Source organism: Melospiza melodia, unplaced genomic scaffold (assembly GCF_035770615.1).
Source record: "Melospiza melodia melodia isolate bMelMel2 unplaced genomic scaffold, bMelMel2.pri scaffold_28, whole genome shotgun sequence".
NCBI classification, from domain to species: Eukaryota; Metazoa; Chordata; class Aves; order Passeriformes; family Passerellidae; genus Melospiza; species Melospiza melodia.
Genome location: NW_026948600.1, coordinates 6,367,814 through 6,439,223, shown reverse-complemented (window position 1 = coordinate 6,439,223; position 71,410 = coordinate 6,367,814). Strand labels below are relative to the sequence as shown.

General features: G+C 50.7%; 2 protein-coding genes across 2 annotated transcripts; one reads left to right on the top strand and one right to left on the bottom strand.

Annotated features, from left to right (window-relative positions):
* Positions 1-12,866: 12,866 nt before the first annotated feature.
* Positions 12,867-46,167, top strand: LOC134433874 (olfactory receptor 14J1-like; the record flags this gene model as incomplete). The annotated part of the gene is made up of 2 exons (XM_063182575.1): positions 12,867-13,643; positions 46,132-46,167. Coding segments are annotated over 2 exons (813 nt in total), but the record flags the coding sequence as incomplete, so codon positions are not given.
* A 17,033-nt stretch (positions 46,168-63,200) lies between these two features.
* Positions 63,201-64,340, bottom strand: LOC134433873 (olfactory receptor 14J1-like). Its single transcript, XM_063182574.1, has 2 exons — positions 63,435-64,340; positions 63,201-63,299 (listed from the first exon to the last, which is right to left on the bottom strand). Exons 1-2 carry the CDS (start codon positions 64,338-64,340, stop codon positions 63,201-63,203), a joined length of 1,005 nt encoding a protein of 334 aa, XP_063038644.1.
* Between the last annotated feature and the right edge of the window lie 7,070 nt (positions 64,341-71,410).

Genomic DNA, 71,410 nt, shown 5'->3' with positions numbered 1-71,410 from the left:
TTTTGGGACATTTGGGGACAATTCAGGGTCAATTTGAGGCAATTTGGGGACAAATTTGGGTCATTTTGGGACATTTGGGGACAGTTTTGGGGATTTGGGGGCATTTGGGGACAATTGAGGACATTTGAGGGGCAATTTTGGGATATTTTGGGGGCCATTGGGGACATTTTGGGTTTAATTTTGGGGAAACTTCGGGGCCTTTTGGGGTCATTGCAGTAATTCGGGTGAGTTTGGGTCATTTTGGGACATTTGGGATTTTTGGGGGAATTTTGGGATTTTTTGGGTTCACTCACAGCAGGGTCAGTGCCAGGAGTTCAATTTGGGGTTTTGGGGAATTTCTGGGACTTTTTGGGGTAAATCTTGGGGGTTTGGGGTCATTTGAGGACATTTTTGTGTCACTCCCTGCAGGTTCAGCATCCGGGGGGAATTTGGGGTGAATTTTGGGGTGAATTTGGGATATTTAGGGGTGAATTTTGGAATCTTTTATGACATTTTTGGGGTGAATTTTTGGGTAAATTTGGGGGGTTTATGGGGGTGAATTTGGGACATTTTGGGGTGAATTTTGGGGTTTTTGGGTCACTCACAGCAGGGTCAGTGCTGGGAGGTGAATTTGGGATTTTTGGGGTGAATTTTGGGATAAATTTGGGATTTTTGGAGATAATTTTGGGGTAAATTTTGGGGTGAAATTTGGATTTTTTGGGGGTAATTTTGGGGTGTGTTGGGAATTTAGCTGCTAGAGACTGGAAAAGTACAAAGCCGTGGCTAATTCCAAGTCCTGCACCTGTGAGATAGCGTGTCCTTGGGCCTAGCTGTAGTAGGATAACAAATAGTGAAAGAGACATGAGAAAAGAGAGATGTAACCTCTAAGGAATGAGGAAGAGTTCATGGTATAGTTTAACCAATAGATTGCTTGGCTTACAGAATATTCATGAGCTTATTATTTGCTGTGTAAGTGTTTGATGCTTTCTTCAATAAACTGGACCAGTGATGAACCACCTGGTGTCCTGGTCTCCTTCCTACGACAAATGGTGACCCCTAACGCTGACCCCTCGTCTCGACTAAAAGAAAAAGGGGGAAAGAATGTCCCACGGTCGAGGAAGTTGGAGCTGGGTCCTTTTCACAGCCGGGACGGTGCTGGAATTTTGACGCACCCTTGGGGTTCACATCGGTGACTCAAGCCATTTACGTGCTGCCGGAGCCTGGAAAGCTGCAAGAGCGCTCAAGAAAGAGGTATGTAAAGGCAAGCAGCATATAAGTTATTCACCGGGTATCTAGAATGGCGAGGGGTAAAGGGGATAGATTTGTTATTAGCCTACGGATACGCTGAAGAAATTTTCCTTATCCCACATACGGTCTATGAACTCTCGGAACTGAGAAAATTTGGGGATATACTATGGGAAGCAGTGTTAGAAGATGATAAGTCAGCAATGAAACCGAGCAAGCCATGGCGGGTGATATACAATACACTTCAGCATGTTTCTGAGTGCAAAGCAGCAGCTGCGGCTCAGGGCGGCCGCAGGGCTGTGCCGCTCCGAACTCGGCATGGGCGCAGCGGCAGTAGTGGTGGCAGCCGCGGGGGGAACGACCCGACCAGCGGTGGCTGCAGCGGAGTCAGCCTGCCGGCGAGTAAACAAAGAGCCCAGCGCGGGGGGGTTCGCCCGCTCCGACACACCCGCCGCGGGACTGGAGCGCTTTTTCAAGCAGGAGCGCTTCTCCCTCCGCCCTGCAGCGGGCAAAAGCTACAGTTTGAGATCTAACAGCTGTAATGAATCTGACTCTTGTCAACAAAAGAAAGATTCCTAGTACAATTAAGAGACAAGTGATAACAAACAAACGACACCAAGGACCATTGCGCCAGCATTTCTCACCTAAGTTAGAAAAACCCTTTTGTTTTTCCTAGCAGGGATTGTGAAAGACAAATCAGCATAGTGAATGCGGGAGTCAAATTTGGGCCGAATTGCCTCAGCATTCGTTATGCTGTCTTAAAATCACCTGTATTAACAGAGACTTTAAACATCAGAATCACAGACTTTAATCGGTGGAACATTAAACTATGAAATTATATTTTGAAAAATTTAAAATTTTAAAAATGTGTTAAAGTGGTTGTGTAAGTAAGATTTAATGAGTGTGTTTTTTGTATTTTTTAAGCTTTGTTTAGATGTGATAACTGTAAAAGCAAGCACTGAATTCAAAAGAATTTCTCCACAAGTATACTTTGAAAAAAACCTTTTTATGTTTAAGTGCATTTAAGTATAAAAATGCTGCAGCAAATACGTGAAGAAACTTGTTTTAGTTTAGTATTTTAGAATCAGGCCTGTAAGTTATAGTAAATGCTATATTTTATTTCTATAGTAAGTTTTATTTGTTACTAAGTAGTTTAAGTTAAATTATCTATTAAGTGCCGTTAAATGTTAAATATTGTTAAGGTTTAGCTTTGTTAAGTTTAAATGTTTTAAGTATTTTAATTCGAGGTACTATTAAGTTTAAATGATGTTAGATAAATTTATGCTTTTATGATAGATGTTTATTTTATGAATTGTGTGCAAGGTGTTCTTGTGTGAACATCAGAGAAACTTTAGTTAGAAGAGACAATCAGAAGCATTTGTGAGTAAAGCTGTTCCTGTTTGAAGCATATCTGCTGTTTGAGAATAGAAAGCAAACTTACTAGACAATCGACGCAGATGAAACCTGCGCACATGTTACTCCTTTAGCTTATTTTTGTATGTTGTATTAGCACACCTGAGTTTTGTTTGAGCCTTGTAGCACATAGAATCCTTTTTGTATCTGTTATATAGCATATCTTATAAATAGTGATAGCCTTTTCTGTTTGTTTCCCTGGCTTAGATCCCTTGTAAGGGAGAAACCTTGCTAGCTGAGAATATTGTTTAGTTGTTAGAATTGCCTATTTTTGTGTTGCAAAGAGTGTGACACAGTTAGCCCAAAGAATTTTGCTTTTCTAAAAAAATAATAACAGGGGAGATGTTGGGAATTTAGCTGCTAGAGATTGGAAAATTACAAAGCTGTGGCTAATTCCAAGTCCTGCACCTGTGAGATAGCGTGTCCTTGGGCCTAGCTGTAGTAGGATAACAAATAGTGAAAGAGACATGAGAAAAGAGAGATGTAACGCCTAAGGAATGAGGAAGAGTTCATGGTATAGTTTAACCAATAGATTGCTTGGCTTGCAGAATATTCATAAGCTTATTTTCTGTATAAGTGTTTGATGCTTTCTTCAATAAACTGGACCAGTGATGAACCACCTGGTGTCCTGGTCCCCTTCCTGCGACACCCCCAGACAGAAGAAGATCCCTCCCCCAGAGGTTGGGAGGAGCTGAAGTAACATGAGGCCTAACCCAGGCTGTCTGTCCCTCTGGGTTCGCAACCAGCATGGGCCGCAGGCTCACATAGCATTGCGCTGTCCCTTTCAGACCCGCGACAGATGTCCCCACTGGATCCAGGGGCCACTCTGAGGGCCAGGCTGAAAGGGAGAGAACCATGATGTCAGCACCGCTGTTGAGAAGCCAGCGGAGGTGGATTTCCGATGGCGTCGCACCAGGAACAGACAGGGTGCACAGCATCTCGAGACGGTCCTTTGTCAGGACAGCAGTCCAGCGAACTTGAGGCGGCCCAGTGGATCCAAAGCCACCAGCTACATGCAACTGGTCAGCTCTCCTGCCAACAGAGGACTTAAAAGGAACAAGTTGAGCAAGTCGCGTCCCTTTCGGGATCGTGACGGGAGGGGGTGGGTGTGGAGACCATGGCACAAATCTGCCCTGTGAAATCTGCATCAATGAGCCCAGGGGCACAATGATGCCCTGAAGGGTGGCACTAGATCTCCCCATCAGGAGAGCACTCATGCCCCCACCCAAGGGATCAAAGGCATCCAGGGGAACCTTGTGTATTTTACAGGATTCTAAGACAACTGTTGCAGACATCCACACCTGCTGATCTGCGCGTGCTGGCAGCAAGTCGGCAAAGGAGACCTCCATCGGTTCCTGGGTATGGAGAGAAGCTTGTGTCTGGGCACATCCCTGCTGCACGCTCCACTTCACATTTGCCGAGCACGGTAAAGCCTGGCCATTAACATCAACAGTCCCCTTGCAGATATTGGACATGTGATTCGACCTTCCACACCGACCACATAAGAACATGGGAAATCTGAACTTCTGTGCTTTCTTCCCCTGCTTCTTGCCAGCCTGCGCAGTCCCCTGCTGTGGCTGCCTGCCCTGTGGTGCTGCCCAGAGTGGCTGCACAGCGGCAGCCACGGCAGCCAGCTTCCAACTGAGGGGATGATGTCCGCACAGGCCTCCGCCATCTGAGAGACAGTAGGAAAACCAGGCAGAGCCACTATAACCCTACTACAAACATCATTCCAATTACACCTCACATGGTTTGCAATCACAATCCTCTTTGCCACAGGATCAGGAACCTGCCTCTCCACAGACGCAGTCAGCCTTGCTGCAAATGCCATGAAAGGCTCATCAAATCAACCCCCTGGCCAATGGTCGCAAACGGCTGCCTCGGAGCAGCCATTTCCAGGGTCTGAACAATCGCTGCCATGCCCAGTGCGTGGCACTGGTCAAGCACAAGGGGATCGAAGCCAACGTGCCCCTGAGCATTTTCATAAAGCCCTGTGCCCAGCAGCATGTAAGTGACATCCACATGCCTGGGGTCCTGCGGCGCCAGTGCAGCATTCTGCACCACCGCTTGGGCCACCAAACGAGCCCACTTCGTCTCAAAAACATCAAACTGCACGAAGTCAAAAAGAGAATGTGCTACACGACAGAGGTCATGAGGTGTCAGCACATCCATAGCAACCCTCCCGAGAGTCTGCATAACCTCAGCAGACTCCAAACCATGCTGAGGAACCACATCATGGACTTCCCTCTCCAGCTTATGCAAAAGTGGTTCATGGGTGTTATGAGTAACACCCCTGAGCATAGGGAAAGCCTGGGGACCTTCCGACAAAGCCACATCACCTGCTGTGTCCCAGTCCTTGAGCCCCACAGGGACAGGAGGAGATGATTGACTGGAAGCCAACTCAACACCACTCGGCCCTGCACCCCTTGCAGCCAGAGGAGCCCCCTCCATGACCCTGCAGATGCCTTGAGGAGGCAGGCTCAGACATCTCATTGGACTTAGTTTTGGCTTCTTGCCAGAAACGTTCGGGGTTCCTCGGACGCATGGTCACCTGGCACCACGGAAAGTGTCCACAAATTCGGTGAGGAAGCGCCACGGCCCCAGGCACCCACCGGCCTCCCACCAGACGTGTTGGCATTCACACTAAAGGTAAATACCTCAGCGCCCTGTTGTGCCACAGCCCTGGCAGGGGGCGCCTTGGTGGGCACAGGTGCCAGCACGGCCTGAAAACCCAGTATGGACTGGGATGATGTGACGGTGGTCACAAGGGTTTGCAAGATGAGAGAGAGACAAGAATGTTGACTCCATGATCAGAAGGCTTGATTTATTATTTTATTATATATATACTACATTATAACTGTACTAAAAAGTAATATAAAGGAAAAGGTTTCTCAGAAGGCTAAGCTAAAAATAGAATCGAAAATAATGAATAACAAAGATCTGTGTCTCGTCAGAGAGCAAGAGTAGCTCTGCTATGAGTGGTCAGTAAATCCAAACATCCACAGGAGACCAATCAGGGATCAACCTGTTGCATTGCACAGCGGCAGAAAACTATTGTTTACACTTTGTAACTGAAAGCTCTCAGCTTCAGGAGGAAAAATCCTAATGAAAGGATTTTAATGAAAAGATGTATTCAACAGGACGAGACCGGCGCAGGGCCCCTGTCGCTGACATGGAGGAGGGGAGAGGTGCCGAGAGAGGTGCAGCCCATGGAGCTGCATCACTGCAGAGCAGCACAAGGGAGCCTGGCACAGCCAAATCCACCCCGGGGGAACCATCGCCATCCTCTGTGTTGGACCCGTCCCTCAGCACACCGTCCCAGGCTGGGGAGAGAGCTCCACATTGCACAGAAACTCAAACTTCCCCTCGTCCATGTCCGAGACAGAAGGGCTCCACTGGGAACTCCGAGGGGTACAAGAACCAGACCCCCGCCAAAGATCCTCACACTTTTTCCACTGCACCAGCAGCGACCCCACGTCTACGGTGCAATCATCAAAGAGGGCCTCCATGAGGCGGACCCCCACGAGAGACCACTCCTCCTTGGAGAACGGCTTTGCAGAGTCCGAAAAAAGCCCTCGCTCTCGGGTCCACAGAAGCAATTGCTCAAATTCATTCCAGGAAATAGAAACCTGTTTCCACTCCAGGACCCCCCCTTCAGAGATCTAAAATGAGAGAATCCTCCTTGAAACCCACAGTGGTTGCCATTACCCCAAGAACAGCAGGCAAAGCACCAAAGAGGGGTGACAATAAAACCTCACCGGCAATCTGGACTCTTTCTCAGCCTAGGCTGCAGTACACTTTGGCACTCCCCTGATGTCACTTGAGGACAGGAAAGAACAGAAGTGCACACCGCTGTTCTCAAGGTGAAGAAAAAATGTGAAGTTTATATTCTGACTCCAACATTTATAGTTTTCCAAAAGTGACAGCGGATTGGAGGGTGACAGTGACACCTCTCCAATGATACTGGTCAAACCAACAGCCCTTCAACTCTCTCCTCCTCCATAAAAGGAATGCGAAACAATGAATTATTTACAGAAAGTGTGTGAGAAAGTTCACTAGAAGAATGTCAACATCAGAAGGCTTAAAAAATGTTAAAAAACCAGGATGACACAAGTTGGGCTAAACTTGACCTCTGCTGACTGCTTCTCTGGTGACTGCCCCTGCACCACTGGGGCTCACTTGTTTCCTTCCTACGGAGACCATTGTGACGCTGCGGAACATTGTGGAACCAATGGGCCATGGTGACACTTAGGGACTGTGGAACCAAGAGGAACATTGTGACTCCGCAGGGTACCATGGATTCCAGGGGCCACTGTGACACTCTGGGGCCTCGTGGAACCAAGGACATCTTTCTGTTCTCTTCGAACCAAGAACATGTGGCCCAGTTGGGCCTCACGGTCCCAAGGGACCAGTGTGAAGCAGCAGGGCTTTGTAGAACCAAGAGGCCATTGCTGCATTTCAGGGCCTTGTGGAGCCAAAGGGCCATTGTGATCCTGCAGGACACTGTGGATCCATGGAGAACATTGTGGCATTGCAAGGCTCCATGGAATCAGGGAGACCATTGTGACCCTGCAGGGTCTCATGGAAGGAAGGGGCCCTTATGACACTATGGGAAGTTGTGGAACCAAGGGAATCCTTGTTGCACTACTGGGCCCCAATGGAACCAAGGGGCCATTGGACACAGCGGGACTTCATGGAACCAATAGACCATTATGGCACTGTGGGGCCTTGTGGAACCATGGAGACCATTAAGATCCTTAAGGACTTGTGTAATCAAGTGACCATTATGACACCTGAGGGCACCATGGAAGCAAGGAGCCATTGTGACACTGCAGGGCCCTGTGGAACCAAGGGAACATGAAATAGGTGTGGCTGCCTTGGCTTCCCAGGGGTCACCTGACAGGTCTGCCTGACCTTGGAATGCTGAAGGCCATTCCTATCTGCCCCTGAAACATTGGGGCTCTGGGCTTTTCTTTTTATGGAAAAGAACTCTTCATTTTTTCCAGGAATCCATGGCCAAAGTTCCGATTCCACCTCCAAATATCTGTGTATTCAAGGATTGCTGCCAGACAAAAGTTGCCAGGACAGACAAGTCTGGCTGGTCATTGACTCCTGAGTGGCAGCACTCATCTATTTTCCAAACACTGGAAAGGGCTCTCTGCTTTTCTTTGTATGGGAAAAAAAAATCCCTCTTTTCCAGGCACAAATGTTCTAAATTAGAACTCCGCATTTGTAATTTCAAATATCCAAGGGTTGCTCCAAGCAAACCTGCCAGGACAGACAGATCAGGCTTGCCTTGGCTGCTGATGGCTGCTCTTCATCAGCTCCTGAAACATTGGGGCTCTGTGGTTTCCTTCCTACGGAGACCAATGTGACATTTGAGAGCCTTGTGAAATGAAGGGGCCATTGTGACACTGCAGAGCCTTGTGGAACCAAGGACAGCATTGCGGCTCCGTTTGGCTGCATGGTCCCAAGGGGCCAGTGCAAAGCCGCGGTGTGGGAGTTAGCCCAGCTGTAACTCAGAGTCAGACAGATTTTACCCTGGAAGAACTGGGTGTGAGTTTCAAGTTCTAGGAATCATTCCATTTACTTAGGGTGAGCTTGAGATTTTTCCCATAAGCCTTTAGTTTTGTTATGCTAAGTTGTCCAAGTTCTACTCCTGTATTGGTTTATTGGTTACTTGTTTCTTCTATTGTTCTACTTTTCTAGCCCCAAGTGTCTATGTTGTGACTCCGTCTTTGTCTCAGGTTTTAGGATACTGCGCCTCGTACCGTGCTCGACTTCTCCATATTTATTATTTTTCACCCTGTAATTAAAGTTCTTTTTGGGAAACTCCATCGAACCCACTCCTTTTCATTTTTGCCACCCTTGCCCTGCTGAAGTCAGGGACTCAGAGAGGTTTGTCACAGCCACCCTCATTGTGACATTTGGCACCTGAACAGGCACCATGACATTCAGGCCTCCCTGGGTCAGTCACGTCAGCTGGGGTTAGCTGATGGATAGGCCAGTGCTCCCCAGGATTTTGAATTGTGCGAGCCTGGCGGATTCATTGTTGCTTCAAGGGACCTCGGCCCAGGATCAGCAGGGGCAAAAACAGTTTCACCTGCATAGGATTTGAAGGGGGTTTGGGGAAATGCAAGACATTTATTGCCCATTTTGCCACTGTGTTTTTACAATATGCACCCAAGTCCCATTATTGATTTGGTGTGCTCTGGTGGCTGTTGCCCCTAAGGCGGAGAAGGAGAAAAATGGGCAGCCAGATGTCCAAAGTAGAAAGGAGCATATATAGATGCTTTAAGTTAGTTCTAACAGATCATGACAAAATATTTTCAAAGAACAAATTAAAATCAATCATGAGGTGGATCATTAAAAATTTCCCAGATGCCTCTGCTGATGAAATCCATACCACTGAATTTTAGGACTCAGTGGGGACTTAAACTGTACAACCTTTCGATCAAAAGAGAGCCCATTGCAGCCCACATGCTCCCCATCTTCCACACCATCCTTGAGACCCTTCAGCAGCAAGCAATGTCTCAAAAACTCAATCCATTGGTAACTCCTAACTCAGAACCTCCCATCAAACATGCTTTTCTCAGACCTTCCACAATGGTCCAAGATGGCAATGGCCGCGTGGTCTTGGAATATCATGCCCTGGAGACTCAAGATGGAAGGAGCCTGAATGTGGCTTGGGAGCCGGATCATCCTCCCTCCATCTTGGCTCCTCCACTTCCTGCTACCACAACCTTCTCTTCTGCCCTGAACGAACCTCAAGACTCCATCCCCACAACTGTGGGTCATGTCCCTACTGTCAATCATTCCACTTTCACCCTGGGCAATGCCTCCAGAACTCTACCCCAGAAGTCTGCCATCGTAAATCAAGGCCCTTCCTCCCCAACACCTGACAAAATGACAGTGCCTTTTGCCTCACCCTCCAGCAATAATATAACCCTATGGTCACAGATACTAAGCCCAACTGTCACACTATTTCTAATCCAAATGTTTCTCCTCCAAGTTATTCTTCCTCCCCGGAAGACAGTTTGGATTCCCCAGAGCCACCTTTCCCCTCAACCCCAGAAGGTGCCTAGGAAAGGATTCGGAAGGAAGCAGTTAAGAAAGGACACTGGCAAAGAGTCTCAAAACTCCTCATTGCCCCCATATGTTATGAAAGAAGGCGGCAGAATCCCAGCTATCAGCCATTGGTTTACGGGGAAATCAAGGATCTGTTTAGGGCAGCTAAAGACCATAGGAAGGACTTACTTTGTTTTAATGACCTAATGAGGGCCATGTTTACAGCACATCATAACTGCCTATGATTTAAAATGTATTAGGACCATGTTGTTGTCTCCTACAGGATACAACCTGTGGGAAGGGGGATGGAAGTGTTTACTAAATCAATTAATAGTAGACTATGCTAATAATGAGGAAAGGGCAGAATTGACAATCAACCATTTAGCTGGAGAAGGACAGCAAAGCCGACCAGATGATCAAGCAGCAGGTGTCCCCAGAGAAGTATTGGATGATATCAAAGAGATGGCTTTGAAAGCTTTAAATCCAGGTATTGCATCATAGTACCCCCAATTTTGATTACCTTGGGTGGCTGCAGCTAAAGCTTTAGGACAATCAGACCATCTTGGGTGCCTGTTAAGTGAGTAAACCAATGCTACTCCCTCACACTGAGTGGCCTGCTCTCAGACATAGAGACCATCAGACATGCCACCTTGCAGAACAGCGATAGAGTTTTTACTCTGGGCACAGGGGCATGGCTGTGTAGACTCTGAGGGCATGTGTTGCATGAACCTCTCCAGCCGCAGTGAGTCAATCCACAAGAGCATTCAAGTACTGAATGAAGAGTTCAAGAAGCTTCAAGTGGAAAACAAAGACTGGTTCAATAAACTCTTCCAGTCCAAGGGACTAAAGGGTTGAATGATGTCTATCTAAAACAGGACATTTAATTTTCTTAGCTGTTGTTGTATTGTTATCTGTCTCATGTTTGTTTGGATGCTTTTAGAAAGTCTTACAAAATTCTTTCAGTTCCATCTTGATAGTAAAACAGAAAGAGGGAAGATACTCAACACAGGCTCCTCATGGACTCCTTGGAGGAGAGAACTGGAGGTCTGGACGGCACAAAAACCTTTCAGATACTCAGTGTGGGCAAGAAAATCCTTAAAATTACCTAAAAGTATTCTTAAATCCATAAAGTACGTTAAAAACCTTAACCATTAATGAGCCCCCCTGAGTATCAGTACAAAGCTCTCCTGAGACTCGTTAAAACAGAGAATTGGGGCCATGATTGCACAAACCTCCGACAGAGTCAGTATCAAAAGGGAAACACCAAGTACCTTAAAATAACTTATATAAGCTGAAGTACTAATGAGCCCCAATGAGTGTTGTTACTGAGAAAGCCTCTCCAGGGACTACTTAACGCAGATAATTGGAGGCCATGATTGCACAATCTCAGAAAATCCAAGGCAAAAGCCAAACCCAAACCCAATCTGCAGTCCCTACAGGGAGCATTAAGGATTCCCCAGGGCCATCGCTGAGCAAGGCTCCCCAGGGACTCCTTCCAGCAGATCCTTGAGGCCACTGGGATGTGGGTTAGGAGGGGATACTGAGGGCAGGACAAGGCATTGACAGTGCCCAGCCTGGCTGGGGCTATGCCAGGAGGCCCCAGGGCCTCAGGACAAGGTGTCTCCTCACAGCCCTTGGTGGCAGAGACACTGCTGTTCCCCAGGGCACCAAGACTTGCCTTCTCTTTGTCCCCACCTGTCATCACTGCCTCCAGTTCTCTGCTCTGCCAGGGGCCTGGGGACACTTTCTCAGTTGTGTTCCTCAGTGGGACCCATTAAAAGTCCAAGAAACTTTGGAGTTGGATTCTGCCTTGGAGTTCTGGAGAGGTTTCTTCAGCTCCCTCTCAGGGACTGATGTTCAGGGCCTGAGCACAAAGCCCCAGAGGCTCATTAATGTCCTTGTGCTGTGTCTGTGCTGCTGAGCTGGGCTGGGCTTCTGGCACAGAGGCAGCTCCTGGTAACCAAGAAAAGATTCAAAAGCACATTTCTCTTGATGAGCAGCTTTTCACCAGCCCAGCAGGGCTGGGGCACTGCCTGCAGCCACCCCAGGCACAGCACAGAGGCACAGAGAGCTTCAATCAGTCAGGGCTGGGAAGGGGCTGAGAAGTGCCTGGGGCAGAATCACTGCCAGCCCTTGGCACAGGAACCTCTGGCTGCAGAACAATGCAGCTGCAGCTCCTGGAGCCATCTCCTAAAGCTGGAACATCCCAATGCCTACAGACCCTGTGAGTACATTCTCTGATTGTCTCTTGTGCAGAGCAGCCAGGGGTGCCCAGGGCTGTCCTGCAAAGCAGGGTCCTGCAGCCCAGGGTGCTGTGCTGGGGCAGGGAGTCTGCTGGCTGCCAGGGACAGCTCTCAGCAGCCCTGGCAGCTGCTCGCAGCATGGGGGGACAAGGTCTGGGTGGGAGGAGACAGCTGGTCAGGCTTGGAAGTGTTTTCTTTGTGTGATGAGGATGCTGCATTGTTCAGGACTGCTCCCAGCATGACATTTAACTATAGAATATTTCCAAGTAGGTTATACAGGAAGCACAGCAAGTCTGGGTCTGCATAATTTGGAAAATCTTGCTTTTTTATTCTACTGCTTTCTCTTGCCAGGATGAAAAATTGCACATTGATATTAATCTCTCAGTTAAGGTTCAGAAAAAGAAAATAGCTTTTTCTCAGATCTTACTAAGCCAGGCAGTGACAGAAACCTGTACAGGGCCCCCTAGAAGCTGCATCAGTTTTGCTTTTTCAGCCTCCTCAGGGTTGCTCTGAAAGAGCCATCAGAGCCTGGAGAGCCAGAGCTGCCCCTGGGCAGTGTCTGAGCTTGGAGGGGTCTGCAGGGCAGAGCTGAGTCCCCAGAACTGGGCTGGGCTCTGGCAGCACTGGCAGAGCCCAGCCCTGGGCACAGGGAAGCAGCGGCTGGCAGAGACAGCTCCAGGCAGCAGCACCCTGAGCAGGCAGGGGGGGAAAGTGCCCACAGGCTGTGCTGAGATATTTAAAGTCCTCTCCAAACCCAAGTATTCCATGATTACTTTTCTTTCAGATCCCCATGCCAAGACACAGAAAATGTCCAACAGCAGCTCCATCAGGCACTTCCTCCTACTGGCATTGGCAGACACACGGCAGCTGCAGCTCCTGCACTTCTGCCTCTTGCTGGGCATCTCCCTGGCTGCCATCCTGGGCAACGGCCTCATCATCAGCGCCGTAGCCTGCGGCCACCACCTGCACACACCCATGTTCTTCTTCCTGCTCAACCTGGCCCTCACTGACCTGGGCTTCATCTGCACCACTGTCCCCAAAGCCATGCACAATTCCCTCTGGGACACCAGGAACATCTCCTACTCAGGATGTGCTGCACAGGTCTTTTTCTTTGTGTCCTTCATCTCAGCAGAGCTTTCCCTTCTGACCATCATGTGCTATGACCGCTACGTGTCCATCTGTAAACCCCTGCACTACGGGACCATCCTGGGCAGCAGAGCTTGTGCCCACATGGCAGCAGCTGCCTGGGCCAGTGGCTTACTCAATGCCCTCATGCACACGGCCAATACATTTTCCCTGCCCCTGTGCCAGGGCAATGCCCTGGGCCAGTTCTTCTGTGAAATCCCACAGATCCTGAAGCTCTCCTGCTCCAAATCCTACCTCAGGGAACTTGGGCTCATTGCATTTAGTGTCTGTTTGGTATTTGGTTGTTTTGTGTTCATTGTTTTCTCCTATGTGCAGATCTTCAGGGCTGTGCTGAGGATGCCCTCGAAGCAGGGACGGTACAAAGCTTTTTCCACCTGCCTCCCTCACTTGGCTGTTGTTTCCCTCTTTGTCAGCACTTCAGCATTTGCTTACCTGAAGCCCCCCTCCATGTCCTCCCCATCCCTTAATCTGGCCCTGTCAGTTCTGTACTCAGTGATGCCTCCAGCACTGAACCCCCTCATCTACAGCCTGAGGAACCAGGAGCTCAAGGCTGCCGTGTGGAGACTGATGACTGGATGGTTTCAGAAACATTTAACTGTTGGTCAATTTCTGCAAATCACTTGTAATAAAACTCATTTTTGATACTTCTTGTTGGTTTCATTTTGGAGATCTGTTTCCTTTGTTTTAATATTTTCATATTGTCAACAAAATAAAGCCATTCCTTGTGCCATTTCTCATTTTGTTTCTCTCCACTTTCCCTGTGGCCACAGACTGTGTCAATGAGGAGCTGCACTGTTGGTGGCTTTAAATGAACTAAAGGATCTCCCAGCAAAGTTTTCTGCAGAGATGCCCTTGTGTTGCCTTCTCTGGAGCTACAGCCTGTGTGCAGGGCTTGGGGCAGATCAGGGCTGGCCCAGCAGCTGTGCCCAGCAGCAGCAGCACTTGGTGTTGCCAGGGCTGCTTCCGTGGCCCTGCCCTGCTGCCCTCCTGGCCCTTGTGTTGCTGTAGGGCCTGAGTGCTCTCGGGGCTGGGCAGAGCCCTGGGGGTGGAAGTGCCGGGGCTGCAGCAGGGACAGGCCAAGTAATATAATTATTTCATAATATAAATAATTTGTAATATAAATAATCTTTGATAGTTCTTTTGGCTTTGTTCTTTTTTCCCCTGTTTTAGTTTTTCAATATTGTCCATAAAATAAAACCATTGTTTTGCCATTTCTCATTTTTTTTTTCTCCACCTTCCCTTGAGCCACCGATTGTGTCAATGAGGAGCTGCACTGTTGGTGGCTTTAATAGAACTAAAGGATCTCCCAGCAGAGTTTTCTGCAGAGATGCCCTTTTGTTGCCTTCTCTGGAGCTGCAGCAGCAATGTCTGTGTGCAGAGCTGGGCACAGATTAATGCTGAGTACAGCAGCCCTGCTCCTGCTGGCCACACCATTCCTGATCCAGGCCAGGAGCCATTTGCCTTCTTGCCCACCTGGGCACTCTGCTGCCTCATGTCCAGCCTGCTGTCCATCACTCCCTGCAGGTCCCTTTCTGCCTGGCTGCTCTCCAGCCACTCTGTCCCCAGCCTGTAGTGCTGCAGGGGTTGTTGTGGCCAAAGTGCACAACCCAGCACTTGGACTTGTTAAACCTGACCTTGTTTGATTTGGGCCCTGGATCCAGCCTGTCCAGAGCCGTGTGCAGAGCCCTCCTACCCTCCAGCAGATCAACACTCACATCCAGTTTGGTGTAATCTGCAAAGATGTCCTTGGTTCCATGGGGCCCCTCATTGTCACAATGGCCTCTTGATTATCCCAGGCCCTGCACTGTAACACTGGTCTCCTTGGATCCATGAGACCATGTAGAGAGACAATGGTCTCCTTGGTTCCATGGTGGTCCAAAATGTGACAATGGACTCCTTGGTTCCATGGGGCTTCACAGTGTCACAATGTTCTCATTGGTGTTGCAATTTCACAGTGGCCCCTTGGTTCCATGGGGCCCAAGAGTATCACAATGGTCCCATGGTAACATGAGGTCCCACACTGTCACCATGGTCTCTGTGGTTCTACAACTCTCCTCAGTGTCACAATGGACTCCTTGTTTCCACGAGGCCACACAGTGTCACAACATTCTTGCAGATTCCTTGAGGCTCCATCGTGTCACAGTGGTCCCTTGATTACACAGGATCCTGCAGTGTCACGATGTCCCCTTGGTTCCATGAGGCCCTGAAGTGTCACAATGTCCCCTTGGTTCTGCTGGGCTTTGGAGTCCCCCAATGCTCTCTTTGGTTTTACAGTGTCAAAATGGTGAAACTCCTTGGTTACACAAGGCCCTGCAGTGTCACAATGGTCTCTGTGGTTCCATGAGGACCCAGAGTGTCACGGTGCACTCCCTGGTTCCATTTGGCCCTACAGCACCACAGTGGATCCCTGGTTCTGTGGGGCTGCATGGTGTCACCATGGTCCTCTTAGTTCCACGAGGCCCTGCAGTGTCACGATGGCCCCAGTGTCCCCCAGTCATCACAGAATGACAGAATCAAATAGCCTGGAAAAGACCTTTGGGATCATTCAATCCCACCAATGCCATAATACTGCCTCGTCACCCAGACCATGCCACTAAGTGCCACTGGAGAGGGACAGTGACTCTGCCACGCCCTCCCTGGCCAGCCCATTCCAATGCCCACTCACCCTTTCTGTGAAGAACTTCTTATTATCCAGCCTGAACCTCTCCAGGTGCAGCTTAAGGCTGTGTCTTCTTTACCTGCCCTCCAGCCGATCCACACTCACACCCAGCTTGGTGTCATCTGCAATTTGTGAATGGTGGACTCGATCCCCTCAGCCAGATCATCAGTGAAGATATTAAACAGGACTGGGCCCAACACAGATCCCTGGGGGACATCACCAGTGCCTGGACACCAGCTGAGTGCAGCACCATCCCCACCACTCTCTGAGCCCAGCCTCCAGCCAGCTCTTAAATCTCCCAAGCTGTGGGCTGCAGCTTTTCCAAGGAATGCTGTCAGAGAGTGTCAAAGGCTTTGCTGAAATCCAAGTACACAACATCCACAGCATTTCCTGCATCCATAGGTGGGTCACCTGGTCATAAAAGGAGACCAGGTTGGTCAGGCAGGACCTGCCACCCCTAAATCCACACTGGCTGGCTCTGATCCCTCGGCCATCCTGTGGGTGCCCTGGGATGGCACTCAGGGTGATCTGTTCCATAACCTTGCCGGGCACCCAGGTCAGGCTGACAGGCCTGGAGTTCCCCAGATTCTCCTTCCAGCCCTTCTTGGGGATGGGCTCACACTGGCACCTCCAGTCCTCTGGGACCTCCCCACTGAGCCAGGACTGATGATAAATGATGGAGAGCAGCTTGGGGAGCTCATCCACCAGCTCGTTCATCCCCCTAGGATGGATCCCATCTGATCCCACACACCTGTGAGCATCTGAGGGGCTCAGCAGGTCAGCAGCTTGTTCCTCCTGGATCACAGGGGCTGTTCTGCTCCCTGTGCCCACCTACCAGCTCAGGAGAGCACTTGTCCTGAGGACAGCCTGTCCTAATATTGAACATTGAGACATACAAGGTATGAAGCAGCTCAGCCTTTCCTTATCTTTCATTACTATATTCTCCACTGTGTCAAAAAAAGAGTAGAGGTTCTCCTTATCTCATATTTTGCTAAAAATTTATTTGTAGAAACATTTACTACTATTTTGCACAGAAGTGGCCAGGTTAAGCTCTAATTGATCTTTCACCTCTCAGCTTTTCTTTCTGCATGACCTAGCAAGATCCTTAAACATTTCCTAAGTTGCCTGACCTTTTGTCCAAAGTTGATGCTCTCTCTTTTTTCCCCTGAGTTTGCACAAAAGCTCCATGGGCAGCCAGGCCAGTCATTTTCCTCACTAGCTCATCTTTTGTCACACTGGGACAGGCTGCTCCTTCCCCCTTAAGATTACTTTCTTGAAATGTGTCCATCCTTCCTGGATCCCTAGGTTTCTAAGGCCTGTGTCCCCTAAAAAACTCAGTACCAGATTTAGTACTCCACCCTTCAGCATCCTAAATAGATCAAAGTCTGCCCTTCCTAATTCCAGTGCAGAAGTTTTGTTGCTGCCCCTCCTTCTTTCACAGAACATTGAACACTTGATTATTTCATGGTCACTGTGCCCCAGGCTGCCTCCGAGCCCCACATCTGCCACCAGCCCTTCTCTGTTTGTGAACAGCAGCAGACAGAGCTTTCCTTGGCAGTGGGAGTGTTACCAAAAATTCAGTAAAATAGAAAACTACTTAACACCAATGTAGCATTAAGAAGCAGAATTCTTTATTCAGCTGGATGCACGGGGGAGAGCTCCTCCCGAAGCTGTGCATGCTGAGTACAGGAAAGTTTCTGATTATTTTCTGTATTTTGCACACATATTCATTGATTGTCCTAGACTAGACATACATATGATAATAATTTCCCCAAAATCTATAACATATTTCCCCTCCCCTTTATCCATGTGTTCTTCCAGACCCTGGGGGTCTCTCTGGTGGTCCCTGGTGGTCGTGGACCCCAATGTTCCTTTGGGCCTGGCTGAGCTGGCAGGACACTGAGGCTGGTGAGCTTCCAGTTCCCCTTCTCACACAATGGGCATTGTGTGGTTTCTGTAGGCCTGGGGTTTTGGAGAACAAGGTCTGGGTGTCAGCTCACCTGGTGGAGACAATTTATCATCTGCTAACATGAGGTCACAGAGTGGGCTTTGACATCACAGAGCGGGTTATGTGAGGTGTTTGGGCAATATGACATCATATACTGCCTCTGTGACATCACAGAGCTGGCTGTGACATCAGAGGGCAGAGGTCTGACATCACAGAGCAGACTGTGACACCACAGAGTTGGCTGTGACCAGCTGTGACCAACCATCAGAGATCAGCTGTGTGACATTGGAGAATGGGCTGTGACATCACAGAGCAGGCTGTGACATCAGAGATCAGCTGTGTGACATCCCAGCAGGGCTCTGTCAGGTCACTGGGTTGGTCACTCTGCCCCGGCTCCCCCTCACAGTTTCTCCCAACAAGTCCAATGCTGTTCATGCCCAGCAGGGTCCCTGTGCCCCAGGATCCCCCCGGCCCACCTGGAGCCACAGCCTCCACCAAAGAATGTTCCCCAGGATCCACCCCAGAGCCTGACATGGGGACAAGGGGCCAAGGCTGTGTGACCAGGACATCAAGGACGTGGGTTATCCAGGTCACTGTGGCCTGGATTGGGTTGCCCATGGCAGGAAAGATGTCTGGCAGGTGGAGCAGGGTCTGGGAAGGGCCTCCAAGGTGGGGCTGGAGCCCTTGGGCTGTGAGCAGAGGCTGAGGGAGCTGGGCTTGTCCAGCCTGGAGCAGGAAGGCTGAGGGGCTCCTCATGCCAGCCTGGCAGCGCCAGCGAGGAGGGGATGGAGAACACAGAGCCAGGCTCTTCACAGGGAGGCCTGGTGGGAGACAAAAGCCAATGGATGGAAGGGGAAAGAGGAGAGATCAGCCGGGGCATGAGGAGATGAAATGAGTCAGGCTGGTTTCAGCATTTCCTCAACACCAAGAGCAGCCTGACCTCCCATCTCCATCCACCACTGACAGCTTGGCAAATCAGGAATTGTTGGAGCTGTTTTGCACCCACTCCAGGATGAGCATTCTGATAGAAGAACTTAATTGTTCTTTTGTCAGAAATTAATTTTAGTATGGAAATCACCTGTGAATGGTGGACTCATCAGATGCTGCTGGGACGTTGCACATATCTCAGGGAGGATTGTGATTGGTTTGAAATGGTGTCCTGTTCAAGTGGGGCCTCTTTGCCATGAAGAGAAATTTTCTGTGCCTCTGAGTGTCACCAGTTCCACATCCCCCAAAAGACACAAACGTGATGAGTTGTGGTTCCCACTCCAGTGGTAGCACTTGGACCTCCCTCCATAGCCAGAGCAGAGCTCCCTTATCCCACAAAGTCCCTGGCAATGCAGGGATGAAGGAAACAGGACAGACTGTGGGGATCAGGAGCAGGGTAGGGTCCGGGATTTGGGGTGGTTGTAAACCCAGGGTAGGACCCGGCCCTTGGCTGTGGTGAACCTCATCCCATTGTCCTGGGCCCATGACTCCATCCTGTCCAGATTTATCTGCAGACCTTCCTGCCCTCCAGCACAGCCACACTCCCACCCAGCTTGGGCTCACCTGGGAACTGACTGAGAGTACTCTCTATGGCCTCATCCAGATCAGCAATAAAGAGATTGAACTGACCTAGCCCCAGTTCTGAGCCCTGGGGACACCCCTGGATGTGACTCCAATCCTCAGCTGCTCTGAGTGCCAGGGGTTGGATGAGGGAAATGGTGAGGAGGAGATGGAGACAAAGTGTGATTGATTGTCAGCCATGAAGGGTCTGGATATTCATATCTGTTCAAACTGCATGAAGAGGTGCTGGGGATCAATATCAATTGGACATTGCTGATATCAATCTATGAGCAAAATAAGAAAACAGGAAAAAACAATTCTCTCTGCATTGTTTTAAATACAGGATATTCACATTAAATAGACTTCTGTAATCTGTCTAATTAACCAAAAACCACTTTTATTATTTCCAAGGGCTTTTCTTGTTCAGGTGTGTTTGGAACAAATATTTATTAGCCTTTTACATTGAATTTCTGAATGGAACACCTCAAGAAAAAAGAGGCCTCTGGAGAAATAAAATTCATCATCAACCTCCAAGTGGCTGAGAATCGCCATCAGAACAGCAATGAACAGAAATGGGCACAGCTTTTTGGCTGCCCCAGCTTTGGCATGGGCCCTGGGCCTGGAGCAGGAGCAGCTCTTGAGGGCCCCAAGGACGGGGCTCTTGTGCTGCCCTGGGCAGATGGGATGGCAGCAGGGGCTGCAGAGCTCTCAGCACCTCAGCCCAGGGGCAGCAGGGCAGCCAGGGAGCCTCCTTTGGCCTTGGCCAAGCACCTTCCCCCATGGCGGGGACTGAGTCCTGTGGCAGCTGCAGCTGCTGCTGTGCCCTTGGCAGGGGCTGAGGCCGTGGGGCAGTGCCCAGAGCAGCCTGGCCTGAGCAGAGCTGTGGAGCCAGAGCTGGGCTGGGCTGTGCTGGGCTGGGGAGAGGCCCTTGGTGCTGCCCAGAGCTCAGGGCAGCTGGCAGAGCTTAAAGGGAGCTGGGCTGGGCTCAGAGAGCCTGGCCCAGAAACCATCAGTGTCCATCTCAGCCTGGCTGAGCGTGCAGGGGCAGGACTGAGGCCCGGCCTTGTGGGGCAGGGCCAGCACCTGTGCAAGGCATTGCAAACAGGCAAGTGGCCCAGAGAGGAAGCTGCTCTGTGCCCTTGGTGGCATGGACAGAGCAGGGAGGGGCCCAGGCCATTTGCCAGCACCAGCCTCTGCGCCCATGCATTGGCAGCCTTGGCTGCTGAGCCCAGCTTTGGCCTGGGCTGAGTTTGGCTGTGGCCCAGCTCCATCCTCCTGTGGGGCTCTGGGCCTGTTCCCAGCCATGGCCGGCCCTGGCTGCCTCCCTGCTGGCCCAGAGGCCAGCAGAACCCAGAGCAGGGCTGTCTGTGCAGCCCCACAGGTGCCACGGGCTCTGCAGGAGCTGGCAGAGGCTGCCCAGCAGGGAGGCCATGGGGCACAGAGCCCCAAGGCTGCTGTGGGCACCACAGCACAGGGGCCGTTCCCAGCCGCAATGCTCCTGGCCTGGGCTGGGCCTGCACAGGGGCTGGGCCACCATGGCTGGTCCAGCACAGGGCCACAAAGGGGCCACGCAGCCGCTGCCGGGGCTGACAGCAAGGCCAGGCACACACAAGCAATTGCTGAGCATGGCCCATGCTGGCCAGGCCTGACTGTGCCAAAGGCAGAGCTCAGCTTCCCTGGGGGCAGCAGGAACAGTCCAGAGCCCAAAGAGTCTCCATGGCTGTGCTGGAGACCAAGGCTGCAGGAGGGAAATGCAGGGCTGCTGCGGGATGGGGAGGGCATTGATTTACAGCACACATCTCAGCTCTCTGATGATCCCAGCACCATGCTGGGCCCTGTTTCAGACTGGAGCAGAGCAGATGTTAATGGGACAGGAGCCCTGTGGGGCTGTCAGGGACCTGTAGCTTGCATGGTGCTCTGCTCTCCCTCAGGTGCTCTTGGAGAGATGCAATCCCAGCTGGGCACCTCAGGGCACAAGTTGCACTGCCTTTTCATGGACACACAACTGATATCTGCCTGGAAAGGGGCTCAGGTTTTAATACCTGTTAGTTCCATAATATACAAGCAAATATTGATTATCTGTGCAATTTGAGTACTCTTAAGGAATGGCAACCTTTTCCCACCAGAAACGGGGATTTCCTGGAAGCGTACTGATGGCAGGAGAAGAAATATTGATCTTCCCATCTACTTGTGTCACCAAGAATCAGTCTATTATTTTATCCGTCTCTTTTCCATCAAGTGCTTCCATCTCTCTTGGTTAAATGGCCATGTCTAAGGACATCTCTTCACCAGCTGGATATTTCTTCTTCCCACTGGTCCCAGATTTCCTCCACCCGATGCTCTGTGATCATTCAAGTGCCTCAAAACTGACTGGTTTCATGCTTTGAGCTTCAGGGAGTTGCCCAAACTTTCTGAAATTTAAATAAATATCACATAAGGCGACATCTTAATTGTCTTTATATCTATCACAGAATTACCTTTTCTTATATCTATGTCTAAAACTGTTCCTGCATAAAAATCTGTTAGGGATGGTGGACATGTCAGATGCTGCTGGGACATTCCAGAGAGCTGAGAGAAGAGCTGTGATGGTTATTAAACTGTTCAAATATTCAATTTGTGTTTGTTGGCACGAAACCTTACTGTGCCTCTGAGAGTCACCAGTCCCTGAGCCCAAAGGACACAAACCTGATGAGCTGTGGCTCCCACTGCAGGGGCTGCCCTTGGACCTTGGCTCTGTGCAGGAGAGCTCTTCATCCCATTTCTCTCTTTTCCACCCTCTGGGTGTGGAGGGAGCTCCTCACTTCAGTGTGTGACTCGTGTGTGCAAAAAGGAAATCTGGGCAGAATTGGGGCAGGGAGGGTTTGCACGGGAGGATCTGTTGGGATCTATGCTGGGCACAGAAGGTGTTTTCCATCGCTCTGAGATGTCTGCTGTGCAAAGTGGATTTAATACCTTGCAGAGGAATGATTTTGGCATATGATGGAGCTGTGCCTTCCCTTGGCTTTGTTGGCTGACAAGAAATGAACATCCCTCTGTGTCTCGGGCAGCTCCTTCTCCAAGGAAAGCAGGTGGGAGCTGGAGCCAAGGAGCTGAAAGCTGCAGGTGCAGCCTGGGCTGGAGGGAGCTCAGATTTGCACAAGGCTGCTCTGAGTGCCAGGGCTTGGATGGGGGAAATGGTGGGGTGGGGGCAGGGACAGAGTCTGATTGATTGTCAGCCATGAAGGGTCTTATGTCGTAGAGAACTTTTATGAAAAATCCTTTCTTTAGGATTTTTCCTCCTGAGAAGCTGAGAGACCTCAGGAACCAAATGTAAACAATGATTATCTGCTGCTGTTGAAGGCAACATGTAGATCTCTGATTAGTCTCATGTAGTTGTTTGTAATTAATGGCCAATCACAGCCCTGCTGGCTTGGACATGGAGCTCGAGCCAGAAACCTTTGTTATAATTTCTTTCTTTTCTTTTCTTACCTAAGCCTTCTGATGAAACATTTTCTGCTATTCTTTTAGTATAGTTTTAATGAATTATATATCGTAATATAATAAATCAAGCCTTCTGAAACATGGAGTCAGATCCTCATCTCTTCCCTCATCCAAGAACCCTTGTGAAAAATGTCACAGTTTTGATTTTCATATCTGTTCCAACTACATGAGGAGGTACTTGGATTCAAAGTCAATTGGAGATTGGTATTAACAGGGAAAAAAAAAACTAAATAGGACCTAAGAAATGTTTTTTCACTGTCTTTTTAAATAGAACATATTCAGTTGAATGCACTTCTGAAATCTCTCTTTGTTAACCACACAAGATTTGGAAACTGAAAAAAAATTGTCCCCAGAGGCTTGGCTTGTTAAGGTGTTCTGAATGTTAATGAGCCCTGGGACACTGAATTCCTGCACTGAAGAGCTGAAGGCTGAACAAGCCTCTGGAGCAGTACTTGGAGTCAGTGTCAATTGGAGACTGCACATTTTAATGAATTAACAGGAAAAAATATTACAAGACCTAAAAAATATGTTTTGTCACTCATTTTAAAATATATTGCATTCAGTTTGGGTATACTACTGAGATCTGTTGAATTAACCACAAATGATTTGAAAACTGAAATCAGAATATTCCCAGAGGCTTGGCTTGTTCAGCTGTTCTGAATGTCAGTGAGCCCTGGGACACTGAATTCCTGCACTCAAGAGCTGAAGGCTGAACAAGCCTCTGCAGCACGAAAATTCAGCAGCAGCCTCCAAGTTGCTGCGGATGTCAGCAGCCCCCACTGAGGCCATCCCTGCCCAGAGACCGTGGGGGAATGGGCAGACAAGGAGAGCGTCCCTGGGGCTGGGGCAGCACAACTCAGAGGCAGCAGCGGCTCCAGCTGGGAAATGGAGTGTGGAATGTGGGTGGGAAAGCCCTGCCTGGGCTGTGCCAAGCAGGACAGACAAGCCCGGACTCCCATTCCCCAAAAAAACTCTTTTAAGGAGACATTCTAAAGGAATTACAGTTATGTGCTCTGAGTTGAACTCACTGGAGAAGTACCATCAAGAGATTCTTAGCAGTCAAAACTATAAAACAGCCTTTACTGGGAACTTGACAAAATCAGAGAAACTTTGGCAAAACGTTTATTAAGACATTGTTGTTGGTTTGATTATTCAAGATTTTTCTAATCTTGAGATTTCTTAATTAGCGTATTGATGAGTGTGTTGGGTTTTATTGTCAATTAATTATTTATGGGTTTTTTATTGTGAGATAGGATTACAAGAAAGGTAAAATAGGCTTAAGATATTTAAATGGTAGAAAGAAAATGTTATTAAAAGTAACTAAAAGAAAAAATGTTGTAATAATTAAAATAAGCTCTTTAGAACACTTTTTTTTACAACTTTATTTTTACTGACAATGTAAAGAAACGAAACTTAAAATTTCTAGTTATTTATGTTTTCTAGAATAGTCTTTATTAGTTTACTTTGGGAGAGAAGTTTTTCTTGTTAAGGTTATGGAGATTCTTTTACAAGAGGAAAAAATAGCTTTTTTTCTGGGTCTTAATTTTGTCATGGATAACAGTGCTCTGGGGGATTTTGTTATTGTGAAGTTATTTTTATTGCCAGAAGGTTTTTTACAGCTTGTTGATGGGCCATGTTGACTTATGGGGTATTGTTTTAAAAATAGTTCTTTAAAGGTAAAAGTGTTCATAATTTACTTTTTAAATTATTTTTATCTCTTGGAATACAGATCTTCTCTTGGGAATACTGGATTACTTTTTTCCCGCCTGTTTAAGCTTTTTATGTAATTACAGTTATTTTAATAGTTCCTTTTTTTTTAGCATGGAGGCTTTTCTTTGATATTAATTTGAATTTTTTATTAGTTTTATGTATTTTAATGAAAAATAGATTTTTTGGGATTTAATTTCTTCTTTACTGACTTTGATGGTTTTATGTTTGTTTTTTTATATGCTTGTATTTTTTTTTTCTTTTACTCGAGGGAGGACTGAAGTATTGAAAGGATTAACACCTGACCTGCCAGTAGCTTGTGGTTGAAGTTGTGGTTGGGTTAGGATTGGTTTTATGGTTCATTTTTGTTGGGTTTTTTGTTTAACTTTAGTTCTAGGGTTGAATTTGTGCGTTGTAGGTTGTATGAGTTTTTTGTTTTAATTGTCTTGGGGGAAGCGGACTTGATGGTAAGATTTTAATAGCTGTGGCTTGCTTTGTTCTGGTTAGGCGTTTGTAGCCTCTCTTGTTTTCCTGTTTGGTAATTGTTGGCATTTGGTTTGGTTAGAATGGGGCTGATGGAGGGGGTAGGGGGCAGCCTGGAGAGGTGGGAAGGGGCTCAACCTGTGGCAGTGTTGCTTGATTTGGTTTGGTTTGGTTTGGTTTGGTTTGGTTTGGTTTGGTTGGGTTGGGTTGGTTTGGTTTGGTTTGGTTTGGTTTGGTTTGGTTTGGTTTGGTTGGGTTGGGTTGGGTTGGGTTGGGTTGGGTTGGGTTGGGTTGGGTTGGTTTGGGTTGGTTTGGTTTGATTTGAGTTGGTTTGGTTTGGTTTAGTTTGGTTTGGTTTGGTTGGTTTGGGTTGGTTTGGGTTACTTTGGTTTGGTTTGGTTTGGTTTGGTTTGGTTTGGTTTGGTTTGGTTTGGTTTGGTTTGGTTTGGTTTGGTTTGGTTTGGTTTGGTTTGGTTTGGTTTGGTTTGGTTTGGTTTGGTTTGGGTTGGGTTGGTTTGGTTGGGTTGGGTTGGTTTGGGCTGGGTTGGTTTGGTTTGGTTGAGATGGGGGCTGGGGCCAGGGCCTCCTGCTTCTTTGTTGACTGGGAAAAAAAGAGGAGGTTCCTGGCTTTTTCATCTTTAACATTTGTGTTTCACAGAGACGTGTTCAGTATCTTGGTGGTTTAACAGATTTTCAGTTACACAAAAATTTTGTATTACTTTTTAAAATTCTTCTCATGTCAAACTACAACAGACATTCAACCAACAAAAAACTCTTCTCAAATCATTGCCTTGGCCCATTCAACTTCACAAACTCTATGCCTGTTCAATTTAATGTTAATCAAAATTTGCAAGAGAAACAGAAAAAGAAGACACAGAAAGACAGAAAGACAAAAAAGATACAGAGAGGCCCACACAGAGCTACCAACTCCTGGATTCCAGTGGTGTTCAGATGGAAAATCCAAGAAGAGGTAGGGTCAAGATGGGTGCTTGCCTTGTGGTCATCCACCAATACCCCTTGATCTTCCTGGGCCCTTCCCCCAGGTGGGACTTGGGCTCATTTGGTCCCTCAGGAGCTGGGCTGGGGGCTCCAGAGGTGGCTGTGGAGCATTGCCTGTGCTGTGCCAGGGACTGGCAGCCACTGCTGGGCTGGGATAGAGGCTCTGGGGGGATTGGGGTTCCAGGGCAGGGCAGCTCTGGGGTCACAGGGCAGGGCAAGGCTGGACCTACCCCTTCTTCCTCCCCCACACATCAAATATTTCCAGCCAACAATCTCCTCTGGTCTGTCACAACAGGCAGTGTTGGAGGTGAAATCCCAATTCTGGGCATGGGCACCTGGCCAAGAAGTACAGTTCTTTCCCATAGGAAGGAAAGCACAGAGCCCCAGTGTTTGGAAGGCAGGTGAGAGCCTCAGTAGGCCAAGGCAATCCAGACTTTTCAGAAATGACTTATTTTGTCTGGGAGCTATCTTTGGATGAAGGGAATTTTGGAGGTCGAAGTCCAATCTCAGCCATGGGCACCTGGAGAAGCAGGACAATTCTTTCCTATGGGAAGGAAAGTGCAGAGCCTTCCCCAATGTTTTGGAGACAGATGGGAGTTGACCCTTGTAAAACCAATGCAAGACAGACTTGTCCTGGCAATATTGCTATGGGAACAATCCCTGGATATAAGGAAATTTGGAGGTGAAATCCCAATTCTGGCCATGGGTGCCTGGAGGAGAAGGAGAGTTCTTTTCCATTGGGAAGGAAAACATGGAGCCCCAGTGTTTCATTAGCAGATGAGAAGCGACCCTCAACATGCCAAGGTCAGTTGGACCAGTCAGGCAGTCCATGGGAGGCCAAACCAGTCAGACATGCTCTGTGTCTCCTTGTTTTTAAGAGGCCCCAAATGTCACAATGGTGCCTTGATTCCATGGGGTCCAGCAGTGTCATAATGGACCCTTGGTTCAGTGGAGTTGCACAATGTCAAAGTGGCCCCCAGGTTCCAGAAGGCCCCAAGTGTCAGAATGGTCCAAATGATTCCATGAGGCCTCGCAGTGTCACAATGGTCTCTGTGGTTCCCCAGGCCCCACAATAACATGTGACTCTTCTGTTCCATGAGCCCTGAATGTCACAATGGACCTTTGGAACTTGGGGGTTTGCAGAGTCACAATGGTCTCCTTTGAACTCTAGTTTCAATGGGGTTTAACAATGTCACCATGGCCCCAAGGTTCCATGCATCCCTGCAGTGTCACAATGGTCTCCTTTGGTTGCCCAGTGTCAGAATGGACCACTGATGACACGAGGCCCTGCAGTGTCACAATGGACCTTTGGTTCCATGCAGCCCTGCAGTGTCACAAAGGCTTCTTGGTTTCAGGAGGCCCCACAGTATCATAATGGTGCTCTTGGTTCTGTGGGGACCCGCGGGGTCACAATGCTCTCACTGCTTCCATGAGGCCCCACAGTGTCACAATGCTTTGCTTATTCCATGAGGCCTCATAGTGTCACAATGGTCTTCATGATTCCATGAGTACCCTCAGTGTCACAATGGCCCTTGGTTCCATGAGGCCTTGCAATGTCACAACGGACCTTTGGATCCATGGGGTCTCACAGTGTCACAATGGTCTCTTGGTTCCATGACACCCCAAAGTGTCACAATGGTCTCCACAGTTGCATGAGGCCCCACAGTGTCACAATGGACCCTTGGTTTGATGGGGCCTCTCAGTGTCACAATGGTCCCTACATTCCATGGACTCACAGTGTCAGTACAGCCCTCTTGGTTCCATGAGGCCCAGCAATGTCACAGTGCTTTCCATGATTCCATGAGGCCCCACAGTGTATCAATGGTCCCTTGGTCTCACAGGGCCCCAGAGTGTCACAATGGTCCCTTGGTTCCATGGCCCTGTGCTGCTGCATTCCCCCCTCCCCTTCTCAGGCCACCCTGCCAGCTGAGAAATGCTCCTTGGGCCTCGGCCTTGGCCAACAGTCCCTGGGCTCAGCCCCTCTGCAGCTCCTCACAAACATTGTCTGCTCCAGGCACTGCTGCTGCCCAGCCAGCTCCTGCTTTCTGTAGGAGCAGCCCTGGGAGCTGTTTTTGTTCTCTCAGTTGCATAACATCCCTGTTCTCACATTGCCAAAGAAAGCTGTTGGTGCCAAGTGCGGCCAGGATGAGCCATTGCTGGGACTGAAGCCCCTCCTTGGGGCCCTGCAAACAGCACTCCAAAAGGAGCCCTTGGAGCTCTCCTGGGCCAGCAACTCCCTCTGAGTGGGGCCTCTCCCAGCCGGGAACTCTCCCGTTTGCTGCACTTGGGGATCCCGAACAATGATGGAGCCTGGGCCGATCTGCCCCCCCCCCCCCCCCCCCCCCCCTCCAGGCTCAACCCTTTGCCCTTTGCTGGGGAGATGCCAAAAGATCCACAGGGAGCATTCCCTGCCATCAGGGAAATTTCTCACATGTGCCTGGCACTGACTCTTTGTGTCTGTGTGCACACAGGAGTGCCTGTGCTGGGAAAATGTGGCAGAAATGCTGCTCTCTGAGGGGTTGGAGTGCCTTGGATAGCTGAGCCAGTCAGGCCTGTAAGTGAGGTTAAGTCACGAAGTATAAGCTAAGCTAAATGCTGCTAAGAGTTTTTCTTTTGCTAACTTTTTATGTTGAATATAAGTTAAGTTGAATATTGTTAAGTGTTATTCCTCTGTTAGATTGCTAAGTCATAGGTTGTAAGTAAGGTTAAATACTGTTAAGCTCTGTTCTTTTGCTAAATTCTGAAGTTGAAGGTATCAGTTAAGGCTAAGTCCTGTTAAGTTTGAGCTCTGTTAACCTTTTGGGCCGTATTCCTTTTATCCTTGCCCTCACTGTCATTTTCTCACACACACACAGAGGAACAGTTCTCGGTTCATTTCTGGTTTGGTTGCCTGGATTTCGTTTTTTGTTGCTTTGTTTCCTTGGAGTGTCTGAAGTGTCCAGGCAGGAGCAGAGTGACTCTTGCCAAAGAACTTTGTGCTGCTGTCCCTTAATATTAAATCTGGTTTTTGCTGATCCCTTTCTGGGGCTTTTTTCAGTGCTCTCAAGCCCTTGTTCATAACAGGGTGAAGGCTCTGGCCCTGGGGGACACAGGGATTCTGCCGGGGGGTCCCTGTCCCCCGGTACCACCCCGAGAGCGCCGGCCCCCCTTCCCCGTGTCAGGCTCTGGGGTCGATCTCGTGGAACATCCTCTGGGGGAGGCTGCAGGGCTGGAGGCGGGGGGACCCAGGGGGACAGGGGCCCCGCTGTGCACGAGCAGGGTTGGACTGCTCTGGGGGGAACTGTGAGGGGGCTGGGGCAGAGTGACCTCCCCAGTGACCTCGCACAGCTCCTGTGATGTCACACCTCCTCCTGTGATGTCACACAGCCCCTGTGATCTCACACAGCTCCTGTGATTTCACAGAGCCCCCAGTGATGTCACACAGCTTTTTTGCAATGTCACATTGCCACTTGTGATGTCAGAGCCCACTCTAGCATGTCACAGAGCACCTTTGTGATGTCACAGAGCCAACTCTGAGATGTCAGCCTGGAATGTCAGGCAGTTGCACTGTGATGTCACAAAAGACTCTGATGTCACAAAGCCACAATATGATGTCAGAATCAGTTCTGTGATGTCACCACCTGCTCTATCATGTTACACAGCCACCCAGTGATGTCACAACCCAGTCTCTGATGTCACTGAGCCACCCTCTATGATGGCAGGATCTCCTCTATGGCCATACACCCTACTCTATGATGTCACAGAAGCTGTGTGATAGCACAACTCCCTCAGTGATGTCCCAAAACACTCTCTGTGATGTCATACTGTTATGAGTGGAAAAGTTGGCCATTTTTTTAAAAAGTTGCAGAGTTCACAGGTTGGGCCAGTTGCTGCCAGGGTGGAGTTGTAACTGCTTGTTGTTGTAATCACCTGTTGTTATTAGTTTTTCGTTAACTACCTGTTGTTGATGGTTGGGAATCCCCCTTTTTTTCGAGCAGCACCCTGCTGCTTCCAGGAGGATGGCACTCGGAACAGTTAAGAGGATGGGACAACCAAGTTGGCATGCAAATGACATTGGGGTTGGCATGCAAATGAGGAAGCCCTTCACCAAACCTAGCAAAAACCCCTAAAAACAATGAACCAACATGGAATTGAGGGATCAAAGTGATGTCTAGACGTGAAGAACAGAATCCAGTGCCTGCTAAGACTCTTTTTACCCCTCACCCTAACCTAAAAACATGTTGGCTGGAAAGAGGACCTCAAATGTCAGACCAAAAAAACTGGGAATCTCCTGGTGCTCTCGTGAGGACAGGAGCCACAGCTGTGCCCGCAGACCAGTGGACACAGCTGCACTTTTCCTCCTACTGTGTGCCACCCCCAAAATACGCATGAGACCTGTCAGTCCTTCCCATGCGAGCTGATTTTTAATAAAGGCATTAAAAGGAGAAAGATCTCCTGCCCTATTTATTTCAGCTGGGCGCTTGTCTGGGATAGCTGTGCCTGAAGAGGACATCAGGACTGGGATGGCCGCCCACACTGGAACTCCAGGACAGCTGGCTATCAGGACCAGAGAAAATCGGCTTGGGACCAGTGATGCAGAGGAGCACTGGACTGGTGAGAAATATCTGGTGCTGGGAGTAGGGGGCAAGCGAGTGTGTGTGAGTGAGATTAGGGCTGGCAGCTCGGACCCTCAGCCTGAGTGTGGACCCCTTAGTACCGCGGTTCCAAACCCCCACGAGGGGGCCAGCCAGGAAAGGGGGGAAGCGAGTGGAATCAGTGTGAGTGAGTAGCCTCCTAAGGGGTAAAGAGGGCCCCCCTCTGGGCATGTGGAGGAAATAGTGTATGAGTAGCACGCACCCCAAAAGTCCTGACAGGGGGAAGTAATCACAAGTTGCAAGAAGGATTCGGGCAAGCCCACAAGTCCTGCAGGCAAATTAAGTCCTTACAAAGGAGATCAGGCACGAGTCTCGGCAGGGAAAGACAGGATCTCAAGTTTTTGAAGTCCTGACACATAAGTCCTAGCATTAGGGAAATTACGCAAACTAGAAATTAGACATTTCTTTTCTTTTAAAGTCCTGAAGAAAGGGATCAGGCAAATCTGAAGTTCAGTGGAGGAAGCAGAGACTCCTCAAATAAGATTTTTCTTGAGTCACCGTTTAGTGCATTCTTTTCGAGTAGAGGCACCTTTGTGATTTTTTTCTGTTGAGACCGAAAAAATGGGAGGATTTAATAGTAAGAAGAGAGGCAAAAGACTGAGGAATATACCCTCCTCCTAGTCCCTTAGGTCAACTGCTAGAGAGATGAGATTCTATCGAGGCCATGGAGGGATTAGATAAGGTTAAGATTATTCATTACTGGGTAGAAGTCTGGCCAGAGTTAGATGTGCAAGGAGGATGGCCATGGTATAGGACAAAAGACAAGTAGATGTGTCAACAACTGAGTCACTATCTGACAGCTCGAGGAGATACTGATCCTGAGCAATTATTGTATGTGGCTTGTTGGCTAAAGAGTGCTATTGGGGATGAAGGTGTGTGAATTTGTAAGGTGCAGAGGAAGAAAGAGGGGACTGAAAGAGGGGATGCTGGAGTTAGAGAGAGTAGTAAAAGGTGGGACCTCCTGGACTACTGGCCTCCGGATTCCCCTCCACCTTATCATCCTCTTCCTCAGGCACCTCAAATGGCAGATCCGGCTTTTCCCCCGGCTGCCATCCCATTCTCGCCTCCTCTAATTCCTTCTTCTACCTCTTTGGCTTCCTCTGTGGTAGACCCGGTATGTCCCCTGGTGGCCACTCCCTCACCACCCCCTTTGGTTCCTCCAGTGGCTTCTGCACCACCACGAGTACATACTCCACCTGTTTCACTCTCCACCCCTTCTCCAGCTCCACTTAACATGCACTCAAGCTCTTCTCCCCCTCCTACTGATGTCTCTTTACCTCCTCCTAATTGGGACACAAGTGTTCTCCCAGCTCCAAAGCAAAGAGATGTGAGAAAACTCCTAGGCATGTTTGGATACTGCAAGTTATGGTTAGATCAATACACGCAAAGTGTAAAATTTTTATACAATAAGTTGGTAGGTCCAGACCCCATAATTTGGAAAGCAGAAGACGATCAACAACTGGAGAGCTTAAAAGACAAGTCATCTTCTGCCCCGGTCCTAAGCTTACCAGACGTCAGGAAGTGCTTTGATCTGTTTGTATGTGCTGAAGAGAGTATAGCCTATGGTGTACTAACTCAAGAGTGGGGAAGCTGCAGGAAACCTGTGGCTTACATCTCCAAGTTGTTGCATTCGGTGGCTAGAGGCTGGCCAGTTAGTAAACAAGCAGCAGCAGCAACCACAATCCTGATAGAGGAGACCCAAAAATTGACCTTATAAGGAAAAAGTACATACTCCTCACAATCTTAAAACAGTGCTGAAACAGAGAGCTCAGCAGTGGCTAACCAATGCAAGAATATTAAAATATTAAATAATACTAATGTACACAGATGATTTAGAATTCATCACATCAAATGCCCTCAATCCAGCACAATTCCGTATGGGAGAGCCTATAGAAAATTTAGAACATGATTGTCTTGAATTGATTAACCTTCAAACAAAAGTAAGAGAGGATTTAGAAGATCAGCCTCTAGCAACTGGAAGAATCTTGTTCATAGATGGCTCCTCAAGGGTAGTAGATGGAAAAAGAGCTTCAGGTTATGCCATCATAGATGGAGAAATTTTACAAATTGATGAAAAAGGGAAACTACCCCAAAACTGGTCAGCCCAAAGTTGTGAAATATATGCCCTGAAAAGAGGATTAGACTTACTGGAGGGAGACCAGACAACCATTTATACAGATTCCCAGTAAGCATTTGGGATAGTTCACACATTTGGGAAAATACGGGAGGAGCCTGGATATCTAAGCTCAAAAGGAAAAAGCTTAGCCCATGAGAACCTGGTCAAGTCCGTATTAGAATCATTACAGAAACCAACAGAAACAGCAGTGGTCCATATGAAAGAGCCCCAAAAAGGAGACAATTTTGAAGTTAGAGGAAACCAACTGGCTGATCAGATAGCAAAGGAGGAAGCTTTAGAACCAGGGGATCCAGTGAAAGTTTTTAAAGCAGAGACCACACCTGACAGGGGAGAAAGAAGAGAGGAACCCATATTTAGTGAAGAAGAACAGGAAGTTATAAAAGATTTAATGTTACACCAAAGGCAACCAGGGGAATAGGTAATCTCGGATGGATGGGTGTTTTTAAACAAAGCACTTGTTCAGACAGTGCTAACAGTATTACATTATTGACCCACTGGAGAGTCCAAAGACTATGTGATCATTTCCTAAGAAATAACCTAAGCATAAGTGTAAATGACCTAGCAAAATCAATTACAAAAGAGTGTTTAATTTGTCAAAAAGTGAACCAGAATGTTATGAGAAAGGTAGCAGCCAGAGGGAGGGAATTATCTCTGTTGAAGATTGCAATGCAAGATGTTTTCAATTATCATCTGTATGGCAGATTATCTTTTGTCAAGTGGGCAGTTTGCTTTATCTCTCTCTTTGACTGACCACATTCACACCTCCCTTGGGAGGGGACATCTGCTGATAACAGACTACTGAATGTCACTGCATGACTGATAAGAATTATAACATCCCCTTGTGAGATGCTGTGCCCAGAGGGAGGAGCCAAGCATTGCTACCCAGATATAATCCAGAAATTTTGAGACACCAGCACAGCTTTCTCCACAGGATTCCCAGAGGAACAGCAGCTTTCTCTCCTTCCACTGACTCTTCAGAGGAAGAATACATCCTTCTCTACAGATCCCCCTTGTTCCAACAGAACCACACCTGATAATTCAGGAGGACTGCAGCCACATTTCCAATAGGACTGCCACCAACACCCTGACCCAGAGGGTGTCAGGTTGGGTTCTGGACTCTCTCAGTGTTGTTCTAGTGTACTGCATTGTTTATTTTATTCTTTTTTTTCTTTTCCCTATTAAAGAACTGTTATTTCCTGCTCCCATATTTTTGCCTGAGAGCCCCTTATTTAAAATTTATAGCAATTCTGAGGGGTGGGGAGGGTTACATTCTCCATTTCAGGGAAGGTTCCTGTCTTCCTTAGCAGACTCCAGTCTTTCCAAACCAAGACAGATTTTGGCACCCAACGTGCATCTAGAGGGCACAGAAACAAAAAGGGAATAACAGTTCTTGAATAATCTAATAATTTGTGTGTGTGCCACTATAGAAACCTCATTAAGCGACACCATGTGGTCCAGCTTGCCCTGGTTTGGGTGGCACGTGATTGTGGCTGTATTTCTCCCATTTGTAGGCCCTTATCTAAACATGGGTCCTATAACCAAGGCTACTGTGTCTGTTATGCGGTTTGTTTTATGGGTGAATAAGGTGAGGAATTCATGGATTTTTAACTTCCTCTGGAAAGCAGGCACATGGATTCACAGCTATCACACACTAACAGTATGGTTTTGGGGTTACTTTAATAATGGCAACTGCTGTAAGGAAATGACACTGGGTGAAATCTTCTCCCAACCCTTTAGCCACTTCTTTGTGTCCACACCACCAGATTTTGAAGGGTTCAGTTCCACTCTGAATATTAATGATATCATACAGTGGCTAGTGTTGCTGATAAGCCTGTTCTATTTAGCATTTAGAGAGAAGGGGTGACTAAACTGGATAACCACCCTGACACCAACCCCAGAACCTAACATGCCACCAGAGTCTAGGGATGCTGCTGCCCCAGAGCCTGACCCTGCCCCACAGCCCACCCCAGATGTGAACTACCCAGAATGGGTGGGGGGTCTGGTGAAGGAGATTCATGAGATGGGCCAGATGCTGAAAGGATACACTTCCCCAGCTGGTGAGGAAACCTCTCCCTGCCTTGAAGAGGCAAAGTCTAATAGTGCAGCAGTGGAACCCACAGATGTTACAACTGTCCAGGTTCCAGCTGAATTGCAAAGGCAGTCACAGCCAGCAGCAGTTGCCCCTCTAGAAACATGGAGATCTAAGATGAAAGCAGAGCACCCAGATAGGGGAGGGCCCTCACAAGCTACCGGAGTGCCAGAGGTTGCAATCATCACCGAGTCCCTGATGTACGAAAGTCTCTGTAATCTGCACAAAGACATTGTACAACAGGGATGTGAGGCTTGTACAACCTGGCTACTTTGGGTCTGGGAAGTTTTGGGTACAGGTGTCCAGCTGGATGGTGGTGAGGCAAGGAATTTGGGACCCTTGACCCAGGACTCAGGTATCAATCAGATTTTTGTAAGGGAGCCAGGGTCCCTTTCTCTCTGGGAGTGGCTTTTAATGAGTGTCAGAGAGAGGTTTGTCCACAGAGAAAGAATGCAGGAGCACCACCATAGAATGTGCTGGAGGACCCTTGAGGAAAGGATCTAACAGCTGAGAGAAGTGGCAGAATTATTGGAGGTACTCTTTGGGAGGGATGGACAGCATGATAATGACCCCAACAAGGTCAGGTGCACAGGGCAAATGTTGTGGAGCCTGGCAAACCTGGGGCCATCCCAATACCCCACCTTTATTGCAATAATTAATGCCCATAATAACCAAAAGACAGTGGGTTCTGTCACCAACAAGCTTAGAAACTGTGAGAGTGTGATCAATGACCCCACGCAGGATTATGTCTCTGCTGTTATTAAGGACCACAGAGGGAGATGAGGGAGGAGGTGAGGAGGAACAGTTCCCATATGGCACCAGTGCAAATCCCAGGCCACAGTCACAGCCCAACATTCCCCAGCTAGAGAGAGAGGGTACACTGCATGGGCTGACCTGTGGTTCTTCCTTCATGACCATGGGGAAGACATGGGAATGTGGGATGGGAAACCCATTTCTGTCCTGGCAACACGGGTGCGTCAACTCAAGGAGGGAAACACCAACCAAGAGAGTTCCACTAAAGTGAAGGTAGCCTCAGCCTCCTGTGACCGAGCTGCCAGGTATAATCTGTCAGATCCCCTTGAAGGAACCTCTAGTATGTATGCCCAGGAAGGAAATGATAACCAGGGCTAGGGGGACACTGACTCTAGCCAGGAAGAGGCACAGCAAAAACAGATCTTCTGGATTGTGTGGACCCGATGGTCTGGCACATCAGAGCCACAAAAATATGATACCTTATTTGATACTTGTGGCATTCACATTTTCTGAAAAATTCTGTCGCCCAGGATTTTTCTCCTGGGAAGCGGAGAAGACTCAGAGAAAAAGGAAAACAATAATTATCTCATTTTCTTCTCCTGTGTTTTGTTCCTTTGGAATGTGTTTGGAGATTTTTTATCAACAGGTGATTGTTTCATTGGTTTCTGGTATGTTTTCACTCATTGGCCAATTAGGGCCAAGCTGTGTCAGGACTCTGAAGAGAGTTACGAGTTTTCATAATTAGCTTTTTAGCATTGTGTAAGTATCCTTCCTGTATTCTTTAGTATGGTTTAGTTTTGTATTCTTTAATATTATATAGTATCTTAAAATAATAAATTATCCTTCTGAGAATATGAGGTCAGATTCATCATTCCTTCCTTCATCGGGGTACCCCACTAATACAATTGATACTGGTGTGCAGTGTACCCTGATGCCACCAGGACATGTGGGGGCAGAACCTGTTTCTGTTGCTGGGGTGAGGGGGGATCACAGCAATTGACCCTGTTGGGAGCCCAGGTGAACCTGACTGGGAAGAAGTGGCAGAAACATCCTATTGTGACTGGCCCAGAGGCCCTGTGGATTCTGGGCATAGACTTCCTCTGGAACAACTTTACAAAGACCCAAAGGGACTCAGGTGGGCCTTCAGAATAGCTGCTGTAGAGGTAGAGGACATTAATCAATTAAACATCTTGCCTGGACTATCAGAAAACCCATCTGCAGTAGAACTCCTGAGGGTGGCAGAACAACAAGTGCCAATGGTCACCAATTACACCGCCAGCAATATTGAACAAATCGAGATTCTGTGATCCCATCCACAGAATGATCCATGAGCTGGAGAGCCAAGGGGTTGTCAGCAAGACCCACTCACCCTTCAACAGTCCCATCTGGCCTGTGCACAAGTCTGACAGAGAATGGAGATTGACAGTGGACTATCGTGCATTGAATGAAGTGACTCCAGCACTGAGCGCTGCTGCGCCGGACATGCTGGAACTCCAGTACGAGCTGGAGTCCAAGGCAGCAAAGTGCTTTGCCACTACTGACATTGCCAACCCATTTTTCTCCAGTCCTTTGGCAGCAGAATGCAGGCCTCAGTTTGCTTTCACCTGGAGGGGCGTGCAGTACACCTGGAACCGACTGCCCCAGGGGTGGAAGCACAGCCCCCCCATCTGCCATGGACTGATCCAGGCTGCACTGGAAAAGGGTGAGGCTCCAGGACACCTGCAGTGCATTGAGGACATCATTGTGTGGGGGAACATGGCAATGGAAGTGTTTGAGAAAGGAGAGTGGATCATCCAGATTCTGCTGGAAGCCGGCTTCACCATGAAGAAGAGCAAAATCAAAGGACCTTCCCAAGAGATCCAGTTCCTGGGAGTAAAGTGGCAGTATGGGTGGTGTCAGATTCCCACTGAGGTCATCAATAAGATCCCAACAACGTCTCCATCAACCAGCAAGAGGGAAACACAAGCTTTCCAAGGTGCCATAGGCTTTTGGAGAATGCACATCCAGATCGTGAGCCTCTATACCTGGTCACCCACAGGAAGAACGATTTCCACTGGGGCCCTGAGCAGCAACAAGCCTTTGTCCAGATCAAGCAGGAGATTGCTCATGCAGTAGCCCTTGGCACAGTCAGGACAGGACCAGAGGTAAAGAACGTGCTCTACTCTGCAGCCAGGAACAATGCCTTGTCCTGGAGCCTTTGGCAGAAGGTGCCTGGGGAGACTCGAGGTTGACCACTGGGATTTTGGAGTCGTAGCTACAGAGGCTCTGAAGCCAACTACACTCCCACAGAGAAGGAAATCTTGGCTGCCTATGAAGGAGTCCAGGCTGCCTCAGAGGTAATAGGCACTGAAGCACAACTCCTCCTGGCACCCCGACTACCGGTGCTGGGATGGATGTTCAAAGGCAAGGTTCCTTCCACTCACCATGCCACCAGTGCTACATGGAGCAAATGGATTGCTGTTATCACACAGCGTGCCCATATAGATAAACTGATTTGTGCTAGTATTTTTGAGGTACTTACAAATTGGCCTGAAGGTGAACATTTTGGTGTCACAGATGGAGAACAAGAACCAGTGACACAGGCAGAAGAAGCTCCTCCATATAACCAACTGCCACCAGAGGAAACAGGTTACACTCTTTTACTGATGGTTCCTGTCGCATCGTAGGGATGAACCGGAAATGGAAAGCAGCCGTATGGAGCCCCACATGACAGGTTGCACAAGCTACTGAAGGAGAAGGTGGATCAAGCAAACTTGCTGAACTCAAAGCTGTTCAACTGGCCCTGGACATTGCTGAGAGAGAGAAGTGGCCAAAGCTCTACCTCTACACTGATTCATGGATGGTAGCCAATGCTCTGTGGGGATGGCTGGAGAGGTGGAAAAAGGCTAACTGGCAACATAGAGGGAAACAAATTTGGGCTGCTGAAGAGTGGAAAGACATCGCTACCTGGGTAGGGAGGCTACCTGTGAAAGTCCGCCATGTAGATGCCCATGTACCCAAGAGTAGGGCCAATGAGGAGCACCAAAACAATGAGCAGGTAGACCAAGCTGCAAAGATAGGGGTGTCCAAAATAGACTTAGATTGGGAACATAAGGGGGAGTTATTCCTAGCTCGATGGGCCCATGATGCCTCAGGCCACCAGGGCAGAGATGCCACCTATAAGTGGGCACGAGACCGAGGGGTGGATCTAACCATGGACAGTATTTCTCGGGTTATCCATGACTGTGAGACGTGTGCTGCCATCAAGCAGGCCAAGCGAGTGAAGCCCCTCTGGTATGGTGGGCGGTGGTCCAAGTACAAGTATGGGGAGGCCTGGCAGATTGACTCCATCACACTGCCCCAGACACGCCAGGGCAAGCGCTACGTGCTGACCATGGTGGAAGCCACCATTGGATGGTTGGAAACCTACTCTGTGTCTCATGCTACAGCCCCGAAAACCATCCTGGGCCTTGAAAAGCAAAGACATGGCACCCCTGAGAGGATCGAGTCAGACGACAGGACTCATTTCAAGAACAGCCTTATCAACACCTGGGCTAGGGAACATGGCATTGAGTGTGTGTACCATATCCCCTACCATGCACCAGCTGCAGGAAAAGTGGAGAGGTACAATGGACTACTAAAAACCCAGTTGAAAGCTTTGGGTGGGGGATCTTTCAAAAATTGGGAGCAGCATTTAGCAACGGCCACCTGCTTAGTCAACACCCAAGGTTCCACCAACCGAGCAGGTCCTGCCCAGTCTGAGTCCCTGAATGTAATAGAAGGAGACAAAGTCCCAGTGGTACATATCAGAGGTTTGTTAGGGAAGACTGTGTAGATCAATTCTGCTTCGAGTACAGAAAAACTGATTCTTGGGGTTGTCTTTGCTCAGGGACCAGGTTGCACGTGGTGGATAATGCAAAGAGATGGAACAACACGATGTTGTTGTTCAGGGAGATCTGATTGTGGGGTAAGAATGATATGCAATATCACTGTTCATTGGATGTTACTACCATTGTCTGTACATTAAACCATACAGACATGAGATAGAGGGAAATGTGTAAGTCTTGAAGGTCTGGGCAAGTGGAAGATGGAGAAGGAAATTTGTAAGTGTTGAAGGTCTGAGCAAGTGATAGATGGAGCTTTAAGTGACTAAAGTGAAAAGGGGGAATCCTGCAGCTCTGTAATAGAGGGCCTGGATTCAGTGGTCCAGTGTGGGGATGTGATGAAGGCATGATGTGTATTGCTTGTAATTTTGGAGAAACAGATGGAAATATGAATAATGCATGATGTGTTGTAGTATGTTGATGATATGGGGATAAGGGGTGGAATGTCCTGGGGTGACGTTATGATGCTTGTATCCTCATTCATCTGTTCTGTGCCTTTAAGACCGGCTCTGAAGAGTGGATATTTTGTTTGGGTTTCTCTTAACAGGGACACAGAGACGAGCAGTACATAGGGCTGTTTTTTGCTTCTTGCTTTCAGCTTGCTGCTTTGCTTGCTCTCTTTTCTGCTCTCGCTCCTGCTCTGCTTTGGCCTCTGCTTATTAGCTAGTTTAGCTAAACAGTCCAAATTCCTTCCTGGACTGTTTCTCCTCTCCTGTTTCTGTGACCATCTCGAACCTGCTCCGGACTGGGACCCGGGAACACTGAAGGTTTGGCTGCAGCAGCTGCCCCAGCGCCGGAGGGACTGAGAACAGAGCAGCCACCCCCGGAAGAGACTTTCTGATTTTGTCATCTTTCTCAGAGCGGTGTCATCTGGTATTGTTCATTTTGTGTGCTGGGGGGTGCTGTGCCTGAAATAAATAGGTTCTTTCCACCTCTCTCCAAGGATTTTTTCCCTTTTTTCCCGAACTGTTTGGGGGGAGGGGCTGTGTGGGTTTTGCTTTCTGGAGGGGCCCCCTTTGCAGATTCTTTAACAAATTTGCCCTAAACCAGGACAGTCCCCAAGGTCCCCAACATCCCCAGTGCCCCCAAGGTCCCCAGTGCCCCAACATCTCCAGTGCCTCCAATGTCCCCAAGGTCCCCAAGGTCCCATCACCCCAACATCTCCAGTGTCCCCAAGGTTTTCCAAAGTCCCCAAGGTCCCCATCACCCCAACATCTCCAATGTCCCCAATGTCCCATCACCCCAACATCTCCAAGGTCCCCAACATCTCCAATGTCCCCAATGTTCCATCACCCCAACATCTCCAAGGTCCCCAATGTCCCCAACGGCCCCAACATCCTCCATGTTCGCAAGGTCCCCAAGGTCTCCAAGGTCCCAAACATCTCCAGTGTGCCCAAGGTGCCCATCATCCCAATGTCCCCAGGGTCCTCAAGGTCCCCATTGCTCCAACATCCCCAATGTCCCCAGTGTCCTCCATACTCCCAAGGTCCTCAAGGTCCCCAACATCTCCAATGTCCCCAAGGTCCCATCACCCCAACATCTCCAAGGGCCCCAACACCCTCCATATTCCCAAGGTCCCAAAGGTCCCCAACATTCTCCAATGTCCCCAAGGTCACCAATGTCCCCAATGTCCCCATCACCCCAACATCTCCAATGTCCCCAATCTCCCCAACATCTCCAATGTCCCAAAGGTCCCCAACATCTCCATGATTCCCAAGATCCCCATCACCCCAACATCTCCAGTGTCCCCAGTGTCCCATCAGCCCAACATCTCCAAGGTCCCCAAGGTCCCCATCACCCCAACATCTCCAAGGTCCCCAATGTCCCCAACAGCCCCAACACCCTCCATGTTCCCAAGGTCCCCAAGGTCTCCAAGGTCCCAAACATCTCCAGTGTGCCCAAGGTCCCCATCATCCCAATGTCCCAAGGGTTCTCAAGGTCCCCATTGCTCCAACATCCCCAATGTCCCCAGTGTCCTCCATACTCCCAAGGTCCTCAAGGTCCCCAACATTTCCAATGTCCCCAAGGTCCCATCACCCCAACATCTCCAAGGGCCCCAACACCCTCCATATTCCCAAGGTCCCAAAGGTCCCCAACGTTCTCCAATGTCCCAAAGCCTCCTATGTCCCGGAGGTCCCCATCACCCCAATGTCCCCCAGGTCTCCAATGTCCCCATTGCCTCCAAAGGTCCCCAACATCTCCGAGGTCCCCGAGGCCCCATCAGCCCAACATCTCCAATGTCCCCAAGGTCCCCAACATCTCCAATGTCCCCAAAGGTCCTCAAGCTCCCCAGCACCCCAACATCTCCAATGTCCCGGCTGCAAACAGGACCCAGCTCCAACTTCCTTGACCATGGGAGACGTTCTCTCCCCATTTTTCTTTTAGTCGAGACAAGGGGTCAGCGTCAGGGGTCACCATGTGTCGTAGGAAGGAGACCCGGACACCAGGTGGTTCATCACAGGTCCAGTTTATTAAAGAAAGCATCAAACACATATACAGCAAATATTAAGCTCATTAATATTCTGTAAGCCAAGCAATCTATTGGTTAAACTATGCCATTAACTCATCCACATTCCTTTGGGCCTACGTTCTCTACTTCTCACACCTTGCTGTCCATTTCTTTATCATCCTCTGCTAGGCCCAAGGACACGTTATCTTTGCAGGTGCAAGATTTGGAATTAACCATGGTCTTGTACTTTTCCATTCTTTAGCCTGCTGCTTTCTTAACAGACACCCTGCCTGCAAAAAGGCCTCTGCCCTAGTTAGGACATCTCTACCAAATCAATTCGGCTGTGTCCTCTCTCCTCAAGCCACCCTTTGACAAAACTCTTCACATCCCCAAGGTCTCCAATGTCCTCAGTATCCCCAAGGCCCCATCACCCCAACATCTCCAGTGTCCCAAAGGTCCCCAATATCTCCAGTTTCTCCAAGGTCAGCAATGTCCCAAGGTCCCCAACATCTCCAAGGTTCCCAAGGTCCCAATCACCCCAACATCTCCAACATCTCCAAGGTCCCCAAGGTCTCCTCACTCGTGTCCCCTCTCCCCCAGGCTTGTCCCCGGTGTCCTGCCACCCCGTCCTGGTGGGTTACGTGCTGTTCCTGGTGGTGGCCCAGCTGCGCAGCGGCTCCTGGATGTGGTCCCATCACCCCAACATCTCCAGTGTCCCCAGTGTGCCATCACCCCAACATCTCCAATGTCCAAACATCTCCAATGTCCCCCAGGTTTCCAATGTCCCCAGTGTGCCATCACCCCAACATCTCCAGTGTCCCCAGTGTCCTATCACCCCAAAATCTCCAATGTCTCCAACGCCCTCCACCATCACCATGTCCCCAGGGTCCTCAAGGTCCCCATCACCCCATCATCTCCAATTTCCCAAGGTCTCCAATGTCCCCAGTGTCCCCAAGGTTCCATCACCCGAACATCTCCAATGTCCCAAGGTCCCCATCACCCCAACATCTCCAAGGTTCCCAATGTCCCCAAGATTCCCAAAGGTCCCCAACATCTCCAATGTCCCCAAGCTCCCCAAGGTCCCCAAGATCCCCATCACCCCATCATCTCCAATGTCCCAAAGGTCCCCAACATCTCCAATGTCCCAAAGGTCCCCAACATCTCCATGATTCCCAAGGTCCCCATCACCCCAACATGCCCAATGTCCCCAAGGTCTCCAAGGTCCCCAACATCTCCAATGTCCCCAGTGTTCCAATGTCCCCATCACCCCAACATCTCCAATGTCCCCATCACCCCAACATCTCCAGTGTGCCCAAGGTCCCCATCATCCCAATGTCCCCAAGGTCTCCAGTGTCCCCATCACCCCAACATCTCCATGGTCCCCAATGTCCCCAAGGTCTCCAAGGTGTGTCCCCTCTCCCCAAGGCTCATCCCCGGTGTTCTTCCGCCACGTCCTGGCGGGTGACACGCTGCTCCTGGTGGTGGCCCAGCTGCCCTGGGTGTTCCTGTGGGGCGCCGGTGGCTTCGTGCCGCACGCAGACATCCCACACAGGGACATCCCGCACGGGGACTTCCTGCACAGGGACATCCCGCATGTGGACATCCTGCACGTGGACATCCCGCATGTGGATATCCCACACGGGGACATCCCGCACGTGGACATCCCGCACGCGGACATCCCACACAGGGACATCCTGCACGCGGACGTCCCGCACAGGGACATCCCGCACACGGTCGAGCCCTTCAGGGTGGAGAGGAGCGCATTCTAGTGTCTCACCAGGTTCCTGGGGGACGCCAAGGTGAGGAATGGGGTGGGAGGGGTTGTGGGGGTTGGTGGTGGGGGCTGTTGTGGGGTTTGGGGGGTCCATCGAGGTTATGGGGGTCCATCAGGGATGTGTGGTTATGGGGTTCCATCAGGGCCATGGAGATATGGGGTTATGGGGTTCCATCAAGGCCATGTGGTTATGGGGGTCCATCAAGGTCATGGGGGTCCATCAGGGTTATGGGATGAGGGGTTTATGGGGGTCCATTAGAGTCAGGGGGTTATGGGGGTCCATCAGGGTTATGGGGTCATGTGGTTATGGGGGTCCATCATGGTTATGGAGTTATGGAGGCCCATCAAGGTCATGGGGCCATGTGGTTATGAGGGTCCATCATAGTTATGGGGTTATGGACGTCCATCAAAGTAATGGGGTTATGGGGGGTCCATAAAGGTCATGTGGTCATGGGGGTCAATTATGGTTATGGGGTTATGGGGTTCTATGAAGGTTATGGGGTTATTGAGGTCCATCAAGGCCATGTGGTTATGGGGGTCTATCATGGTTATGGGATCATGGGGTTATGGGATATGGGGTCATGGGGTTATTGAGGTCGATCAAGGTCATGGAGTTATGGGGTTTCATCATGGTTATGGGGTTATGGAGGTCCAACAAGGTCATGTGGTTATGGGGGTCTATCATGGTTATGGGATCATGGGGTTATGGGATATGGGGTCATGGGGTTATTGAGGTCGATCAAGGTCATGGAGTTATGGGGTTTCATCATGGTTATGGGGTTATGGAGGTCCATCAAGGTCATGGGATCAGGGACGGTTCATCATAGTTATGGGGTTATGGGGGTCCATCATGGTTATGGGGTCATTTGGTTATGGGGTTCCATCATGGTCATGGGGTTATGAAGGTCTATCAGGGTCATGGCATTATGGAGGTCCATCAAGGCCATGTGGTTATGGAGGTGCATCAGGGTAAGTGGTTATGGGGGTCCATCAGGGTTATGGGGTTATGGAGGTCCATCAAGGTCATGGAGATATGGGGTTCCATCATGGTTATGGGGTTATGGAGTTCCATCATGGTTATGAGATCATGGAGTTATGGAGGTCCATCAAGGTCATGTGGGTTTGGGGGTCCATCATGGTTATGGGATTATGGGGGTCCACCAGGATTATGGGGGTCCATCAAGGTCCTCGGGGTCTATCAAGGTCGTGGAGTTATGGAGGTCCATCAGGGTAATGGTGGGTCACCAGGGTCATGGAGTTATGGAGTTATTCAAGGTCACGTGGTGATGGGAGGTAACCAGGGTCATGGGGTTATGGAGCTCCATAAGGGTCATGGGGTCACGGGGGTACATGGAGGTCATGGGGTTATGCAGTTCCATCAAGGTCATGGGGTTCCATTAAGATCATGTGGTCAAGGGGGATCACCAGGGCTATGTGGGGCCACCACGGTCATGATGGTCACCACATGGCCATGGGGGCCAACTGGGGTCACGTGAGCCACCTCTGACCCCCTGACCCCATGTGCAGGTAGGTGATGGTGCTGGGAGGGCTCAAACCCCACCCAACCCAAACACCCCATGGTCCCACCACACATCTCATGGTCCCACTGCTGACCCCATGGTCCCACCACCTCCCCATGACCCATCATCCATCCCATGGTCCCACCACCATTCATGACCCCCCTGGTGTGCAGGTGATGCGCTGGGAGGGCTCCAACCCAACCCAACCCAACCCAACCCAACTCAGCCCAACCAACTCAACCCAACCCATCCCATCCCAACCCAACCAACCCAACTCAACTCAACTCAACCCAACCCAACCCAACTCAACTCATCTCAACCGAACTCAACCCAACCCAACCCAACTCAACTCAACTCAACTCAACGGAACTCAACCCAACTGAACCCAACACAACCCAACACAACCCAACCTAACCCAACCCAACCCAACTCAACCCAACCAACCCAATCAACTCAACCCAACCCAACTCAATCCAACCAACCCAATCAACTCAACCCAACCCAACCCAACTCAACTCAACCCAACCCATCTCAACCCAACCCAACTCAAGCCAACTCAACCAACCCAACTCAACCCAACCCAACCCAACCCAACCACCCCATGGTCCCACCACCCATCCCATGACCCATCACCCATGCTATGGTCCCATCAGCACCCCATGACCCACCCAGCACCCCATGGTCCCACCACCACCCCATGACCCATCATCCATCCCATGGTCCCACCACCATCTTATGACCCCCCTGATGTGCAGGTGATGCGCTGGGAGGGCTCCAACCCAACCCAACCCAACCCAACTCAACCCAACCCAATGAACCCAACCCATGGCCCCACCACTGATCTCATGACCCCATTGACCCTCCATCCACCCCATGGTCCCACCACCCACCCCATGACCTCACCACCCACCACCCACTCATGGTCCCACCTCATACCCAGGCGATGCGCTGAGAGGGCTCCATGGCCACCACCAGCTTCAGGGGTGCCACGCAGATCTATGCCCACGTCACCGAGGACATCGGCACCTAGGGGACCTGTGGTGGCGGCATCTGGAGGGACGTGGGGACGGTGGCCACCATGATCTTGTGGAGATGGGGACATCAGGGGACACTTGGTGGTGGCTGGAAGGATGTGGGGATGGTGGCCACCATGATCTTGTGGAGATGGGGACATCAGGGAACACTTGGTGGTGGCTGGAAGGATGTGGGGATGGTGGCCAGCACATCACCATGGAGATGGGGACATCAGGAGACACTTGGTGGCATCTGGAGGGATGTGGGGACGGTGGCCACCACATCACCATGGAGCTGGGGACATTCTGGGGACATCAGGGGACACATGGTGGCATCTGGAGGGACATGGGGATGGTGGCCACCATGATCTTGTGGAGATGGGGACAAGAGGAGACATCAGGGGACACGTGGTGGTGGCATCTGGAGGGACATGGGGATGGTGGCCACCATGATCTTGTGGAGACGGGGACATTCTGGGGAAACTGTGGGGACACCGTGGGGACAGCGGTGCCACCGCGGCCTCGTGCAGCTGCCGGGACCGGGGGACGTCCCCTGGGCTCGGTCACCCGAGGGACGCGGGGACATCGGGGACCGGACACAGATAGGACCTGGGGCCACCCTCACCCCCTGTCCCCACGGCCACCAGTTACCCAATGTCCCCACGGCCACCAATGACCCGATGTCCCCAAGGCCACCCTCACCCCAGTGCCCCCAAGGCCACCATCACTCAATGTCCCCACGGCCACCACTGACCCAATGTCCCCAGAGCCACTGTCACCTTGATGTCCCCTCCTGGTGCCACCATTGTCCTGATGTCCCCAAGGCCACCAATGACCCAAGGACTTGTGTTCCCTGCTGGTGCCACCATCTCCCCATTGTCCCCAATGCCATCATTGTCACCTCAGTGTCACCGCTGCTCTCGTGTCCTCTTCTGGTGCCACCATCTCCTCAGTGTCCCCAAGGCCACCAATCCCCCGATGTCCCCACGGCCACCAATGCCCCGATGTCCCCTCCCGGTGCCACCGTTGTCCCCGTGTCCCCTCCCCCAGTGACCAAAATCCGATTTTTTCTTCCATTTTTATTCATTGCCTTTGTTGGGGACATTTGGGGACTTTTGGGGAAACTTGGGGACATTTAGGGACATTTTGGTGCCATTTGGGGCCATTTGGGGCCATTTGGGGCCATTTTGGGACATTTTGGGAACATTTGGGGCCATTTGGGGGACATTTGGGGTCATTTGGGGCTATTTTGGGGACACTTTGGGGACACTTTGGGGACATCTCAGGCTCCTGTGGAGAGAGGAGCGGGTCAGGGGTGGCACTGTCCCCTCGGTGTCCCCTTGGTGTCCCCAAAGTGTCCCCAATGTTTCCAATGACCCCAAATGTCCCCAAATCCTCCCCAGTGTCCCCAAATTTCCCCAATCCCTTCAGTGTCCCCAAATGTCCCCAAAATGTCACAAAGTGTCCCCAACCCCCAATGTCCCCGAATCCCCTCCAGTGTCCCCAATGTCCCCAATGTCCCCAAATGTCCCCAAATGTCCCTAATGTCCCCAGGTCCCACCTGGCCTTGCTGCGGCACTTGCACTGCCCACCTGAGGGGACACAGAGGGGACAACGGGGACACAGGGGACAGTGACACAGGGGACACAGGGGACACAGGGGACACCGGGGACACAGGGGACAGGGACACAGGGGACACAGGGGACACAGGGGACAATGACAGTGACAGTGACACAGGGACACAGGGGACACAGGGGACACAGGGGACAATGACAGTGACACAGATGACAATGACAAGGACAATGACACACAGGTGACACAGGTAACAGTGACACAGGTAACAATGACAATGTCACTCACTGAACAGGACGGCGATCCCCAGCACGCTCAGCACACACAGGTGACAATGACATACAGGTGACAATGACACACAGGTGACAGTGACACAGGTGACAGTGACATTGACACATAGGTGACAATGACACACAGGTGACACAGGTGACACTGACACAGGTGACACAGGTGACACAGGTGACACTGACACAGGTGACAGTGACACACAGGTGACAGTGAAACACAAGCGACACAGGTGACAATGACACAGGTGACAATGACACACAGGTGACAGTGACACACAGGTGACAGTGACACACAGGTGACACAGGTGACAATGACAGACAGGTGACACACAGGTGACAATGACAATGACAATGTCAGTGTCACTCACTGAACAGCACAGCGATCCCCAGCACGCTCAGCACCGTGGCCACCACGAGGCCACTGACGCGCAGGTGACACCGGTCTGGGGACACACGGGGACACCTTGGGGACACCTGGGGGGGCACCTGGGGACAGCTGGGGACAAATGAGACACACCTGGGGACACTTTAGAGACACCTGGGGGCACCTGGGGACACCTTGGGGACACCTAGGGAGACTTTGGGGACACACAGGGCCTCCTTGGGGACACTTGGAGACACTTTGAGGATACCTTGGGGACATTTTGGGACATTCTGGGGACAGCTGGGGACACCTGTGACACATCTGGGGACACTCTGGGGACACCTGGGGACATCTTGGGGACATCTAGGGACATTTGGGGCCATTTTGGGACATTTCAGGGACATTTGGAGACATTTTGGGGACATTTGGAGACATTTTGGGACACTTTGGGGCCCTCCTAGTTTGTCCCAGTTTGTCCCAGTTTGCCCCAGTTTGTCACTCACTGTACTGGAACGGACTGGAGGCACCTGGGGGCGAGGGGAGGGGTCAGAAACCAGTACGGACCAGTACGGACCAGTATAGACCAGTATGGAGCAGTATAAACCAGTATGGACCAGTACGGACCCTCCCTCCCAGTATAAACCAGTATCCCCAGTTTGTCCCAGTCCCTCCCAGTATGACCCAGATCCCCCCAGTTCCCTCCCAGTATAAACCAGTCCCTCCCAGTTTGTCCCAGCCCCCTCCCAGTATAAACCAGTATCTCCCAGTCCCCCCCAATTCTCCCTCAGTTCCCTCCCAGTCCCTCCCAGTTCATCCCAGTCCCTCCCAGTTTGTCCCTCCCGGTATCACCAGTGCCCGCAGCCGCTCTCTCTCCATTCTGTGACCTTTGAGGGAACTGGGACGGACTGGGAGGGACTGGGAGGGACTGGGACAAACTGGGAGGGACTGGGAGAGACTGGGATGGACTGGGATGAACTGGGATAAACTGGGATGGACTGGGAGGGAACTGGGACAGACTGGCGGATACTGGTTTATACTGGAAGGGACTGGGAGGGAATTGAGGGATACTGGGAGGAGGGAATGGGACAGACTGGGACAAACTGGGGGATACTGGGAGGGGAACTGGGACAAACTGGGAGGGACTGAGGGGAACTGGGAGGGGACTGAGGGAGAATTGGGAGTGATTGTGTTATACTGGGAGGGACTGGGATAAACTGGGAGGGACTGGGATGGACTGGGAGTGACTGGGTTATACTGGGAGGGTATTGGGACAAACTGGGAGGGGACTGGTTTATACTAGGAGGGCACTGGAAGGGACTGGGTCATACTGGGAGGGGACTGGGATGGACTGGGATGGACTGGGAGGGACTGGAGTGGACTGGGATGGCACTGGGTCATACTGGGAGGGAACTGGGATGGTTTTGGGGTTACTGGGACAAACTGGGAGGGAACTGGGAGGGAATTGGGGCAACTGGGGGAGAATTGGGATGGACTGGGATATACTGGGAGGGAACTGGGACAGACTGGAAGGATACTGGGAGGGACTGGAGGGAACTGGGAATGGATGAAGGGGGAACTGGAGGGACAAACTGGGAAGGACTGGGACAGACTGGGAGGGACTGGGAGGGGATTGAGGGATACTGGGAGGAGATTATGACAAACTGGGAGGGACTGGGAAGGACTGGTTTATACTGGGAGGGACTGGGAGAGGACTGGCAGATACTGGTTTATACTGGGAAGGACTGGGAGGGACTGGGGGTGCACTGGGAGGGAATTGAGGGATACTGGGAGGAGGGCATGGGACAGACTGGGACAAACTGGGGGATACTGGGAGGGAACTGGGACAAACCGGGAGGGACTGAGGGGAACTGGGAAGGGATTGGGACAAACTGGGGGGGGGCAGGAGGGAAACTGGGACAAACTGGGAGGGGACTGGGATGGACTGGGAGGGAACTGGGTTATACTGGGAGGGGACTGGGGCCAGGTGAGTCACTGGGATTCCTGAGCAGGGTGGGACTGGAACAAACTGGGACAAACTGGTGGGGACTGGGATAGACTGGGAGTTACTGGTATGGACTGGGGAGCACTGGGGGGGTTACTGGGAATTACTGGGATGAACTGGGGAGGTACTGGGAGTTACTGGGAAGTTACTGAGAGTTACTGGGAAGTTACTGGGAAGGACTGGGAGTTACTGGGATGGACTGGGAGGGACTGGGAGTTACTGGGATGAACTGGGAGTTACTGGGATGAACTGGGGCCCCACGCACCTTCCCAGAGCAGCCGCTAAAACTGGGAATGGAGGGGGTGGGGGGGGTAACTGGGAGGGGGCGGGGCCAAGAAAACAAAAGACGTGGCCAAGGAAAGAAGGGGCGTGGTCATAGAAGGGGCGGGGGCAGAGCTGAGGAGGGGCCGGGGAGGGACTGGGACAAACTGGGGCATACTGGGACGGACTGGGAGGGACTGCGACATACTGGGAGGGGACTAGGGCAAACTCGGACATACTGGAAGTGATACTGGGATAAACTGGGAGGGACTGGGATGGACTGGGAGATACTGGGAGGCACTGGGGCAAACTGGGATGTACTGGGAGCGATACTGGGATGGACTGAGAGGCACTGGAGGGTTAAGGGGGCTGTTCCCGCCTCCACCGCCTGCCATTGGCTGACGCTCTCGCCCGTCACTTGCTGAGACCAATCAGCGCCCGGGAACACGACCTGGGGGCAGGGCCTGGAGGCGGTGCAATTTTAGAAACTTTTAGCCTTCAACTCCCATCATGCACCGCAACCCTATAGACGCCTAATGGAGCCGGGCCTACAGCTCCCGTCATGCCCGGCGGCCCAATAGACCCTAAAGGAGCCGGGCCTACATCTCCCGTCATGCCCCGCGCACCAATAGACCCTAATGGTACCGGGCTTACATCTCCCGTCATGCCCCGCGCTCCCCACAGCGCCCGTTATCGCCTTCCCGTGCCCCACTGGCGCCCCCAGACCCTGCGGGACCCCCGGCTGCCCTCCAGAGCTCACCCGGGACCCCCAAATGCCTCCTGGGACCCCCAAACGCCCCAGGGCACGCAGAGGCCTCCGAGGGCCGCTTTCGGGCCTACATCTCCCGTCATCCCCGCGGCCACAGAGCCCCCTCATGGCCGAGGTCCGGCCCTGCCAACCCCGACACGTCCCGCGCCCCACGGAGACCCCTCAGAGCCCCCCCAGGTGCCCTCCAAGGGCGCCCCGAGGCCACAGGGTCCTCTCAGGTGCCCTCCCGGATCCTCGAGCGCTCGTCACAGGCAGTTCTGGGACTACAGCTCCCATCGTGCCCCGCGGCTCCATTAAGCACCATTAAAGCAGGGCCTCTATCCCCCATGATGCCCCGCGGCCTCATTAAACAAAGCCTTCATCTCCTGTGATGCACCGGGGCTCTAATAAAGCAGCGCCTATATCTCCCATCATCCTCCGCGCCCCATCAATCCCTATTGTATCCGTGCATACAACTCCCATCATCCCCTGAGCCCTATAGAGCTCTATTATACCCGTGCATACAACTCCCATCATTCCTCGCGCCCCGTTGAGCCCCATTATACACAGGCCTCTATAGGGCTCTATCATACCGCCTTATACACAGGCCTCCAACTCCCATCATGCCCCGTGCTCCATAGAGCTCATTATACCCACGCCTCCAACTCCCATCATCCCCTGCGCCCCTAGATCCCTATTATATCTGTCCATACAACTCCCATCATCACCCGCGCCCCATAGAGCCCAATTATATTCGTGCATACAACTCCCATCATCCCTCACGCTCCATAGATCCCTATTATACCCGCGCATACAACTCCCATCATGCCCCGTGCCCCATAGATCGCCATTATATCCGCGCCTCCAACTCCAATCACCCCCCGCCTCACAGATCGCCGATAATTCCCTCCCACACCCCAAAAACCTCCCCAAAACAAAGAAAAAACCCCAAATTTCTTTGACCACCAACACTCAGACACCTCTGAGCTCCCAAATCCTTTAATATTCGCAATTTCCCCCTGTTTAAACCCTCCCTCCCATCGAATTCAGCTCAGCGCGTTTGACTGAGCTCCATCTCCTCCACCGGGGGTTTTTGGGGCGATTTTGGGTTTTTGGGGGTTTTTGGGGTCCCTCAGAGCAGGGCCTGGCCCCACTGGGTGGGCAGGACCCTGAATCTCCGTTTCAGGGCCAGGCGGTGCCGCGAGAATTTGTCATCGGGGGAGAAGCGGGCGGGGTGGGCCGAGCGTGTGGGGAGCCCGGCCGGGGACACTTTCTGAGGGGAAAATCACACAGAATCCTAAAAAATCCCACAAAATTCCACATATTATCCCAAATTCCCCCTCAGGACAAGCAAACTCCCCCCAAATCCCCCCAAAATCTTTAAAATTCCCCCCCCCCCAAATTCCTCTCCTCAGGACACCCGAAATTTCCCGCCAAATTCCCCCCTCAGGACACCCCAAAATTCCTCAAAAATCCCAAAACTGCCACCTCAGGACACTCAAAATCCCACAAATTCCCCCAAAATGCCCCAAATTTCCCATCAGGACACCCAAATTCCCCCAAATTCCCCCAAAATCCCCATATTTCCCATCAGGACACCCAAATTCCCATAAATTCCCCCCAAAATCCCTCAAATTCCCCCTCAGGAAACCAAAAACTCCCCAGATTTCCCCCAAATTGCCTCGAAAATCCACGCTCAGGACACCCACAATGTCTCAATTTCCCCCAAAATCCCCAAATTCCCCCCTCTGGACACCCAAATCCTCCAAAATCCCCCAAAATTCCCTCTCAGAACACCTAAATTCTCCCAAATCCCTCAAATTCCCCCTCAGAACACCCAAAATCCCCCGAATTCCTCCCAAACTTCCACAAATTCCCCCCTCAGAATGCCCAAATTCCCCCAAAATTCCCCCTCAGGAAACCCAAAATCCCCAAAATTCCCCAAAATAACCCAAATTCTCCCATCAGGACAACAAAAATCCCCCAAATTACTCTCAAATACCCCAAAATTCCCTCTCAGAACCCCCAAATTCTCCCAAATCCCCCCCTCAGGACACCTAAAATCCCTCAAAATCCCCAAAGTCCCCAAATTCCCCCCAAACTCCCCCTCAGAACATCCAAAATTGCCCAAATTCTCCCTCAGAACACCCAATCTCCCCAAAAATGCCCCAAATTTCCCCCTCAGGATGCCCAAATTCCCCCCAAAATCCCCCAAATTCCCATTAATGAACTCCACCAAATTTCCCTAAAATTCCCCCAATTTGCCCAAAATTTCCCAAATTCCCTCCTCAGGACAACCTGAATCCCCCTAAAAAAACCCTTGGGACACCCAAATTCCCTCAAATTCCCCCCAAAATTCCCCCTCAGGATGCCCCAAATCCCCCAAGTTCTCCCAAAATGCCCCAAATTCTTCCCCAAATTCTCCCCTCAAGACATCCAAACTCCCCCAAAATCCCCCTCAGGACACCCAAAGTCCCTCAAATTCCCCCAAAACCCTCCCAAATTCCCTCAAATTCCCCCCTCTGGACACCCAAATTCCCATGAATTCCCCCCAAATTCCCCCAAAATTCTCCTCTCAGGAAACCCAAACTTCCCCAAAATGCCTCAAACTCCCCCAAATCCCCCCTCAGGACACACCAAATTCCCCAAATTCTCCAAAATCCCCAACATTCCTGTTTTTGACCCCAAACTTCCCACCTGAGCACCCAAATTCCCATTTTTAGTCCCAAACTTTCCCTTCCTTGACACAAATTCTCCTTTTTCAGTCCCCAATTTCCCTTTTTGGCCCCAAATTCCCCTTCTTTGGTCCAATTTTTCCCTTTTGTAGACTAAAATTTCCCTTTTTTAGATCCAGACTTCTCACCTGAGCACCCAAATTCCTCTTTTAGACCCAAATTCTCCTTTTTGAGCCCAAAATTTCCCTTTTTTCAGTCCAGATTTCCCTTTTTGAGTAAAATCTTCCCACCTGAGCACCCAAATTCCCCTTTTAGACCCGAATTCTCCTTTTTTGGTACAAATTTCCCTCTTTTGGACCCAAATTCTCCCATTTTCAGCCCAAATTCTCCATTCTTGGCTCCAAATTCTCCACGTTTTGAACCCAAATTTCCCTTTTTTGGACCCAAATTCCCCCCCCCCCCTTTTTTTTTTGTTGCAAATTTCTCATTTTTGGACCCAAAACACTTGATTCCAGTTGGTGGGAGAACCCAGAGATTTTCAAAAAGGATGTGTGGAAAAGAGTAGTTTTTGTCACTGTGTGTATACTTGGAGGATTGCTCTTTTTACTGTACTTATTTATCTGTTTCACTAAAACAGCATTTGCCGTGCAGACCAACCTAAAGAAACCAAGGAAAGTGACAAAGTTAAGTAACCGTGATTACCAAAGTGCACAAGAAATTTACAGTAAATTCAAGAAATTAAATAGGAAACCCACGAATCAAAAATTGTAAGTTGATGAGAGCTTAAAATTTAGGCTCGATCAAAGAGAAAGAGGGGAGACTGTTATGAACAAAAATTCTGTTGATTTTTTCTGTGAGAAAAAGGTTACCACTGTTGCTGCTGGGGTTCTGCCTGTGTTATGGTAGTTACAGGTCGCTGTTGTTAATGGTTGTTTTTGTATCAGTGAAAGCCCAGGCTGGGGCGAGGTAATGGCCCTGCTCTGAGACGGTGAAGGGTGGGGACACCCTGAACAGCGAGGAGAAGAGACTTTGGAGGGGAGGGATGTGCAAAATACTCCAAGGACCAGCATGCTGTGTGGGACCCCTGCTCCGAATGCACTGAGAAAATCCCAAAAACAACGAGCCAGCTAAGAGTTGAGAGATTGGAGTGATGTCTGGATGAGAGGAGCGGAGTGCTGGGCCTGCAGAGATGCTGAAAACCTTCGTTGTTCCTCACCCTGTGTTTGAGAGCCCCCGGGCCGGGTCTGGGAGGAAGTGAGACTGAGACCAATCCAGCATCGGAGGGTGTTGATGCCCTAAAGGCTCCCACGAGGACCGGACCCCCAGCTCTGCCCCTGGTGGACAAAGCTGCGCATGTCGTCCTCCTCCTCTGAGTCGCCCTGGGAGAGGACGGGGACTGAAGCCCCGCTGAGCTGCCCAATCCTGAGCTGATCACTTTTAATAAAGGCATTAAAAAGGAGAAGAAGTCTCCTGGCCCTGTTTATTTCAAGCTACACAAAGTTCCTTGGCAAGAGTCACTCTGCTCCTGAGGGGACATTTCAGGCACACCAAGGCAACAAAGCAACAACAAAACCAAACCAAATCCAGACAATAAAACCAGAAATGAACCGAGAACAGTCCCTGTGTGTGTGTGAGAGACACAAGGACAGTGAGGGCAAGGATAAAAGGAATATGGCCTAAAAGCTTAACAGAGCTCAAACTTAACAGGACTTATCTCATACCTTAATTTTAACTGATACAGTCAACTGCACAATTTACAAAAGAACAGCACTTAACAGTATTTAACCTAACTTAAAACCTATATTAGAAATTTAACAGAGGAATAAAACTTAACAATATTCAACTTAGCTTATAAGTTATATTTAACATACGTAGCAAAGGAACAATTCTTAGAAGCATTTGACTTAGCTTAGACCTCATGACTTAACCTCACTTACAGGCCTGACTGGCTCAGCTATCCAAGGCACTCAAGCCCCTCAGAGAGCAGCATTTCTGCCACATTTCTCCAGCACAGGCACTCCTGTGTGCACACAGACACAAAGAGTCAGTGCAAGGCACCCAGGAGCAATTCCCCTGAGGGAAGGGAATGCTCCCTGTGGATCCTTTGGCATCTCCCCAGCGGGCAAAGGGCTGAGCCTGGAGGAGTGGGGGGATTGGCCCAGGCTCCGTTGTTGTTGGGGATCCCTGAGTGCAGCAAATGGGAGAGTTCCCGGCTGGGAGAGGCCGCACTCAGAGGGAGTGGCTGGCCCAGGAGACCTCCAAGGGCTCCTTTTGGAGCGCTGTTTGTAGGGCCCCAAGGAGGGGCTTCAGTCCCAGCAATGGCTCATCCTAGCCGCACTTGGCACCAACAGCTTTCTTTGGCAGTGTGAGAACAGGGATGTTGTGCCACAGAGGGAAAAAAAACACCTCCCAGGGCTGCTCCTGCAGAAACCAGGAGCTGGTTGGGCAGCACCAATGCCTGGAGCAGACAATGTTTGTGATGAGCTGCAGAGGAGCTGATCCCAGGGACTGTTGGCCAAGGCCGAGGCCCAAGGACCATTTCTCAGCTGGCAGGGCGGCCTGAGAAGGGGAGGGGGAATGCAGCAGCGCAGGGCCCATGGAACCAAGGGACCATTGTGACACTGTGGGCCCCTGTGAGACCAAGGGACCATTGTGACACTGCGGGGCCCTGTGAGACCAAGGGACCATTGTGACACTGTGGGGCCTCATGGAATCATAGAGAGCACTGTGACATTGCTGGGCCTCATGGAACCAAGGGGACTGTCCTGACACTGTGTGGCTCCATGGAATGTAGGGTTCATTGTGACACTGAGAGACACCATCAAACCAAGGGTCCATTGTGGCAATGCGGGGAGTCCTCAAACTGTGGAGACCATTATGACACTTTGGGGTGTCATGGAACCGATGGGCCATAGTGACACTGCAAGGCTCCACGGAGCCAAGGGTCCAAACTGTGACTTTGCAGGGCCTCATGGAACCCCGGAGAGATCATTAGGACACTTTACAGCCTCATGGAATGAAGGAAACCATTGTGACACCGAGGGGCACCATGGAATCATGGAGACCATTGTGACACTTTGAGGCCCCATGGAATAACTAAAGCATTGTGTCACTGTGAGGCCTCATGGAACCAGAGAGACCACTGGGACCCTGGAGGTCACCAGAGAACCAAGAGCACCATTGTGGTACTGTGGGGCCTCGTGAAAACAAGAGGCCTTTGTGACACTGCAGGGCTGCCTGGAACCAGAGAGACCACTGGGACCCTGGAGGTCACCAGAGAACCAAGAGCACCATTGTGGTACTGTGGGGCCTCGTGAAAACAAGAGGCCTTTGTGACACTGCAGGGCTGCCTGGAACCAAAGGTCCAGTGTGACATTGCAGGCCCTCCTGTCATCAATGGTCCATTGTGACACTGTGGAGCCAATGGAGACCATTGTGACACTGCAAACACCCAGGGTACAAAGGTCCATTGAGACATTGCAGGCCTTGTGGAACAGAGGAGTCACGTGACATTGTGGGGCCTGGGGAACCATGGAGACCACTGTGACACTGCAAGGCCTCATGGAATCAGTGGGACCATTGTGCGACTTCAGTGCCTTGTGGAGCCGAGGGGACATTGTGACACTGCTGGACCCCATGGAAACAAGACACCAATATGTCACTGACATTTTTTCATAAAAATCCTTTCTTTGGGATTTTTCCTCTTCTGGGAAGCTGAGGACGCAGAAGAAGAATGCAAGCAATTGTTATCTGCTGCTGTGGAATGTAGCAGGTACACCTATGATTGGCCCACGTTCCATGTTTACAATTAAGGGCCAACCAGGACCAAGCTCTCTGGGACAGATTCACAGAGAGCTCTCTTGTTTATTGCTGTTCCTATTCTTTTCTTAGCTTAGCAGCTTCTGAACTTTTCTCTCTATTCCTTTTAGCATAGTCATAATGTATTATATATCATGAATTAATAAATCCAGCCTTCTGATCATGAAGCCAAGATTCTCGTCTATCTCTTCACCCCTGAGGAACCCTTGCAAAGCCATGTGGCACTGTGGGGCCTCATGGATCCAAGGCACCATTGTGACCCTATGGGGCCCCACAAAACCATGGGAAGATGGAACAGGTCTTGCTGGTTTGGCCTCCCCGGGGCCACCTGACTGGTCCAGCTGACTTTGGAACATTAAGACTCTCTTGTCATCTGCTTCTGAAACACTGGTACTCTGTGCTTTCCTTCCCAATGAAAAAGAACTCTTATTTTCCACCAGGCACCCATTGCCTGAATTGGGATTTCACCTCCAAATTTCCCTATATCCAGAGATTGTTCCAATAGGAATATTGCCAGGAAAAGTCTAGCTGCCAGTGGTTTCATGAGGGTCACTTCCCATCTGTCCCCAAAATACTGGGGAAGGCTCCATGCTTTCCTTCCTGTGGAAAGAACTGTCCTGCTTCTTCAGGTGCCCATGGCCAAGACTGGCCTTCCACCTCCAAAATTCCTTCAGTTCAAAAATGCTCCCAGACAAAATCTGCCCTTATTGGAAGGTCTGACAGGCCTTGGCCTTGTGAGGCTCTCAGCTGCCTTCCAAACACTGGAGCCCTGCGTTTTCCTTCCTGTGGAATAGAACTGTCCTTCTCCTCCAGGCATCCAAGGACAGAATTGGGATTTCACCTCCAACATTCCCTGTTGTGAGAGACTGGAGGAGATTGTTGGCTCAAAACATTTTTGCACAGGGGAGGAAGGGGCAGGTCCAGCCTTGCCCTGCCCTGGAACTGCAATGCTTCTGTGCCCTGGAACCCCAATCCCCCCAGAGCCTCTATCCCAGCCCAGCAGTGTCTGCCAGTCCCTGGCACAGCACAGGCAATGCTCCACAGCCACCTCTGCAGCCCCAGCCCAGCTCCTGAGGGACCAAATGAGCCCAAGGCCCACCTGGGGGAAGGGCCCAGGGAAACCAAGGGATATTTAAGGCTGACCACAAGGCAAGCACATATCTTGGCCCTACTTCCTCTTGGAATTTCCATCTGAAATGTGCTGGAATCCAGGAGTTGTTACCTCTGTTTGTGCTCCTCTGTATTTTTTTGCCTTTCCCTCTTTCTGTCATTTCCTTCTATTTCTGTCCTTTTGTAAATTTGAGTAATGTAAAATTCAAATAGCTTAGAGTTTGTGAAGTTGAATGGGCCAAGTCAGTGCTTTAAGAAGTGTTCTGTGTTGATTGAATGTCGTTTTAAACCAGTTGCTAAAATTTCTCTCATTTTGTGAAGTTACCAGCAAAGTCTGTTTTGTTGTTTTGGGGTCCTGAAAATCTCTTGCTGGTAGTTCTCCAGTACATCCTACTCAGAGGACACAAACAATTGTAATTCCTTTTAAATGTCTCCTTGAGAGAGTTTTTTGGGGGATGGGAGTCAGGGCTTGTCTGTCCTGCTTGGCACAGCCCAGGCAGGGCTTTCCCAGCCACATTCCACACTCCATTTACCAGCTGGAGCTGCTGCTGCCTCTGAGTTGTGCTGCCCCAGCCCCAGGGACGCTCTCCTTGTCTGCCCATTCCCCCACGGTCTCTGGGCAGGGATGGTCTCAGTGGGGCTACTGACATCCTCAGCACCTTGGAGGCTGCTGCTGAATTTCACTGCTCCAGGGGCTTGTTCAGCCTTCAGCTCTTCAGTGCAGGAATTCCGTGTCCCAGGGTTCATTAACATTCAGAACAGCTGAACAAGCCAAGCCTCTGGGAATAATTTGATTTTAATTTTCAAATCTTTTGTGGTTAATTAGATGAATTCCAGGAGTCTTTTCAAGGTGAATCGATTCTATCTAAAAAGACAGTGAGAAAAGATTACTTAGGCCAAATTTAAGAGTTTTTTCCCTGTCAATTTATTGATACGTGCTATCTCCAGCTGACACTGAATCCAAGGACCTCCTCATGCAGTTTGAATAGATATGAAAGTCAAGACCCTTCAAGGCTGACAATCAATCAGACTCTGTCCCTGCCCCCACCCCACCATTTCCCCCATCCAAGCCCTGGCACTCAGAGCAGCCTTGTGCCAATCTGAGCTCCCTGCAGCCCAGACTGCACCTGCAGCTTTCAGCTCCTTGGCTCCAACTCCCACCTGCTTTCCTTGGAGAAGGAGCTGCCCGAGACACAGAGGGCTGTTCATTTCTTGTCAGCCAACAAAGCCAAGGGAAGGCACAGCTCCATCAAATGCAAAAGTCATTCCTCTGCTGGATATTAAATCCACTTTCCACAGCAGACAGTCTCAGCGCAATGGAAAACACCTTCTGTGCCCAGCACAGATCCCAAGGTCCCCCCAAACTCTTCCTGCCCCAATTCTGCCCAGTTTTGCTCTTTGCATACAAGAGTCCCACGCTGAAGTCAGGAGCTCCCTCCATGCCCAGAGGGAGGAAAAGAGAGAAAGGGGATGAAGAGCTCTCCTGTGCAGAGCCCCTGCAGTGGGAACCACAACTTATCAGGTTTGTGTCCTTTGGGCTCAGGAACTGGTGACGTTCAGGGGCACAGAAGGGTTTCTTGCCAAAAAACACAATTGAACAGGATACAGTTTAACATTGCAGCAAACAGAGTTCTCCATGATGTCCCAGCAGCATCTGATATGTCCATCATCCGTAAGGGATTTCTGTACAGGAACAGTTTTAGACAAAGACATAAGAAAAGGCAGTTCTGTGATAGATATAAACACCATAAAGATGTTGATTATTTATTTGCACTTTGGAATGACTGGGCAACTTCCTGCAGCTCAAAGCATGAAGCCAGTCAGTTGAGAGGCATGACCAGAGAGCATCTGGAGGAGGAAATCTGGGAGCAATGGGAAGCATAAATATCCAGCTCGTCTAGTGAAGAGATGTCCTTAGACATGGCCATTTCAATAGGAGAGCTTGAAACCCCAAATGGAAAAGAGAGATTTATATAATAGAATGAATACTGGTGACACCAGTAGAAAGCAAGATCAGTATTTCTTCTCCTGCCATCTGTACACCTCCAGGAAAACCCTGTTCCTGGTGGGAAAACTTTGCCGTTTCTTAACAGTACTCAAATGACCCAGATGATAAAGTTGTGCCTGTATATGATGAAACTAACAGGTATTAAAACCTGTGCCCCTTTCCAGGCAGACATCAGCTGTGTGGCCATGAACAGGCAGTGCTACTTGTGCCCTGAGGTGCCCAGCTGGGATTGCATGTGTCCAAGAGCACCTGAGGGAGAGCAGAGCACCTTGCAAGCTGCAGGGCCCTGACAGCCCCGCAGGGCTCCTGTCCCATCAACATCTGCTCTGATCCAGTCTGAAACAGGGCCCAGCATGGTGCTGGGATCATCAGAGAGCTGAGGTGTGTGCTGGAATTCAATGTCCTCCCCATCCGGCAGCAGCCCTGCATTTCCCTGCTGCAGCCTTGGTCTCCAGCACAGCCATGGAGGCTCTTTGGGCTCTGGAATGTTCCTGCGGCCCCCAGGGGCAGCTGAGCTCTGCCTTTGGCACAGTCAGGCCTGGCCAGCATGGGCCATGCTCAGCAATTGCTTGTGTGTGCCTGGCCTTGCTGTCAGCTCCAGCAGCGGCTGCGTGGCCCCTTTGTGGCCCTGTGCAGGCCCAGCCATGGTCGCCCAGTACCTGTGCAGGCCCAGCCCAGGCCAGGAGCACTGCGGCTGGGAACGGCCCCTGTGCTGTGGTGCCCACAGCAGCCTTGGGGCTCTGTGCCCCATGGCCTCCCTGCTGGGCAGCCTCTGCCAGCTCCTGCAGAGCCCCTGGCACCTGTGGGGCTGCACAGACAGCCCTGCCCCGGGCTCTGCCGGCCTCTGGGCCAGCAGAGAGGCAGCCAGGGCTGGCCATGGCCAGGAACAGGCCCTGAGCCCTGCAGGAGGATGGAGCTGGGCCACAGCCAAACTCAGCCCAGGCCAAAGCTGGGCTCAGCAGCCACGGCTGCCAAGGGCCGGGCACAGAGGCTGGCGCTGACAAATGTCCTGGGCCCCCTCCCTGCTCTGTCCATGCCACCAAGGGCACAGAGCAGCCTCCTCTCTGGGGCACTTGCCTGTTTGCAATGCCTTGCACAGGCGCTGGCCCTGCCCCACAAGGCCTGTCCTGAGTCCTGCCCCTGCACGCTCAGCCAGGCTGAGATGGACACTGATGGTTTCTGGGCCAGGCTCTCTGAGCCCAGCCCAGCTCCCTTTAAGCTCTGCCAGCTGCCCTGAGCTCTGGGCAGCACCAAGGGCCTCTCCCCAGCCCAGCCGGCTCTGGCCCCACAGCTCTGCTCAGGCCAGGCTGCTCTGGGCACTGGGCCCACGGCCTCAGCCCCTGGCAAGGGCACAGCAGCAGCTGCAGCTGCCACAGGACTCAGCCCCAGCTATGAGGGAAGGTGCTTGGCCAAGGCCAAAGGAGGCTCCCTGGCTGCCCTGCTCTCCTCTGCTGGAGATGCTGAGAGCTCTGCAGCCCCTGCTGCCATCCCATCGGCCCAGGGCAGCACAAGAGCTCTGGCCTTGGGGCCCTCAAGAGCTGCTCCTGCTCCAGGCCCAGGGCCCATGCCAAAGCTGGGGCAGCCATAAAGCTGTGCCCATTTCTGTTCATTCCTGCTGTGATAAGAATAGTATAAAATTTTTTACAAAGTGGTTGCATATTCATTTATTTCACCTAAACACAATGAGAGACTCCCTTCTTACACAATTTCTCTGGGTCACACAAGTAGGAGGGATAATGAAATTGAAGGGGGTGGATAAGATCATTTCTTTTATTGTATAGAATCAGAAGCAGAAAAAAATTTAAAATATACTTAAGGGGAGACTTGGCCTCTCATGATATGCACTGAGAGCTGCTGACAGAAGAAAGCAGGCCTTCTGTGGCTTGTTCTGGTGGGTTACCTCTGCTGGAGTCCATGTGCCTACCAAGCCACTCTAGCATTCCCCTCCTTGGCTGCACAGGGGAAAGAAAATGTTATGGGGACAAATTGTGGACTGAGATAAGGCAGTTTTCTATAGCAAAAGGGGAAGTTTTTACAGGCACCAGCAATGAGGAAAAACCCCAATAATTTCAATCTCTTCTTCTGTCAGCAAGTGATGTTTAGCCACTTCCTAGGAAGCAGAACTTCAGCAGTTGGAGTGGTTTATCAAGAAGACAAACACTGTAAATAGGAAATGCCCCCTATTCTTCCTCCTTCCTTAGCTTTTATACCAGAACTGGGGCCACACAGTCTGGAATATCTCTTTGGTTAATTTGGGTCTCTGGCCTGCTGGCCCTTCCCAGGATCTGACCCACTTGCAGCCCCTTAACAGAGGGAGAATGCTGAGAGACAGCAGGAGCCAAAGCAGGGGTGTGTTTCCAGCTCCTTTGGGGCTCCCAATGCAAAGCACTGTGAGGGCTCTTATGGGACAATGAAAAGACTGAAAAGCATCCAGTCACAGCTTTCCTGAGAGATTCCTTGAGCTGCTGGTTCCTCAGGCTGTAGATGAGGGGGTTTAGGGCTGGAGACACCACCGAGTACAGAACGGACACTGCCACATCCAGGGATGGAGAGGACATGGAGGGGGGCTTCAGGTGAGCAAATGTGTCAGTGCTGAGGAACAGGGAGACCACAGCCAGGTGAGGGAGGCAGGTGGAAAAGGCTTTGTGCCGTCCCTGCTCGTAGGGGATCCTCAGCACAGCCCTGAAGATCTGCACATAGGAGAAAACAATGAACACAAAACAACCAAAACCTAAACAGAAAGTGACCGCAAGAAGCCCAACTTCCCTTAAGCTGGAGTGTGAGCATGAGAGCTTGAGGATCTGGGGGATTTCACAGAAGAACTGGCCCAGGTCATTGCCGTGGCACAGGGGCAGGGAAAATGTATTGGCTGTGTGCAGCACAGCATTGAGAAAGGCACTGGCCCAGGCAGCTGCTGCCATGTGGGCACAAGCTCTGCTGCCCAGGAGGGTCCCGTAGTGCAGGGGTTTGCAGATGGACACGTAGCGGTCATAGCACATGATGGTCAGAAATGCAAATTCTGATGCAATGAAAAAGGCAAAGAAAAACACCTGTGCAGCACATCCAGTGTAGGAAATAGTCCTGGTGTCCCAGAGGGAATTGTGCATGGCTTTGGGGACAGTGGTGCAGATCATGCCCAGGTCAGTGAGGGCCAGGTTGAGCAGGAAGAAGAACATGGGCGTGTGCAGATGGTGGCTGCAGGCTACGGCACTGATGATGAGGCCGTTGCCCAGGAGGGCAGCCAGGGAGATGCCCAGCAAGAGGCAGAAGTGCAGGAGCTGCAGCTGCCGCGTGTCTGCCAATGCCAGCAGGAGGAAGTGCCTGATGGAGCTGCTGTTGGACATTCCTTCACTCTGGGCATTGTGGACTGTAGAAACAAGACATTGGAAAGCTGAGACCGAGCTCTTAGAATAAACCCTAAAGAGTTATTTTAGGAATTCTCTCAAAGCTACTTCTCTACCTGTGGGGAAACTTCACTCAATATGTTTATTCTTGAGCTTGGGTTTATGCTCCTGATTTACTGATTCATCTTAAGCACTGCTCTCAGCCTGAACCCTGGGGAAGCCCACAGGGAAAACAGGGCTCCCTCTGCCCCATTGCAGTCAGGCCTGCTGGTCCCCACACAGGTGCACTTTGCCCATTCCACCTCCCTCTAGTTCAGGGTGATCCAACATAAACTGAGCTTGAAAAAGAAGTCGAGTTTTTAAAGACTCCAGTTTAAAAGTCAATTTCTCTAAGCCCTTCTCTCTTTCCCTACACAGCTGGACAGTGAGGGATGCCAAGGGTTGGTCTGGCTCTCTGCTGCCTCGAGTTGTGTCTACAGGGAGCTGTTTCTCTCTATCCAAGCCCTGTCCCTGCCAGTGCTGCCAGAGCCCAGCCCAGCCCTGGGGCTCAGCTCTGCCCTGCAGACCCCTCCCAGCACAGGGCACTGCCCAGGGGCATCTCCCTGGGAGCAGGGCCTTAAGGGCAGGGCAGACAAACAGAGATGCTGCAAGCCAAGGTGCTGCTGCTGCTGTCTGTAGGGAGAGGAGGCTGAGGAGGCACTTTCTGAGGGAGATCTGAGGCCCATCTGCTGATGCCCAGGGTGAGAGTGCAGGAGTCTCAGTGACACACCCAAAGCTGACAGCCCCTTTCCCTTCCCTTTAGAAGAAAGCTGAGAGCAGCCCTGGCCATGAAGCACCATCTCCAGAGCAGGAGGAATCTGCCCTGATGGGGATGGCTCCTTCCACCTCCAACTTCTCCCCTGCAGCATCCATGGGGAGCTGCCAGGCAGGCTGAGAGCTGCCCCTGGTAGGTGGCACATGCCCTGGGCTGGCCAAGAGCCCTGAGGGCTGCAGGAGCTGCTCTGCAGGACAGCCCTGGGCAGCCCTGGCTGCAGCCCCAGCTTCACCCCCTGCAGCCGTCCCTGGAAGCAGGAGCCGTCCTGCTCTGTCCCTCTGACGGTGCCCAGGGCAGCTCCACTCTACAGCACATCCTCCTCCTGCTCCTCCTGTGCCACAGAGAAACTGGGAGAGTCCTCCTGACACATCCCCCAGGCTGTGGGGTGTGCTGCCTTCAGGAGATCCCTCCAGGAGCACAGGGGACATTGCCCTGCACCCACACACTCACCATGCACAGGGCTGTGAAGATCTTTCCCCAAGTGAAGTCTCAGCTCAATCTCTTCCAAATCCTGATTGCCTTCAGCCTGTCTCTGCCTGGCTCCTGTCCCATCAGTGCCTTCAGGCAGAGCCCTCAGCCCTGCTGGGTTGGCAGAGGAGCTGGTCCTGGAAAGAGCTGTTCCTTTAAAGCTCAGCAGCACAGACACAGCACAAGGACTTTAATGAGCCTTGTGGGGCTTGGGTGTTTTTGACATCAGACTCAGTCCCTGAGAGAGCATTCAAAAAACTTCTCAAGAACTCAAAGTTAAATCGAAACACTGAACTTAAAAAAAGTTTTAATGGGTTCTGTGGAGAGACACGACTGGGAAAGTGTCCCCAGGATCCCCTTAGAGCAGAACACTGGAGGCAGTGGTGACAGCTGGGGACAAACAAGGCACAGGTGTCTCTGGTGCTGAGCAAACCTGGATGTGTTTGAGGACTGCAAAGGGCCAAGGCCTGAGCCCAGCCCCTGGCCAGGCACATCCTGTCCCTCCCTCCTTGCTCAGGGCTCTTCCCGGGATGGGCACTGGCATGTGGGGATGTGCAATGGCAAGGGCAGGAGCATGGGGTGGCCCCTGCCAGGCTGCTGAGCAGGGACAAGGAGGCAATGAGGCCCCAGCCCTGCAAGGGTCACTTGTCTCCTGCTCCTGCCTCAGGCCCAGGGCCAGCAGCCATGGCCAAAGTGCTGCCCAAGGTGGCTCTGGCAGGGCTGTCTTGCAGCTGCGGCCCATCCCTGTGCCCTGGGCATCCCAGGCTGTCCCACAGTGTCCCTGCCCTGCGCCTCTGTCCCTGCAGGCTGTCGGCATCCCCCGGCTGCCCCACCTGGCTGGGCCCTTCCTTTGCTTACAGCTCTGCCTCCTGCCTGCCCACACAAAGCCTGGGGCTGACCCAGGCTCCTTCTGGGGGATGTGTTGCACCACAGCCCTGCCCTGGGAGGGAAATTCTCATCTCCTCATATCCAGTTTTGGTCTCTCCTTCTGCATTTGTGGTATAATTTCTCTATCTGGCTGTTTCCCATTATGGAGAAAAAGCTCAACTCTTTCCTAATCCACCCTTCCAGCCCTTCCAGGACACTGCTGTTCTATCCTCAGTCTCTTCACAGGTGAGTCCTGCCACATCAGCCTCCATATATGAGTTATGTTCTTGAGGCCTGCAAATCCCAGCCTGGGAGATCTTTCTGCTCTCTCCAAGGTGTTTTCAGATGAAAACATTCTGCTCATAGTCTTAGAATATCACCAGAGGCCAACACCAGGCAGAGCTGTCTATCCGGCCAGCTTTTGTCTGGGAGCAATCCTGGGATAGATGGAATTTTGGCAACAAAATTCCAATTTTTGCCATGTCCCCTGGACAAGGCCAGTTCTTTTCCATAGGAAGGCAGGCACAGAACCCTGGTGCTTCCAAGGAAGATGAGATGTGACCACCAGAAGCCCAGGCCAGGCAGATCTGGCAGGTTTTTCTTCTGCGAATACCCTTGCATACAGGAAATTATAAATGGGGAATACCAATTTTGTCCATGGGGTTCATAAAAGAGAGACAGTTCTTTCCATAGGAAGGAAAGCATGGAGCCCCAGTGTTTCATGGGCAGATGAGAGGCAGCCCTTGACATTCCAAGATCTGCCACACCCTGGCCCCTGGGAGGCCAAATCAGCCAGAGTTGTTCCATGTTCCCCTGGTTCTATGAGGCCCCACAATGTCCCAGTGGCTCTGTTGCTTCCATGAGGGCCTGAGGTGTCACAATGGCCCCGTGGTTACACGAGGCCCTGAAGGGTCCTAATGGTCTCCATGGTTCCATGAGGCCCCACAGAGCCATGGTGGTCTCTTGGTTCCATGAGGCCCCACGGTGTCACCATGGTATCCCAGAGTGTCACAATGGTCTCCATGGTTCCACCAGGTCCTCACAGTGTCCCAGTGGTGTCCATAGGAAGGAAACAACCAAGCCTCAGTGTTCCAGGGGCAGATGAGGGGAAGCCACCAGAGGCCAAGGGCAGCCAGATTAGATGATGCTGGCAGATTTTGTCTGGGAGCAATCTCTGGATATAGGGAATTTTAGAGGTGCAATACCAGTTTTGGACATTGATGTCTGGAGAAGAAGGACAGTTCTTTTCCATAGGAAGGAAAGCACGGAACACTGGTGTTTCAGGGCCAGATGAAAGGCGGCCATCAGAGGCCAAGGCCAGCCAGAGCTCTCTGTCCTGGCAGCTTTGGTGTGAAAGCAGCCCTTGGATATAGGGGATTTTGCAGGTGGAATCCCAATTTGGCCATTTCTGCAAATATCTATGATATCTAGGATGGTTTTTTCCACAGGAAGGAAAGCACAGAGCCCAAGTGTTTCAGAGGCAGAAGCAGAGAGAGAAGGCTCCTGAGAGGCCAACTCAGCCAGACCTTTCTCTCCTGGCACCTTTCATCTGGGGGAAACTCTTCGATATAGGGAATTTTGAAGGTGGAATCTCAGATTTAGCCATGGGCACCAGGATAGGAAGAAGAGTTCTTTTCAGTAAGATGGAAAGTACAGAGCCCCAGTGTTTCAAAGGCAGATGAGAAACAGCTCTTCAGAAACCAAGGCCAGCCAGACTTGTCTCTCCTGGCAGCTTTTGTGTGGGAGAAATCCTTGGATATAGGGAATTCTGGAGGTGGATTCCCAACTTTAGTCATGGGTGCCTGGATGTGAAAGGTGCTTTTTCCCATAAGAAAGAAAAGCACATTGACCCTGTTACCTTCTGAAGGCGTGGCGACCTGGTTCTTAGTGCGGCACGGTTGCCCTAACCCCAGGGTCACTCGGTCCATATGCTCCTGACACCAACGTGGTGGACAGCAAATGGCATTTATTGAGGGGTCACAAGGGTTTTTATAGCTTGGGCAGTCAGTGTCATTTCCTTCTGCCCACGTCCGGCCGGGTGTGGCCAGGTACGGAGCAAAGGTCTGACTGCAGGGGGGAGAATGTCCTGACTGACCATACAGCCCGATTTCTTCCCCACACAGATCCCTAACTCTCCACATTTCCCCCCTCCCTCATGATTAGTAAAAATAGTATAAAGTTATAAAATGTAGAGGTTACAAAATTTCATGAGTTAGTAAAATTAGTATAAAATTGTGTGTTAGTAACTGGCACGCCTTAAAGTAATTGTCGGCGCTCGACAAACATAATGTTAACCGTTTCTAAATGCTTTTTAACGAATAGCACCAGTTTATTTAATATGCAAGGCCCAAAGATTAGGGCTAGTAAGATTATAGCGAGTGGGCCTGTTAGGGTAGAAATCAGGGTGGTGAGCCATGGGGACCGGTTGAACCACGACTCAAACCAGCCCTGTTGAGCTTCTCTGTCCATTTTTCTTAGGTTTAGCCAGTTTCTCAGTTCGGCCATGGAGTCTCTCACGACACCGGTGTGGTCTGCATAAAAGCAGCATTCCTCTTTCAAGGGGGCACACAGGCCTCCTTGCTGCATGAACAAAAGGTCCAGTCCTCGCCTGTTTTGGAGGACAACCTCTGAGAGCGAGGAAAGGGATTTTCTAGGGAAGAAATGGATTTCTCAATCCTCTGCAAGTCCTCATTGACAGTCATCTGCATTGTGCCAGTCCTTGATGTTGTGTTGCAAGGGCCGAGATGCCTGTGGCAGCGCCACTAGCTCCTCAACCGAGGAGCATTGCGATGGTGATGCCTGTTACCACTTCTCGTTTGTGGAGCCGGTTGGGTTCCTCGAGCAAGCGGTACACCTCTTCTTCCTGGTGATACAGGACTCTGGGGACAATTAAAACTTGGACACAAAAGTCAGTAGAATGATCGAATTTGTCAAGGGGTACACATGGGCTTACCCCGGATTGTTGACAGACCCACTTTCCCAATGCAGCTGGGATCACCCACTGGAACTTCCCTCCCTTAAGTTTGATGAATTCCCGGCAGATGTTGCCCATCTGCTTTGCCAAGGTTGCATTGCCAAAGCATTTGCCTAGGCCCGTAACCTGACTTAGGGTTATGCCTCTCCAGGGGGCGTCCCATCTGCATTGGCGTGGATTGTCTGACTTTGAGAAGATGAATGGGAGATTGAGGGCAACACCTTCGTAAAAAGGGGGTTGTGCATCATAGCATAACCAGCCTGACTTTGTGATGTTTGGGTTGGATTGGTTTAATGATAAGAAGAAAGCATTTAACACGCTTAAGAATGGATTGGAGAGGGTTGGTTTGGCTAAGAGATCGGATGGGGAGGAGGTAAGTTTTAGCATCTGTGTTTTGTGGCTAGAACTACCGTTAGCTGCGATCCCCTTCCTGGGTCTACTCATTGCAAGAATCGGATTGGGTCCGACTGATTGGGATATTGGAGGTAGGAATCTGATAATTTGTATGTTCACCCAGATGTGGCGAGAGAGATAAACAAACGCTGTCCACACTTTGTCCATGGCCCAGCCATCATGGCTCGGCTGCAGGATTGTCATTATATAGCCTGTGCAGGTGTGCTGTTTCCCGCCTTGGGGCAAAATAACATACCCATCCATATCAAATTTTGGTTCGAGACAGCTGTGGGGAGCATACTTAATTTGCAGGGACTTATCAGGCTGTTGTGGTTTCCATCTATTGCTTGTCACAATAGTTTCACAACCCCAATATCCACAATATCCATACCCTGAGTAATAACAGTAACTTTTTCCTGTGTTGGAAGCAGGGCACCAGTAGGTCTGAAATAATGTTGTCTCCTCAAATTTGGGGTGCCCTGTATGCGAGGGAAAAATGTCTTTTAGCCTGAACTCGAAAGATGGGGTGTTGGCTGTGACAATGGCTGTGACAATTTCTTTGATGACTCCCTCACCTGAGAGATGGCATAGAACCCACCTGAATGGCTGGTGAGGGTAATGTTTTGTGTCTGCCTGTTCTCCGCCTGCTAACCCTAGAAACAAGATCACACAGAGATACCGTTGCCACTTTGATTTTGATGGTGCGAGCTTCTCAGGTGATGTCGGGTTGCTCGGGAGTCTCTCTCTCTTTCCTGGTAGTGGGGCGTATGGGTTGCGAGGGCGTCCGACTGGGGGCAGTTTACTGCCACGTGGCCTGCCTGGCCACACTTAAAGCATGACATCACACTGGTTATTGCAGTGTGAACTGCTGCTTGGGTGGGAGCTGGGTGTTCTTCCTTTGCAACATGGTTGATCGGGACAGAAACATTGGACCCGGGTGGCAGTGATCTTAAAATGTCCTTGGTGGCTGAGTTGCATTGCTGGTGTAGGCAGTCGGCTAGCACAAGACCCTTCACCTCTGAGGGTAATGCAGAGGAATCTAATGCTGCCTGAAGGCGGTCCACAAACTGAGTGAAGCTCTCACTCTTACTCTGCTTTATAGTGGACCATGGCGATGGTCTGGCTATTACTTTGGAAGCAACACGGCTGGCTTCTCGGGCAGAACGGGTTGTTGTCATAACCTCATGGGGCCCGCAGGCCCTCAGCCTGCGCCTGGGGGGTGATCATAGTGGGGTCTGTGCCCATTAGCCTCTGTATGCTGGAGCCGTGCAGTGGATGGTCTGCCCCTGTTACTAAGGCTAGCTGCTTTATTAAATTGTCCTCCCATTCCTGTTTAAAAACCATCATCCCCGCCCCATCGAAAATCAGCCTGCAAGTCTGTTTGATATCAAAGGGAAGCATATCATCGCCTCCAAAAACGCTGTCAATGAATGTGGAAACCATGGTAGAATTAATCCCCCTGTCTGCAAACGCTTTAACAATTGCCTGCACGTCTTTCGGATTTACCGGGGAGTAGGTTCTTTGATTTCCGCCTGCCCCCCCCCCCACGGACCG

What these genes read in the sequence shown, in the direction of transcription:
- LOC134433873 (XM_063182574.1), bottom strand. Translation starts at nt 64,340, where the DNA reads ATGTCCAACAGCAGCTCCATCAGGCACTTCCTCCTGCTGGCATTGGCA. An exon ending in AGGAATCTCTCAGGAAAGCT is followed by an intron (nt 63,300 to 63,434) that starts GTGACTGGATGC and finishes CCCTCTGTTAAG; the next exon opens with GGGCTGCAAGTGGGTCAGAT.